The 71,878-nt window shown below is 38.0% G+C and overlaps 2 protein-coding genes across 6 annotated transcripts in view; both read left to right on the forward strand.

Moving 5' to 3' along the window:
* The first annotated feature begins 3,854 nt into the window (after positions 1-3,854).
* RBM25 (RNA binding motif protein 25) lies at positions 3,855-56,275 on the forward strand. Of its 3 annotated transcripts, XM_034643346.1 has the most exons (20): positions 3,855-4,047; positions 5,506-5,550; positions 12,180-12,300; positions 16,671-16,720; positions 18,954-19,121; positions 24,353-24,410; positions 28,097-28,257; positions 34,039-34,224; positions 35,783-35,836; positions 36,076-36,159; positions 39,632-39,918; positions 41,242-41,464; positions 41,803-41,892; positions 44,556-44,629; positions 45,888-46,038; positions 48,366-48,690; positions 49,064-49,338; positions 49,672-49,770; positions 50,817-50,864; positions 54,675-56,275. In XM_034643346.1, the coding sequence occupies exons 3-20, from the start codon at positions 12,195-12,197 to the stop codon at positions 54,765-54,767; spliced, it is 2,532 nt and encodes an 843-aa protein (XP_034499237.1). In that variant the 5' UTR covers positions 3,855-4,047; positions 5,506-5,550; positions 12,180-12,194; the 3' UTR covers positions 54,768-56,275. The 3 variants fall into 3 exon arrangements, with proteins under 3 accessions (XP_034499237.1, XP_002920296.1, XP_034499236.1); XM_002920250.4 differs by lacking the exon at positions 5,506-5,550 and having other exon boundaries at positions 3,856-4,047; XM_034643345.1 differs by lacking the exons at positions 3,855-4,047; positions 5,506-5,550 and adding an exon at positions 11,969-12,067.
* A 7,405-nt stretch (positions 56,276-63,680) lies between these two features.
* PSEN1 (presenilin 1) overlaps positions 63,681-71,878 on the forward strand; it is a 73,309-nt gene continuing 65,111 nt past the window's right edge. For all 3 annotated transcript variants that reach the window (XM_034643362.1, XM_034643361.1, XM_034643363.1), the window contains exon 1: positions 63,681-63,832. The gene's annotated coding sequence lies outside the window, so the exon portion shown is untranslated. The remainder of the gene's footprint in view (positions 63,833-71,878) is intronic.

Raw genomic sequence — 71,878 nt, forward strand, 5'->3', positions numbered from 1 at the left:
ATGCTCCCTTCCTTGAAATAACTCAATGTCTAACAGGAAGACTATGTGAGAAAAAGACTACCATACAGTGATGTATGTCCTGGGATGATGAAGCAGGAACTGAAGCTACGTGGCTGGGTCTCTGGGAGACTAGATATTCATCAGGATATTGCCTTAAATCTAGCAGTTTTTGTTTTTAAGATTTTATTTATTTGTCAGAGAGAGAGAGGGAAAGTGTGCGCACAAGTAGGGAGAGGGATAGGCAGAGGGAGATGTGGGACTCCGCCCCAGGACCCTGGGATCATGACCTGAGCGGAAGGCAGATGCTTAACCAACGGAGCCACCCAGGCATCCCAAATCCAGCAGTTCTGATGACAGTTCAGATGCTTGATAAGAATTCTAATAATTTCCTCCTCCCAATCTAGGGCACAAAGGTGCCTGTTCTAGTGACTTTCTGTTTTTGTTATGATTCACCCACATTATCACCCATCCCTGCATTTCTCTTTTGCTGTCAATTAATTGAATCCTCTACATCTGTGGTTTAAATTCTTGGCAGAATCTGCATGGGCCAAGTAAACAATGTTTTTCTCACAGGTCACATGCTATGTTGCTGACCAGATGTGGCCATGGGAATAGAGTCAGAATGCACATAATGTGGTCACCAGTATCCAAGTTAATTACCTACAGTCACTTTCCTCAGCAAGGGCCTATGAGGAAAAACTCAGAAGGAAAATGCCTGTTATTGCAGGTGAATGGCTTGACCTATTTCTACAAATGCATACAATTGCATTGTTTAGGACTCTTTCTGTTGAAGGGATAGAAAACTCAAACTGATTTAGGAAAAGGAATATATTTGTTTACATACTGAGAAGTCTAGAAACAGAATGGCTTTAAGGATGGACAAATCTTGGGATGCCTAGGTGGTTCAGTTGGTTAAGCAGTCAGCTCCTGGTTTTGACTTAGGTCATGGTTTCATGGATAGTGAGATAGAGCCCTGGGTGGATTGGGCTACACACTCAGCAGGGGGTAGTCAGCTTGCAGATTCTCTCCCTCAGCCCCTCCCCCACTCAAGATCGTGCATGCACTCTTGCTCTCTCTCTTTCTCTCTCTCTGTAAATCTTTATTATTTTATTTTATTTTAAAAAGATTTTATTTATTTATTTGACAGAGAGCACGAGAGAGCACAAGCAGGGGCTATACTAGAGGGAGAGGGGCGCCTGCGTGGCGCAGTCGTTAAGCGTCTGCCTTCGGCTCAGGGCGTGATCCCCGGGTTCTGGGATCGAGCCCCACATGGGGCTCCTCCGCAGGGAGCCTGCTTCTCCCTCTCCCACTCCCTCTGCTTGTGTTCCCTCTCTCGCTGGCTGTCTCTATATCTCAAATAAAAAAAAAAAAATAGTAGAGGGAGAAGCAGTCCCCCCCCCCCCACCAAGCAGGGAGCCCCGTGATTGGGGAGCTTGATCCCGGTATCCTGGGATCAGGACCTGAGCCGAAGGCAGACGCCTGACCAACTGAGCCACCCAGGCGCCTCTGTAAATCTTTAAAAAAAAAAAAAAAAAGAATGGCCACTGTAAATGTTTAAGAAAAAAAAAAAAAAGAATGGCCGAATCTATGTTCTCAAATGATATTGTCAAAAATCTCTCACCTTTTCTTAGCTCAGCTTTCCTCTGTGATTGTTTCATTCTTATCCCCACTATAGTTCTAAATTTAATCCTTCCAGATTTAAGTTAAGTGAAAAAGATAGAGTCCCCTCCCTCAGCCCCTTTTAGCATTATTCTTGCTAGATGAAGCAGCATGGTGTAACGGTTGAGACCATGGAATCAGGCACCATATTGGCTCCAGCACTTAACTGTTCTTAAAACTTCGGGCAATTTATTCGAACTTTCTAAATCTTAGTTTCCTCATCTATACCACAATTGTTCCTACTTGGTGGGTTGCTGTGAAGTTTAAAGTTGCTGATATTTGCAAGATACTTAAAACAGTGTCTGGTACAATATAAGTACTCAATTACCAGGCTCTGATTGGGTTATAACTTTATCCCTGTGTCCTAAAGGGTCTGGCTAGCGTTAGGAGTTTACATTCAAACTACAAAAATCTAGAGTAGTGAAAGGATGGTTTCTTTAAAGAATTTGGAGTGCCACTACCAAAGGCAGGGGAATGGAATGTAAGCAAAAAATGTCTACTACAAAAAAGTTACCAAACTTACTTAAGACAACTCTCTAAGGTTTTATTTTATTATAAAAGTAATACATGAATTTGTACACAATGTTTCTAAGAAAGCAAAGGGATACAGAGTGATGAGAAGATTTCTGTTCATGCCCATAGTTGTAAAAAAAAAAAAAAGGAATAATCTGGATTTTTATTTATTTATTTATTTATTTATTTATTTATTTATTTGACAGAGAGCAAGAAGCCCAGGGAGCAGCAGAGGCACAGGGAGAAGAAGCAGGCTCCCCCCTGATCAGGGAGTCAGATGCGGGGCTCAATCCCGGGACTCCGGGATTAACCAATTGAGCCACCTAGGCGCCCCCATAATCTGTTACTTGCAAAATGTAACTAGTGTTTGACTAGCACTTTACTGAACAAAGTACTTTCACATGCATTAGTTAATTTAATTCTTGCAATAGCTCCGGGCAATAGATATTATTAGCCCTACTTAATGGTAAGGAAACCTAATAAGAAATACAGATGGATGTAAATTTTACAAATGATAGTAATGTTATAGCCTTTCCCATTAGTCTCCCACTGCATTTTATGTTCTGTTGCGACTCACATATAACCATTTCTTTCATTCAATAAATATTTATTGAGCATTTGCTATGTACCAGGCCTTGTCCTAAGCACCGGGATATGGCAATAAACAAAAGAGACAATCCCTCCTCTCCTTAAATTTACACTCTAGTGGGATAGGTAAAGACAAACCATAAAATAAATTAAAAAAAATATAGTACAGTAAGTGGTGATTAAGTGCTATAAGGTAAAATTCAATAGGAAAAGATTAGAAAAGGCGTATGTATGTTTCAATTTCATACACAGTGGTAAGTTTGTCATCCGTTCAGCGTTGTTTTCAGCTCTTCCCAAACAAGGGTAAAATCTCACTTGCGTTTGCCTTCATACTTCCAGCAATTCGCTCAGCACCAGGCACTCAGGGAGACAATTAATTTATATTGAATAAATGATAAGCCTTTTGAGAAACAAAGGTTGGGAAACAACTTGTGAGAAGATACCATAAACGTTCATAAATTGAAGAATTATTCATGATTAGTTTCATTTATTTCCATTTATCCAGTTTTATTTCCGTTAATTTAGTAAGTGAAGTTCTTTTCAGCACCTTTATATTACAGAATAAAATATATGTTAAAAGTTTTTACAGGCCGTATTACAAGTATCTTTAGCCACCTCCTTGGTCCAACTAGCGCGCACAAGGGGTGTGCGCATGTACTTGAAACCACCACGCCTTTTGCCAGTTGTTTCTTGGTTATCAAGAATAGCTGTTTTTCAGGGAAAGGTCAGCACTCACAGTTTCCACTGAGGTGCTAGGTGAGGCCGGGTTTGCAGTACATCGAACCTCAAATGAGCCACAGAGCAAGGCTGTAAGCCCCGAAACACAAACTACAAAAAGTAAAAAATTCTCTAACAGCCTTTGCTGCGTGCGCAGCGGAACCTTGACCTCAAGATGGAGTCTCGTAGTCATAAGATTCAATCAGCTCCAATCAAAAATGGCAGGGTGGGTCGTAATTTACAGTTCGAGCCTTTCTAGTCCCCACCAGGCGCTCCTTCTCTATGGTTATTCGCCGCTGCGTGGTGATTCAGAGCCAAAGGAGAAGACTATCTATACGCGTTCTTCTCTATGATTCTCCTCTTCACTCTCCCCGGCCGCGGTGCACGCCGGGCAAGAGGAAGACCTCCAGAAGCTCCCCGCGCAGCGCGGCTGTGTTTGCGGCCTGTGCGAGTAGGCGCTTCGGAACCAGTGTCCCGGTGAGCGTCGCGCAGAAACCTCGAACCGGTGGAGCCCACTCGTAACCTGGAGCTCGGAAGACCGCGAAGACCGTACCGTTTCCTCAGCGGCGGGTGAGTTCACGCCTCTGAACGCGTGTGGGAACCGGGAAACCGGGTACCTCGGTTGCGGGAGGAGGGGAAGCCAGGGAGGCTGCGAAAGGGCCGGGGTGGGATTGGGGGTAAAGGGGGGTGGGTGGGGGAGGGGACGGGCACGAGGCTTGGGTTTCTCCACTTCTCTAAGGCCTCGAAAACCAGTGGGCCCAGAAGGAGCCTGTGGAGGCCGGACCTACTGCCAGATCTTTCCTCCTTGCATTGTCGCCCACTTTCCTTTTCCCTTCCACGGTCCGCCACAGAGTGAATCGCCTCGGCCCCTTCTGGGCTCCACGTTTGCCACAAAATGATCGATCGGCCCCTTGGGAGCCCTTCCCCGAGGCCCCTTTCTAACCCGGGCTTGCGGAGCCCTACTGTCGATTTCCGGGCCTAGGACACTCTTGCCTCAGGTTCTGCTTACAAGCCAGAGAGCACCCACCCTTTTTAGCGAGGTGCCGGCCACCAGCGGATTTCTTTCCTTTTCTCTTTGGTCATCCAGAGCCCGCCACCGACTCCCCTCACTCCCCCAACCCGAATTCAGCTAACGCTGAATTTTTTAGCACCCCTTTGCTTAGCTTGTTTAAGATTGTGATGAGTATTGTGGTCCTGCCCCCTTCATCCATTGGAGGTTGCAGTAAACTGTATCCCCATTCATTCTAGACGATGACCAAGCTCCACATTAAAATGTGTTACTTCTTCCTTACTCTTCTTTGGTCTTCAGTACTTTCTAAATACGTTTTTCGAAGTAGATCTAGGAATATGAGGATTATTTTGAAGTTATGTAATGTGGATTTATATTGCCATGGGAAAGCCATTTTGATACTGGGCAGAGTGGAGCAGACAGAAAGGAGGGAAGAGATTGGAATTCTCTTGTACCAGACTGCTATAGCATGAAGTACCCTGAATTAGGTAGTTGGTAGTAGAGTATAAACAATTTTTATGTTGTCTTGGAAACTTTAATTTTTAAAGATTTCCAAAAACCTTCAGAGGCCTTGAAAGGCATCCAGTTGATCATCGGTTCCTCGTGATTCAAGCAGATAGTATACCGTTCTAATTAATTTAACTTTTCTTGCAGTCTTGGTTTTCTTCATCTGTAAATTGGGGATTAGAATAGGATCCACTTAATAGGTTATTGTGATTGGGGATTGAGAAAAACGTATGTAAAATCGTTAGTGCAATGTCTGAGTAACATAGTGCATAGTCCACGTTAACGGATATTGTTGTTTAAGAGCCTAATCCTGATTCTTAACATTTCTTCTGGTGTACTCTGAATAGATTTTTATAAATAAAATCAAAGTTAACCTTAATAAGAAGTTTCTTCTTGGTATGTTGTTACTGGAAAGAGGCATTGTGGTACAGTGAAAACAGTCTTTGTACTGGTAATTTCAAGATAGTGGGAACCTTGGAGACCCCACCCACTTATTGTATTCCCTTGGACAGGTTAGCTTCTTCATCTGTAAAAGGAGAATAATACGTCTACACCAGGTAATTTGGGACATTCAGTGAGGTAATGTATGTTGAAAACTTTTGTAAACAGAAATAAATTAAAATGTTAGTTAATATTTTTATTAAATCATCTTGGGGTGCCTGGGTGGCTCATCAGTTACGTGTCTGACTCTCTCTCTTTTTTTTTTTAAAGATTTATTTATTTATTTATTTGAGGGAGATTGAGAAACTCTAAAGCTGACTCCCTGCTGAGTGCAGAGCCTGCCATGGGGCTCAGTCTCAAGACACTGAGATCATGACCTGAGCCGAAATCAAGAGTCAGACGCTTATCCGACTGAGCCACCCAGGTGCCCCAAGCATCCAACTCTTGATCTCAGCTCAGGTCTTGATCTCAGGGTTGTGAGTTCAAGCCTTGTGTTGGGCTCCACACTGGGCGTGGAGCCTACTTTAAAAAAAAAAGAAAAAATCATCTCCTTGGGGTTACCAAATTTCCATTTGGGATCCCCAAAGTAGGGTTTTCCCCTTATTTATTTCCGTGTGGTTTCAAACCACTTCTAGGAAGAAAATGTTTTTACTGTTCCAGTGTTGCATATAGGCACCATATATTAATAATAGTTTGGGCTAAGTCTTTTTATTTTGTGGTTTGGTATCTTTTTATTCCACTGTGGTAAGGCTTTAAATATGTTTTTAAAATAAAATGAGTTCATTTTAACATTGGTAACTCCGGGAGACCTAATATGAGTTTGGGATTTTCAAGTAACTTTTTGGGTCACAGATTAGCTATATGCCTTTCTCATTTACGTATGGTTTAAAGAAAAATTATATTAACTGTTTTGCAAAAGTAGTCATTGAGTCTTTTAATGTCCTACAGAAACATTCTGTGTATTTTGTTTAATCTCGATAGTCTTTCTGACAACTACCACTGCCATTTCTAAAAGGATTTCGATTGATTCGCCTTTAAAGTTTTTGAATAGCTTTTTTCCTGCCATTTTTTGAATTTTGAAACTTAAGAAAAGAAAAAGAACGTCATATTTAAACCACCCGAATTATTGATACTTTTTAAAACTTATTTGGCATGATTTCAAGCTTTAAAAAGGTTTCAAGAGTAGTAGAAAGAATTCTCAAATACCTTTCACCCAGATTCCCCAAATGATAACATTTCACAAATTTGCTTTTACCTCTCCTCTTTTTCTTCATAGTTTTATTCTGAAATGTTTTGCTAGTAAGCTGCAGATGAGATGTCCCTTGGCCCTTAAACACTTTGGTGTATATTTCCTAGAATAAAGACATTTTCATATTTAACAACAGCACAGTGAACAAAATCAGGAAATTAATATTGATGAAATATTGTCTAATCTATGGTCTTAATTGGATTTAGCTTAAAATTGTCCTGAATTAGCATTGCTTTTTTTTAAAAGCAACTTTATTAAGGTATAATTAACACATAAAACATACTCGTTATAATGTGTAATTTGATGATTTTTTAGTAAATGTTCAGAGTTGTGCAGCTGTTACCCCAAAAAGGATTCCTCTTTTCTGTTTGCACATCACTCCCTGTTCACACCTTAGCTCCAGACTACCACTAATTTTTCTCTGTAGATAGTATTGCATTCTAATCATTGCAGATGGTAAAACAGCTAAGTGGAAGTTTCAGAAAAAGATCACTCCCTTTTTGGAGACTTGAGTATTTTCACACCTCTGAAAAGTTTTCCTGCAGAAGAAACTTTTTGTTAATCAAGCATTTCCCATTCTTTGGATTTGGAACACTGTTTCTTAGGAACAGTTCCTGAAGACTCCACTTCCTGTAGAATTCAGTTTGAGAAATGATGTTTTGAAGGGCTTGCCTTGGTCAGGCTGAGGCAAGTATATCAGTCCATTGTACCCTGCAGGCTATGAACAGCAGGGAACAGTGCATTCTATAGTCATGATCATTTATATTCAGTGTAGAGCCACTGGACTGGCTGTGTAATTATATAATAACTTAAAATTTGCCCTTTCAGGGCTAATAAAACTAACACTTAGAGAAGAACCTGACACACAATTGGAGCTAGGTATTTGTTGAATGAACGAATGAGTTGTATAAGTGCTTACTAAGGAGAATCTTTTGGTTCATTTGTCTCTTACCATTCAGAAATTTGGCACACAGTGTCCTGATGGGGTTAGCCAGTATATCTATTCCTGGTGAAATAATTTGTTTTCTATTGGGGTAAATGGAGGAATGGTTGTAAGCAGTAAATGCTGTAGGAAAAAAGGAGTGATTTAAAAGTGTAAAGAGAAAGAAGTGAAAAGCAGAATGCATGCACATTTTGAAAGTGGTTTTTATGTTTTTGTTTTTTTTTAGAAAAAGTTTTTTTGGATGGAGGGCACTAGATTTATTGAGATAAAATTTGCATCCAATACAATGCACCCATTTTAATTTCAGTCAGTTTTGACAAATGCATAATAAACCCATATGACCACTGCCACACTAGAGATAAGGAACACTTGCATGGTAGGTGCTTGTTTTTGTTACTTTGGGCCCGTAAGGTTTCATACCTAGCAGGTAAAAATGCTTTGAGCCTTCTAAAAATGAAACACTCCAAAGGCAAAGTGAAAAAAGTGAAAAAATACAAGTACTTTTAAATGTTATTTAAGTTATTTCAGTGCTAATAAAATAACTTTGCATCTCTTAAACCTCACACATGGTCCCTCCGCAGCAATTGGCTACCTTCAAAGTACTGCATCCACAGTCTCATACTTCCACCACTACCACATATTCCAGGCCACCCTCCCTCTTGTCTGCCTTATTGCAGTAGTCTCCGGCTTCTACCCTTATTCTCCAGTCTTTTTTTTTTTTTTTTAATTAAAGATTTTATTTATTTATTTGACAGAGATAGAGACAGCCAGTGAGAGAGGGAACACAAGCAGGGGGAGTGGGAGAGGAAGAAGCAGGCTTATTGCGGAGGAGCCCGATGTGGGGCCCGATCCCATAACGCCGGGGGCCGGGGTCACGCCCTGAGCCGAAGGCAGACGCCTAACCGCTGTGCCACCCAGGCGCCCCCTATTCTCCAGTCTTAACACAGTGGCCAGTGACACTGTTAAAATATAAGTCAGTTCAGGGGCGCCTGGGTGGCTCAGTCGTTAGGCGTCTGCCTTTGGCTCAGGTCATGATACCAGGGTCCTGGGATCCAGCCCTGCATTGGTCTCCCTGCTTAGCGGGAAGCCTGCTTCTCCCTCTTCCACTCCCCCTGCTTGTGTTCCCTCTCTCGCTGTGTCTCTGTTAAATAAATAAATAAAATCTTTAAAAAAATCTATAAGTCAGCTCAAAAGTCTTTCAAATGTTTTCTGTCTCATTCAGAGTCAAAATCAAAACCTTTACACTGGCCTACAAAGTACTACATTCTCTGAATCCCCTCCCCCATGTAATACTTGGCATTTATCTTTGACTTTCCTCAAGTACTCTGCTCCAGCTGTTGGCCTTTTCCTCCCACAAACACTCCTTGCCCACCTCAGGCTCTTTGTATGTGCTGTTTCCTTTGCTTGGAAGGCTGTTACCTTCCGATGCAAGGCTTCTGCCTCAGCCCCTTTGGAGTCTTTGTTCAATTTGCTGCCGCCTTTGTGAGGCCTGACCACCATATTTAATAAAGCACTCTCTAGTTCTTTTCCCTACTTTATTCTTCAAAGTACCTACCAACTTTGAATCTGTATAATTTGTAATGAGAATATTATAATTTATCAACTGTAGGTAAAAACCAATATACTTTGCTTATGGTTATAAAAGTTTATTCTCATTTTCACATTTCAAAACAAAAGTTCATTTGGAAAAAAAGTGGTTGATACTCTCATTTTAGGATGTTTAAAGTGAACATTAATATCAGTGATCACCAGAGTTGTAGTTTTCTGACTATAGGGGGTCCTATTATCTTATCTTCACCTTTGAAGATCACCTGTGAATAAGCGGGTTGTGAACGGTGCTAAATGAAAGGAACGTAGAACATAGAAAAATTAGAAGTGAATGGAATGGATATATTGGTATAAACTAAAACATAATCTGGTTAGCTTGTACAGAATGAATTATACATTTAGAAGTTGTGAATACAATTTAAACACCAAGAACATAGGTTTTTTTTTTTTTTTTTAAAGATTTTATTTATTTGACAGAGAGAGCCAGCCAGAGAGGGAACACAAGCAGGGGGAGTGGGAGAGGAAGAAACAGGCTCATAGCGGAGGAGCTATGATGTGGGGCTCGATCCCATAATGCCGGGATCATGCGCTGAGCTGAAGGCAGACGCTTAACGACTGCGCTACCCAGGCGCCCCAAGAACATAGGTTTTTAAAAATAATAATTTTAGCTAATACTGGACAATAAATGATTCTAGAGATGAATTCATGCTCCAATCTTTGTAAACATTGTGAGGCAAGGCACTGGGTCATTGCTAGCATAGTGCTTGGCACATGGGAGCTTCTTAATAAATTGGTTTACTGATTCATTCATTCATTTATTTATTCAACAGGTATTAATATCAACTGCCCTCCTAAGAAAGTGCTGAGATAGAGTATTATAATGATAATAGAAGAGTTTCTGTAAGTAGGACAGTAGCCCTCTTTTGAAAGGAGATACACTCCTGCTCCCTTTATATAGAATGTTTGTTTTTGTTTTTGGGCAAAAGTATTACAAAAAGATTATTTATAAATTCAACACATTTATAGTCATTAATTAGTTGCATTTTTCCTTTTTAATTTATGCTGATACTTAATATTTTAAAGCATTTCCAATACCTTATTTCCTAAGTGTATGAAATCCTGGGAATTTATTTTATTTGTAAAGCTTTCTGAATATTTTAAGTGCACTGTGTTTTCTGAAATTGAAGTTTAGATTTTATAGAATATTCTATTCTGATTTACTAAGTCAAAAGAACACAAGGAAGAACAGCTCTGAGTCTGAAGGACATTGCTTATCTAAGACCATTTCGAAGGAATGTCTAATAAACAGGTAAAAAGATACTCAGCCTCATTAGTGATTAAGGAAATGCACACTGAAACGAGAGTATTTTTTACCTATTAGATTGTTATAATTTAAACACTGATTTACTCTAGCAGTGGTGAGGATCTGAGCAAAGGGGATACCCATATATTGGTGGTGGAAATATAGATTTGTACTCTAGCTTTGGAGGGTGATTTGGGGGTCAAGTGTAGATACATATAGTACTAATCTGTATAATAGAAATACTTGCACAGGTGCATAGATTGCATAGATTCTGTGTCCAAGAATGTTCAGTATTATAAGAGGCAAAATGTGGAGCCAGCCATCCCTGTTGATTGAATAATTATTATATGCCTGTTTTATAGTAGTTTACTGCATTATAAAGATTGGAATAGAACTTAACTGATATGAAAGGATGTTAATGATAATGAGGGAGAAATGCACCTAGGAATATAGTATGATTATACTGTTTACAGAAAAACACAAATAATTATATAAGTTTGTGTATAGAAAGGTATTTAGAAGAATACAACGATATATACCAAACTGTTGGGATTAGGGGGCGAGGAAGTGGAAGACATGCACTTTTTATCTTCTCTCTTCCTAAGGGTAAGTAAATCAATGTATGAAACAAAAAAATAGTAGAGACAGATGTTCTTTAAAAGCTTCAAATATCTCTAGACTCCTTCAGTTACAGAGTGTGGGGGGAGTTTTTCCTAGTGTCCGACAGAAGTATCTCCTGTTGATCAAATCACTACTATTTAGTGCGATCACTGGTACGAGACACTTAATTTTGGCTGCCTTTTTAAATTGGTGCATGGAATCTTCCTAGGACATCCTAACATAGTTTTTCTACTTTTTCTAGTAGTTCTGGACACTTAAGTATGTTGATGAAAATATAAAATTTGGTGGTAGGGGAGTCTTAAGTTTTTATATTAATTTAACTAAAGGACAAAATTAAGTTTCTAAGTAATATCACAAACCAAATGCAACAGTTCAGTGTATTCTTGTATTTAAAAAAATGTTAGCTTCTGTCTCTTGAATTTCATTCATTCATTGAATTTCATTCAAGAATGGTTAAGAGGTTTGCTTTTAAGTTTAACAAAAATTAAGACATTTTTCTCATTGTCACAAATTTATGCTTTCTGTATCCGAGTGGTTAGTATGTGACCTGATGTCAGGAGATTTCTTCCCTCTCAGGTTTATATAGTTCACTGAGACATTCATTTGTCCTTGAGGAACTGGCCAACATTGACTCAACAAATACTGTGTAACTTTGTACATTTAGTTTTCAGGGTGCTGATGTGTGTAAAAAATGAATGCATCAGAACATTTAAAGAAAAAAACTGTTAGATAATCTTCCTGGATTCTGAGTTTGGTTTAAAAAAATCATTGATGTTTGGTATTTAATTTTTGGATATTAACTGAACCTCAAAATTTTTTTCTTCCTTTATATGTATTCCCATACGATTGTAGGAGTCTATCCTGAATTTAGATCGTGTACATTTTGGGAACTTATTTTAGAAAAGATCTAAGTTTTAAAAATTCTCAATGGACAGACAGAGAAAAGAGGGTCTTTGCCAACTCCTTTGGGTAAGAAAACTTTAGAATTTTGCAGATACTCTAAAAATGAAGGCCAACAAACCAGGCATATCAAATTGCAAAGTTTTCAAATAAAATGATTTGTCATGATTTTTTTCTTTAGACCGCTGCAGTAAGAATGTCTTTCCCCCCTCATTTGAATCGCCCTCCCATGGGAATCCCAGCACTCCCACCAGGGATCCCACCCCCACAGTTTCCTGGTTTCCCTCCACCTGTACCTCCAGGTAAGTTTGTGGATACTGTTGTTATTTTTAACCTGTACTATTGTCATTATAATGTTAACTTCAGGAAAATGATAGGAATGTGACTGTGTGTTAGTAGTAAGGATGTTAGCATCCTTCTGTAAATGTGATACCGTATTTTCCTGTGACAGTACTTTTCATATCTAGCTGAGTATCAAATTCATCTGGGAAGATTTTAAAAAATCCTTTATTTAAAAAAAATAAGTAATGCATATTCCAATAAATACATACTAATTCATATGATTCAGTAGTTAAAAAGGTATACAGTGAAAAATTTTGCTCACAATTCCACGTAACCATTGTTACTATTCCCTTAACCGAAAGAGGGAAGCAAAACAGGCTCATTAGTTTCTTTATCCTTCCAGATAGTTTTTAATGCATATTACAAGCTGCTATAGTATATATTCTTTTTCTTTTTTTTTTTAAGGGAGAGAGGGGGAGAGCGCTTATGTGAGCAAGTGAGCTGGGAGGGAGGGGCAGAGGGAGAGATATCATTTAACACTTTAGGAATTTGGGGGTAAATCATACTTTTAAAAGTTAGAACAAGTAATTATGCGTACATATTGTGGCGTAGAATGCAGTATTTGTACAAATTTTTAAGACATTTGTGCTTGTAGCAACTTGCTTTAAGCTATCCTTCTAGGTAATCATGGATGTGTATTTGTTACCACCTGCTGCCAGGAGTATAGTTTGAAATATGTATTTAAATTTAAATTAAATTAGAGGTGCCTGGGTGGCTCAGTCATTAAGTGTCTGCCTTCGGCTCAGGGCGTGATCCTAGCGTTCTGGGATCGAGGCCCGCATCAGGCTCCTCCGTTGGGATCCTGCTTCTTCCTCTCCTACTCCCTGCTTGTATTCCCTCTCTCGCTGTCTCTTTCTATGTCAAATAAATAAATTTTTAAAAATCTTTAAAAAAATAAAAAATAAAACTAAATAAATTTAAATTAAATTAAAACCAGTTTATTCTTTCATGGAACACTTAATTTTAGTCAGTAATTTAGCTGTTTTGTAATGTACTATATAAAGGAATTTCTGCTGAATAGGGTGATTGAAAGAATAATGTTAACAGAAAACTGAATAAAGTTAGTTGTCAATCATCTTACAGATTAATAACCTTAGAATGTTAGTGTTCTGAGCCATTTTCATTTGGGCAACAATTTTTGGGGGCTTCATATATCCTGATTTGGTTCATAAATTTTTGGTCTCCTAAGAAGATCTATTAGCCCTTACTAGTAACCATGATTCCTTTTTTTTTTTTTTTTTTTTTTTAAAAAAACCCTTATGTTATAGCTTTATAGGGAAGAATAGTTTACTTCTTATTTCTTTGTGAAGAGATTTAAGGGATTGGGATGAAGCTGAATCACTTATTCAGAATCAGGAAAGTTGACAGTGCAAAATCAGTGCCTTAATTTCCTTCCTGATAGATTGGTTTTATAGAAAAGATTTTAAACTCCTTTGAATTTTTAAAGAGCAAACACTACATTTAACATTTTCGGATGAACATTATACCAAATTATTAAACGGAAGTAGAAGATAAATGAAACCTGTTTCTCTTAAGACTATTTCCTGTATAAATTTTTAAGATGCGTCAGCAGATCCCAAAAGCAGATTGTCAGTTTTTCTTCTTGACTGTTTGGTCAGTGCCATACTAATGTGGGCAATTTATTCAGAGTGGTAACCTATTAATTCTGATTGTGTTTACAACAGCATACACTATCATTTCTGTTTAGGGAAATATATTTAGATGATAAATCAGACTTTGCAGCTCATTCTGCATTCCGTGTGTAGCATCAGTACTTTAAAAGGTAAATAATGAGATAGTATGCTAAACTAGGGTAGTAATTCAAGACTATAATACCCATATTCATGTATAATTTTCTTGTCTTGCCTGTTAGTGCAATTAATTGAACTGTCAGTGTGATGGTCACATTCTCCGTTAAATTAGAAAATCAATTTGAAAAATAACCATACATTTTCCATAAATAGTAATAAATGCATATAGAAAAAGGAAGTTTTTTTACCCTACAGTTCCCAAGAATTTCCTTCCCCAAACATAACCTTTCTTATCAGTTTTAGTTTATAACTCTCCAAAGATACACTCTGCATATCCTCGTGTGTTTGCTTATGTTTACCCTTTCCCCACTTGTTTTTTAAAAAAACTCAACTAGTACTACACTGTTCACTTTGTGTACTTTGCTTCTTTTCACTTTAGCATATGTAGATCTTTGTAATGAGTAGCAATACATTTTCCATTGTGAATTCCAAAGTGTATGGTGTTAGTAAGTTGAGGTAGGAAACATAACTATAAAACTTTTAGTAACGGTTAAAAAGGAAGAAGCAGGGGCGCCTGGGTGGCACAGTGGTTAAGCGTCTGCCTTCGGCTCAGGGCGTGATCCCGGCGTTATGGGATCGAGCCCCACATCAGGCTCCTCTGCTGGAAGCCTGCTTCTTCCTCTCCCACTCCCCCTGCTTGTGTTCCCTCTCTCGCTGGCTGTCTCTGTCTCTGTCAAATAAATAAATAAAATCTTTAAAAAAAAAAATGAGATACCAGTCCACACCTGTTTCGNGGAAGAAGCAGTGGGGTGCCTGGCTGGCTCAGTCCTTGATCTCAGGGTTGTGAATTCGAGCCCCATGTTGGGTATAGCACTTGCTTTAAAAAAGAAAAAAAAAAATTTCCCCACTATGTCTTTTTCTGAATTTTTCTTTATTTTTATTTTATTTTTTAAAAGATTTTATTTATTTATTTGAAAGAGGGATAGAGAGAGCGTGCGCATATGTGCACCAGTGGAGGCAGAGGGAGAGGAAGAAACAGGCTCCCCTGTAAGCAGGGAGCTGGATGCAGGGCTTGATCCCAGGACCCGGGGATCATGACTTGAGCCGGGGCAGACGCTTAACTGACTAGAGCCACTGAGGCGCCCCTGAATTTTTCATTAATAGAAACTTTACCTATGGAAAAGGTGCCTTATAGACTACAGTTGATAAGGAGGGAGGACATTTTCTTTTGTTTTGCAAAGTTAAAAGTGAAAAATTTAGATAAACAGATTGATGAATTATAATTTTGAGCATCAATTGTACTTAAGTGCTGCATATAAATGATCTTAGTCTCATAGGTGCTCCAAAGAAATTAACTCAGGAGAATTGAGGAAACTGCGCTTAAAGAGCTTGCCTAAGGTTGCGTAGTTAGAAGTGATAGAACCAAGAGTTGAACCCAGGTTTGATTCTGAAGTCTGTATTTTTCTTTTCTTTTTTAAAAGTTTGTGTACATATGTATTTATTTAAGTAATCTATACACGTGACGTGGGGCTCAAACTCATGACCCTGAGATCAAGAGTCGCACAGTTCTCCGACTGAGCCAGCTAGGCACCTCTATGTTTTTTTCTATTTTGTGCAGTATTCTGTTGACTGTATTGATAGGAATCTTGATTTTTCTCATTTAAAAATTAATTTAAATAAATTATATTGGAAAATAAATGGATAGTGTTAAATGTCTAAGAATTTATTACCAGTCTTAGCTAGAGAATTCTCTTAAATTGATGTTAAATTTGAACTGAAGAGAAATTTAGAACTTCTTGAAATGTATTTAGAAACATTTTACAATTTATATTAGAAAAGTAGATAAATCTTTCACTGATTTTTTTGCCCTCATTGCATTTCTTTTTCTTAGTGCTCAGATGGTAAGATTTTTTCATTAGTTATATACACAAGAACACTCAATACAGTAGTTACTGGTTGGTAAACAATGTAGTTGAAAACAAAATGTAGATACCACCAAGATGTCAGTAATAGCCCATTGACCCCTCTTAAGCCCTCAGTGCAACCAACAGATGATTGTGTTAGAGATTTTCTTTGACACTGTCTGAGATCACTGGTCATATTTTTTGCATGGTTTTGTTATAATTAAAGAACCAGCAATAACAAGATTCTTTCTAGGTTTCTAGATTAATTTCTCATTTGATAACTTTTTTTTAAAACTTTTAAAGGACTCATTAATACCATGTTTACCCATAAGTGAATCTGTATTTGCATAAGTTACTGGCTTTCAGGAAGTACTGAATCAGATGAACATGAATCAGTAACTGTCCAGATTTTTAAACTCTTGAGACAAAAGCATGTTATAGTGGTAGTCTTTTTGCTTTTAGGATAGTTTTTTGTTGTTGTGTAAGTTTATATAGACAAGCCTGTACCACATTGCTTTTGAAAATAAGGTATTCATCAATATCTCATTTTCATCAGTTCTATAATTCTACTTAAATTAACTGTGAGTGAGGATACCTATTTGTGTACCATGTAACGTGTATAGAATATAGTCATATGTACTTGTATTCATAAGATTTAATATGCTTTTTTCTTAGGGACCCCAATGATTCCTGTACCAATGAGCATTATGGCTCCTGCTCCAACTGTAAGTATAATTTTAAGGAGGAATTAGGAGATACAGTAGTGTTAACCGCTTTTAAAGCTAAAAAAAACTTCTTAAGTGTTTAAAAGAATAATGAGTGAGAGCATCCATGTATAACATCATTTTCACTCAGCTATGCATATGATGCAATTGCCTTTAAAATAGCCTCCCTAAATAGTTTTATGATTTACCTTATATTCTCTAGGCTCCTCATATACTTGTTATGACTTAGGACATTGTTTAGGTTTAGGACATTGGCTCTTTCATCATTCCTTACTCTTGTCTTGGTCCTGGGAGTTAGGAGAATGATCTGACATGTTTAATCTCATAAAAGAAAAAAAAAAAGACCGTAAAAATGATCCTAGTAGAAATTTAAATTTTGAAGTGAAATTTGTGTTGAATATATTTCCATCCTTTCCTCTCACCTACTTAATTTTTAGCCCCTTCCAGACTATTTTTTCTCTGTCCTCTGGTATGATGTCTTAAAACTTTGTAAAGTTTGCTTGAAGCCTTTACTCTATTTAAGTATTTTATTATTCAGTCTTTCTTCTTTTTTTTTTTTTTTAAAGATTTTATTTATTTATTTGACAGAGATAGAGACAGCCAGCGAGAGAGGGAACACAAGCAGGGGGAGTGGGAGAGGAAGAAGCAGGCTCATAGCGGAGGAGCCTGATGTGGGGCTCAATCCCATAACACCAGGGTCACGCCCTGAGCCGAAGGCAGATGCTTAACCGTTGTGCCACCCAGGCGCCCCCTATTCAGTCTTACTTCTTAAGCCTTAATTCTTCACATTCATCAAAGCTTTTGTACACTCTAAGCATATTAGTTCAGAATGCTAATATGCTGTAACACATGAATAAATAATAACCCTCTTAACTGTTGTTTAATCAGAATTTTACTTTAAGTAAAGTGGTAGAGTATCAGACTTCGTCTGGAATTCCAGTATGAGGGAGGGTAGATTTCCTTACTTACAGCTGTTTTTCTACCTGTGGATTTTGAAAAGGGAGGGAGGGGACTGTTATTCATATTTAAAAGGAGATGGTAACTCTGGGCAAACGGGAATCTACTGTGAAGCAGACCACTAAGAAGATACGGTTCTGCAGACCATGGGGAGTCCAATTTTTCTTGCATTGGATACCCATTGTTTGGCCATTTTGGAAAACCTCCACATGACAGGTACTCTTACTCTTGGCATTTCAGCCTAGGTAAAGGTGGGACTTGGGGTTTGGAGCATCTCTCTCAGTTCACCATTATGTATTTGGGTGCCTACTGTGGATGTTTTGCTAAATTCAATTCCAGATACAAAAATGAGTAGGATTGTTCTTTCCTTTGGGAAGTTGAAAGTTATAAAGGGAAAACAAAAAATGTAACTAACTGATAAAGGTAATATTTAAGTGTTGGAGAGTGCTGTGAGAGTATTCAAGTGCTCTGTCAGAGGATTAGTGGACATAATTGAAATTTGCTCTTATTTAAAAAAATTTGGGGGGGGGTTTATTTTAGAGCAAGTGCAAGTGTGGGAGGGGCAGAGGGAGATGGGGCGGGGAGAAGTAGACCGAGCTTGGAGCCTCATTTGGGACTCTGTCCCAGGACCCTGAGGTCACAACCTGAGCCAAAATCAAAAGAGTCTGACACCTAACTGACTGAGCCAGCCAGGTGCCCCGAAATTTGTTTTTATATTAATACAGAGTAAAGTTGTGAAGAAACTCCTGCATGTATTTGATAATTTTAAATGATCTATGTTGTTTCAGACATTTAAGAATTATGTTTAAATATACAAAAATATTCCCATCCAAGTTATTTTTATTTGCTTTTCCAAGTTGTTTTCAAAAGAAAGGTAATCTGGGGCACCTGGGTGGCTCAGTTGGTTAGATGTCTGACTTTTGATTTCACCTCAGGTCCTGATCTCAGGGTCCTTAGATCTCAGGGGTCATTAGCCCCACATCGGGGCTCTGAAGGGAGTCTGCTTAAGATTCTCTCTCCTCCTCCATCTGCCCCTCCCCCCCTTGTGCGTGTGTTTTCTCTCAAATAAATTTTGTTAAAAAAAAAAAAAGTAAGCTAATAGTGGAACTTGTCATGAATAAATTTGCATTAATGAAAAATGATAGAAACTTTATGTAGAACCTCTAATAATGTGCTATATATTTAGTACTTTAAAATTGTTTTTAGACTAATGTTACTTTAAACATGATAGGAAATTTAATGCCAGCTCCAATTTTATTGCTTTTTTTCACTCTAGGTTTTAGTACCCACTGTGTCCATGGTTGGAAAGCATTTGGGAGCAAGAAAGGATCACCCAGGCTTAAAGGCTAAAGAAAATGATGAAAATTGTGGTCCCACTACTACAGTTTTTGTTGGCAACATTTCTGAGAAAGCCTCAGACATGCTTATAAGACAACTCCTTGCTGTAAGTTAAATTGTTTTTCATTTTTAAATTTTATTGTTATGGATTTCAAACGTATGAAAAAGCAGAAAGAGGATTCTAATTATTTTCTCATTTTTATTTTGAAAAATTTCAATTGCAGAAAAGTTGCATGAGTAGTAAAACGAACATCCTCCTAACACATTTTGCCGCATTTACTTTCTGCATACACACCCACCCCACACACTTTTTTTCTCAATAATTGGAGAGTAAGTTGGCATGACATTTCATCTCTAAATACTTCTTGTTTCTCCTAAGACCAAGGGCGGTCTCCCATATGATCATAAAACCATCATTACACTTAAGAAATTTAAGGCTGTTAACAGTATTCGTTTTTTTTTCCCCCTGATACAGTGTTGTTAACTAACTATACCTATAGTTCATGTTATTTCCTCAGTAATCTCCATAATAGCTGCTCTTTGTTTATCTATGATTCAGTCAAAGATTATACATTGCGTTGAATTGTCATACCTCTTCAGACGTTTGTAGTATAGAATACCTTCCTGTCTTTTTTTTGTTTGTTTCCTTGTTTTGTTTTTGTCTTTCATGACATTAACATTTTTGAAGAGTCCAGGTCTTTTGCAGAATGTCTCATTTTGAATTTGGCTGTTTGCTCATAGTTAGATTCAGAGTAAGCACTTTTTGCAAGAATGGTTCATGGGTGGTATTCTCAGTGCAGCATAACAAGAGGCACACTGTGTCTCTTGGTCCTGTTTTTGGCGATGTTCAGTTTAGTTACTTGGTTAAGGTAGTCACATCTCTATTGTAAAGGATACCTTGTTCCCTTTGTCATCAATAAGGAATTTCTTGGTTAATGTTTTGAGACCATCTGAGTTGTGTCGTCCCCCTCTCCTTTGTGTCTTAGTTTAAAAATTATCTTTGTGATAAATGAGCATTAAGTGAAATAATAACAAATGATTTTATAATGAAAAACAGTGCCTATACTCCCTCTCCACTGTTTTTTAGAGAAGGTATTTTAAAATCTTTTCCTTGATTTTATTGCCATTTCTGTTTCGTAAGTTGTATAATCCTCGTGTTAAAACATGTTTAGAAAATAAATGCCACAAAAGCTAGTGACATTTATTTGTCACATTCAGTATTTTGTGATACTAGCTTCAGATGTTTTTCCCAAAGAAATAAAACATTATAGTTGGCCCTAATTCCCACTTCTTTCCTCCACAGAGGTAATCACCAGGGTAATCTATCCTAAATTTGGTGTTTATCATTCCTGTGTGTATTTTTTACTTTATTTTTTTAAATTTTTATTTTTCTTAAAGATTTTTTATTTACTTACTTGAGATAGAGTGAGAGAGACAGAGAGAGAGCACAAGCAGGGGGAGCGGCAGAGGAAGAGGGAGAAGCAGGCTCTCCACTGAGCGGGGAGCCCGATACGGGGCTCAGTCCCAGGACCCTGGTATCATGACCTGAGCTGAAGGCAGGCGCTTAACTGACTGAGCCACCCTGGCGCCTCTATTTTTTATTGTAATTACATATTTGTGAATTCATAAAAATCTATAATTTATAAGTTTTAATTTTGTGCTCTGTAATTTGCTTTTTTCACCTAACATATGTATAGCTCTAGTTTATTAACTTATCACTGCTGTATACCTTTGCATTGTAGAAGTGTACCATGAATTGTCAGTTTTCTAATGATGGCCATATGGCTTATTTCTATTTCTTGATACTATGTTTTGTTGTCTTATTATTGGTAATATGTCCTCCTCAGTCACATGAAAAAATTTCTATCATGTATTGTCTTAGAAATGGAATTTTTGGGGGCGCCTGGGTGGCACAGTAGTTAAGCATCTGCCTTCAGCTCAGGGCGTGATCTGGCGTTCTGGGATCGAGCTCCACATCAGGCTCTTCCACTAGGAGCCTGCTTCTTCCTCTCCCACTCCCCCTGCTTGTGTTCCTCTCTCGCTGGCTGTCTCTGTCTAATAAATAAATTAATCAATTAATTAATCTTTTTTAAAAAATGGAATTTTTGAGTCTTAGGGTGTTTTTATCTTCAGTTTTACAAGAGAATGCTAATTTCTTCCTAAAGTGGAACATTAGGAGGACATTTTTTAAAAGTGTCTTTATTGTGATATAATTCATAGACCTTAAAATTCACCCTTTTATAATGTATAATTCAGTGGTTTTTCAGAAAGTTGTACAAATATCACCCCTGTCTTAATTTCAGAACATTTTCATCACCCCAAGTAGAAACCCTGTACTCAGTAAGTCACTTCCCATTCTCTCCTCTCCCCAGCATATGGCAACCACTATCTTTCTGTGTAGATTTGCCTGTTCTGGGCATCTTACATAAACAGAATCATAGACTATGTATGGCTTTTCATGTTTTTTCTTTTTTCATTTAATATAAGGCTTCATCTATATTGTAGCTTATATCAGTATTTCATTCCTTTTTATGACCAAATTTTCCATCTAATGGATATACCACATTTTATCCATTCATCAGTTGATGGACAGTTGAGTTGTTTCCACTTTTTGGGTATTATGAATAATGGTGCTGTGAATATTTGTGTGCAGGTGTGTGGAGGAGATATCTATATCTTACTTGAAATCTCTCTCTCTCTCTTTCCCTATTTTTGTTTTTTTTTTTTTGTTTTAAGTAGGTTCCATGCCCAGCTTGGAGCCCAGTCAACACAGGGCCTGAACACACGACCCTGTGATAAAGACCTGAGTTGAAATCAAGAGCCAGACACTTAACCGACTGAGCCACCCAGGCACTCCAAAACCTCTTTTTAAACCTGTTCTTGACTTACATGTGCAGCAGAGTGTTTTGTTTTTAAGCTTCATTCCTGTATTTATCTCTTCCTTTCATTTTTCTTTTAAGGCACTCCTTAAATGTCTAATGATCCTTGATTGTCTTCATATTTAAGAGTTACGGAGTAGTTTTTTTGGGGACACTTGCCTGGCTCGGTCAGTGGAGCGTGCGTCTGTTGATTTGGGATTGTGAGTTTGAGCCCCATTTTGAATGTAGAGATTTATTAAAATTAGAAAAAAAAATCTTTTTGTATGCATAAGCTGGGTTTGTAAAATGTTGAGAATCATTGTAGGTTAATCTAGCCAGCATCTACAGGTTTTGAATGTTAGTATATGGAGTTCTTTTCTTTGGGGCTAATTGGTTTCTCTAGAAAACTTCCAGTTTCATGCCTAGTGAGTTTATGATTGGCTGCCTGTATGGGGTCGGGGGTGAAGAACTTCGTTGAAGCATACCATCTGCTTTTACTTTCTTCCTTTGTTACCCATTCTGTATCTCATCCTGATCTTTCATATGTATCCCTAGCCTGTTCTTTTCACTTTCTTTGACCAAAACTTCATTCATTCTGTCTTCCCTGAGGATGGAGATTATTAAGTATAGTTGCCTGTAAAGACTGTAGGCTATCTTCTCTAGGGTTGGGGAGTAAAGTAGTTGCTTAAACAGAACTCTGAGGCCTTGATTATTCCATATTTATATTGTCAGGCAAGCACCTGTTTTTCTTTTAAGATTTTATTTATTTGAGAAAGAGACCACGAGGGGTGGGGGCAGAGGGAGAAGCAGACTCTCCGCTGAGCAGGGAGCCTGACGTGGGGCTTGATCCCAGGACCCTAAGATCATGACCTGAGCTGAGGGCAGACTTTTAACCGACTGAGCCACCCAGGCGCTCCACAAGCACCTGTTTTTATTCAGCCTCATGCTTCAACCCCATTCTCCACTGTGCTTTCCTTTTACCTCCAGTCCAGATCAGTTGGCTTTGTAGAATCAGTTAGCCTAATTCTTATCAGTATCTTCATCTATAGGTACTTGGAGTCACAGCTTTCTTTGATCTACTGAATGAGTTCCCATCCTTCCATTTGCCTTTTTTCTTTTTAAAATTTTGTTGAATTCTGCTGCTGTTTCCTCATACAGTGTTTGACCTCATGTGTTTTTATTGTTTATATTCCTTGATAATCATTTTATTGGTTTCTCTGAAGGGTTATGTGAAAAATTCATGCATTCTCTCAGCATTGACAGGCAATCTTCAGTTACCATTTTCCACAAATAACTTTTTTTTTTTTAAACTTTCTAGTTCTTTAATAATTAGAAATAATGTTTGGGGCGCCCCAGTGGCGCAGTTGGTTGAATATCCAACTCTTGGTCTCAGGTCATGATCTCAGGGTCCTAGGATTGAGCCCTACGTTGGGCTCACTGCTCAGCAGAGTCTGCTTAAGATTCTCTCCCTTTCCTTCTGCTCCTCTCTCTGCTTGTGCACACTCTCAAATAAATAAATCTTCATAAAAAAAGAAATAATGTTTAAAAATTTGGAATGTAAACAAAATGTAATGTTTTACTCCTCAGACAACCTGCCCCATTTCTGATTTACGGAAATTTTTTTCTTTACATGAAGTCTTACTATATTATCTGCAATTTCATGACCCATGTTATTTTTGCATCCCATATCAAGCATTTTTCCATGTCATTAAAAGTCTTTTACAATATAGGGGTGCCTGGCTGGTTCAGTTGGTAGAGCATGTGACTATTGATCTCCGAGTTGTGTTTGAACCCCACATTGGGTGTAGAGATTAATTTTAAAAAATCTTTTAAAAAAAGTTGTTTATAATATATGTGTGTGTTTTAAAACATAATCTCCGTGGATTCAGAGTATTAACATGAATTTACTATAGTTTATTTTAAATATTATAATACTGGTAATTTTGGTTTTTTATGGTACATTTTGGGTAGGATATATGATGTAAAATTTCTAATTTATTAAAAGTTAGTTAAGGGGTGCCTGGGTGGCTAAGTTGGTTGAGTGTCTGACTCTTAGTTTTCGGCTCAGGTTGTAATCTTAGGGTCAAGAGATCGAACCTTGAGTTGGACTCCATGCCTAGCATGGAGTCTGCTTGGGATTCTCTCCCTCTCCCTCTCTCTTTGCCCTTCTCCCCACTCTTCTGTTCTCTCTCCCTGCCCCCAAAATAAAATCTAAAAGGTAGTCAATTTTCTGCAAATAAGGATTGTAAGAATTTATGTATTTTTTAAATGATGTATTATATATTTTTTCATATAATAGGTATGTGGGAATTGAGAGAATTTTAAGAAATTTAATAGCTGGTATGGGTTTTTTTGTTTTTTGCTTTTTGCTTTTATTTTTCTCCTGGTGGAAATACCAGTTGTGCTCTTATTTTTATTAATGATTAGTTGATTTTGTTAAATGATAATGATCATTTCTTGTTTTATTTTTCTTTTTAAGAAATGTGGCTTGGTTTTGAGCTGGAAGAGAGTACAGGGTGCATCTGGAAAACTTCAAGGTAGGTAATTTTTTCTTAGTGAGATCATTTTAACCTGTGTGCTTAAGCCACTTGTTGCATGTTTTGCTATCATTGCCCTTAACCATGGGAGTATTCTATCAGCACTCTTTGTCTTCCTTCTTATTGGAATAGGATTAAAGGCAGTTGGGAAGATTTAGCTGAGATTACAAAGTGGAAAAGTATTAACAGGAAAGAGGTAGGAGAGGAAAAATTACTCACACTGTTTTTTTACAATGTTATTTTGAAAAGTCCTTTTTTTCTCAGAGCAGGAGTATATGATCAACATTCAACAATTAGGACTTAGGAAGAAAGCAGAGCAGATGGTGAGATGACCTGTTAGTCTTAGAAGCATATTGTTCTTTTCATACTTGTTGGTAAAAGCACCTGTTTGATGTGGATTCTTTAAACAGTATTTATTATGGGAAAATTCATGCATATGTAAAATTAAAATAATATGATGAACGTCCACATACTCATCACTTAGGTTTAACGTTTATCAACTCATGGCCAATTGTGCTAAACCTGTACTCTATCCATTTCCTCCTTATATTCTTTTTAAGCAATCCCAAGCATCCACCATTTTGTCTATAAATATTTTAGCGTGTGTCTCTAAGAGATAAGAGCTTTTTAAAATACTGAAAATGCTATTATAAGACCTTCAAAAATGAACTATTTTTCTTAATATCGTAAGTCAGTTTTCTGATGTCCAGTTGTCACATATGTCAGCTTTTCTAATAGTTTGATATAGGATCCATGTGTAGTCCACATGTTGCAATTGGTTGCATATTTTTAAGTTTCTTTTAATATTTTAAATTCTTCTGTCTCTTTTCCCTTGAAATTATTTATGGAAGAAACTGGGTCATTTGCTCAGTAGTATTTCTTGAGTGTAGATTTGCTAATTGCAGCTCCAGTAGAAAAATGTGCCAATGCTTCTCTGTATTTTATGTAAACTGGTTGTATCTTGAGACTCAATCAGATTTGAGTTTGCATATGTTATTTTTGTTTTTTATTTGTAAAAAAAATTTTTTTTTTAAAGATTTTATTTTTATTTATTCGACGGAGATAGAGACAGCCAGCGAGAGAGGGAACACAAGCAGGGGGAGTGGGAGAGGAAGAAGCAGGCTCATAGCAGAGGAGCCTGATGTGGGACTCGATCCCATAACGCCGGGATCACGCTCTGAGCCGAAGGCAGACGGTTAACCACTGTGCCACCCTCGCGCCCCTGTAAAAATTTTTTAAAGGTAGTGTTCTTCATCGTGAGACACTATTTTGTTTTTTTTGTTGTTTGTTTTTTTTTAAATTTTTAAAATTTTTGTGTTAGGGGCGCCTGGGTGGCTCAGTTGGTTAAGCAACTGCCTTCAGCTCAGATCATGATGCCAGGGTTCTGGGACGGAGCCCTGAGTCAGGCTCCCTGCTCAGCGGAGAGCCTGCTCCTCCCTCCTCCCTCTGCCACTCCCCTTGCTTGTGCTCTCTTGCTCTCTTTCTCTCTCAAATATCTTTAAAGTTAAAAATATATATATTTTTTTGTGGTAGCAGGTGTTCATTATCTATTCCTGAATTGGTTCATTCATTGGAGGGTTGCAAAATGTGCTAGTCTATTTGGAAGAATTCTGTCATTCCTTCATTGAAGAACAAATCTTCTTTATTAGAATTAATTTGTATAAGGAAAACAGGGTAAATGCTGTGGTTCTTTCATTTTTCAAAAGAATGAGTTGATGTCCTCAGCATCATTTAGCAGTGGCTTTTTTTTTTTTTTTTAAAGTAGCAGTGCAGGGGCGCCTGGGTGGCACAGTGGTTAAGCGTCTGCCTTCAGCTCAGGGCGTGGTCCCGGCGTTATGGGATCGAGCCCCACGTCAGGCTCTTCTGCTGTGAGCCTGCTTCTTCCTCTCCCACTCCCCCCGCTTGTGTTCCCTCTCTCACTGGCTGTCTCCATCTCTATCGAATAAATAAATAAAATCTTTAAAAAAAAATAAATAAAAAATAAAGTAGCAGTGCAGGGCTTGAACTCATGACCCTGAGATCAAGACCTGAGCTGAGATCAAGAGTTGGATGCTCAACTGACTGTGCCACCCAGGTGCCCCAGCAGTGACTTTTTTTTTAAAGAACCATTTTGAACTTAAGGATTGAAGCATGTTCAATTTGTTATATTTAATAAGAATTGTCATTATTGCCAGTGAAGCTTAAATTGTCTTGTCTCTGCAAATAGGGTTTCTGGTGGTTTTGACACAAGCCTAACTGCCTTTGATTGCTACCTTGTTGTCTGGAATGTTACCTGGGATTTGGAATCTTTATAAATTCATCTCGAAGTTTTTCTGTCTCATACTTAGGATCAGCCATTTCTTAAAGGAACTCTGGTTCTTTTTAGTGGGAAATTGCTTTACAAATCACAGTCTGGGAATTAGGTATACTCACTATAAGACTTGTTTAGTTTCGGGGGGCCAGGCTGGCTCAGTCAGAGGAGCGTGCAACTCTTGATCTTGGGCCGTGAAATTCTTGATCTTGGGGCTGTGAGTTGAGCCCCACGTTAGAAGTAGAGATTACTTAAATAACTATTTTTTAAAAAACACTTGTTTAGTCTTTGCCTTTACATTTTTCCAGGCACATTAATTTAGACTCAGGACCTAAAGGTTTTATTTAACCTTTTCTGTAATATATCTTCCTTTTTTTTTTTTTTTCCTCTCCCATACTGAGAATCCTTCGTTCAAGGATATTGGGGTGATAGACTATTAAATAATTACTGGCTTGCTTCATCTCACATTTCATATACAACAGTTTAAGACTACTAATACCAACATTATCATCAGCAATATGATTATAGAAATTTTCTTTTTTATTGACAGGTCTTTTATCCTTAAGATATATCACACTAAAAACTTGTGGTCAAATTTGCTGTTTTAAAATCACTCAGAATAGTTCCTCTCAGTGTGGTTGTGTCCTTAACTATACATATTTATATACATACTTGGATTCCTTTGATTTATTTTAAATTTTTTTATTACTCTTTTAAAATATATGTTTTAATATCTGATTTAAAGACATAATAATGGTGAGACTAGTTATTAAAATTAAGCAGATACAGAAAAATCAAACATTACTAGGATAAAAGGTCAGTACTTTTGTAGTTTAACTTCTCAAAATTGAAAAGTGCTTGTGGTGGCTCAGTAAGGTGTCTGACTCTTGATTTCTGTGTTGGGCTCCTCACTGAGCGGGGGTCTGCCTGAGAGTCTCTCTCTCTCACTCTAAAATAAATAAATCTCAAAAAAAAAAAAAAAGCCAGAAGCATCCTATTAAAAAAAAGAAAAGTGCTTGTGTAGGTTTAAGGAGCTTGTTGTCAGTTATTTATAGCTAGCTGTTAGGAAGTCTGGATGGAATGAATTCAGGAAGTAATTGAAAGACTCAATTATGAAATTTGCTGGTTCTGCTAAATATTTTATCAGCACTTCTGATAAGTAGCAATTTGCCTGATCAGAATTTTTCTTTCTTTCCCCTGTTTTGTTTTCTTTTTTCTTTTGGTGGTTTGAGGGTGCTAAAAGTAAAATCATCAAGGGTAATGAAGGAAAGGGAGGATTGACAGCATGAGTAATCCTGGTATTAGAACATCTGGTCTCTAATGATTTTAATTTTCCATAAATATTTTTTTTCATAACTGTATTGATATTTCACTAATTCTTTACATCCATTTCTAGCCTTTGGCTTCTGTGAGTATAAGGAACCTGAGTCTACCCTCCGTGCACTCAGGTTATTGCATGACCTGCAGATTGGAGAAAAGAAGCTCCTTGTTAAAGTTGATGCAAAGACAAAGGCACAACTAGATGAATGGAAAGCAAAGAAGAAAGCCTCTAATGGGGTATGTTTCTATAGTGTTAACTTTTTAGGCGAGCTGTGTTCTTTCAGTGTAAATACTTCTTATAAGTGAATCTGCTATGGGGCTTCACAGGATCATCCTCATCATAGTATATGCTTGTGGCTAAAATGCAAGAGGGTATTTTTATAGCTTATAGTTATTTTTAAGTCTTTTATCTACCCATAGTGGGTGGGTGACTATTGGTTTGCTTGTTCCAGGTTGGGATGAAGGTAGTGAGGGAGGCGGGACAAGGTTAACTTGCCAGAGAAAACACTGGTACAGACTATTCAAACAGAGCTAATTCATTAAGGCAGCTTTTGTAAGTACAACAAAATAAATTTCAGTCTACACATTAATTTTAAGTAGTTGCCCTCTCTTTTATTTTTTAAGATTTTATTTATTTGTTTGACAGAGACAGCGAGAGAGGGAACACAAGCAAGGGGAGTGTGAGAGGGAGAAGCAGGCTTCCAGCAGAGCAGAGAGCCCAGTGCGGGGCTTGATCCCAGGACCCTGGGATCATGAACCAAGCTGAAGGCAGACGCCTAACGGCCGAGCCACCCAGGCGCCCCTGCCCTCTCTTTTAGAAGTACACAAGTTCTGGGGTGCCTGCGTGGTTCAGTCAGTTGAACGTCCAACTCTTGATCTCAGCTCAGGTCTCGAGCTCAGGACTGTGAGTTCAAGCCCTGTGTTGGGCTCAGTGCTGGGTGTGGAGCCTACTTAAAAAAAAAAAAGTACACAGGTTCTAAAATAAGTGAAAATAAGTCGTCTTACTTTTCTCAGGTTGGTAGCCATATTAAGTCAAGCTAATAAAGGAAATTTTTATATGTTGTGTTGTAATGTATATATCATTACTCCTTTTCAACAAAAAAAATAGCTAAGACTTGGGTATATGTCATATTTCTTTTTTGAACCTCAGCTTGAATGATTTAAAGTAGGTTTATTTTACCTTCTTGTTTCTACAAAAACAAAAAAGCCTTTTTGCTCTTTTCAGGCTTTCATTATCATTCAAAATAGAAATAGCATTCTTGGTATTACCCCTCCCTCTTTTACAGAAACATTGTATATTCTTTGTGAAAAACTCATAAAGCAAACTATAAAGAAGAAATTAAGTACCACCTGTAATCCCATCACCATTAGGAACCACTGTAGATGTTTTTTGTTGCATATTCTTCCAGACATTTTTCTCTGTATAGATGATATAGTTTTTAATTGGAATATATGAATTTGTTTTTCATTCATAAATACAGGATTGAGTTCTAAGTATTCTATAATTAGCTTTTTTTTTTACTTGTATCTTTCTTGTACTTTTAATATTTTAACTGATTTCTGCATTTTGTTTTCTCTCATCTATTACAGCATTGCCTGTATTTCTAAAACAAGTTCACACTTACCAACCCTCTGCTCATGCATCCTTAATGATTTTGAATTTTCTTAGAGCATGAAGCCCATATTCTTCGCATGGCATTCAGGGCTTGTTCAGTCTACCTGCAGTCCTTCTGCATGTGTCAGTCACGTATCCCTACAAACTTCCTTCATTCTTTGCTGATATCTCATGTCCTTGTTGCCCATCTAAGCTCCCTGTTGCAATTCTGTTCATATAGTTCTAATTACAATGTTATTTGATCAGTCATACCTTCGATTTCTCTCAGGCAGAATTAATTCCTCTCTTCCCACATATGTTCCCAGGTTTTTATTGCTGTTAGGTCAGTCTGCTTTGTAACATACATTGTTGGTATCTGTCTGTTTCTCACACCCCTTGTACCCTGTTTCATTTCCATTATCTCTGATTACAAGATAGAAAGGGCAGTAAGTTCCCATGCTGTGTCTCTTCCTCTTGTACCTGCACAGAACCTAAGACAGTATCTTGCCCCTAGCAAGAATGGAGTGATCCTTTATTGAGTAACAGTTGCAGTTACATTGTTCACCTGATGATCTTACTGTCTTTACCTAGCTTTATGAAGAAATAATAAAATGCAGTTTCTCTGTAGTATAAGTTGTATCTCCGATGAGCAATGTTGCCTGTCACATCATAAAAACAACTGTCTGAAATAAGACTTTTCAGATTTTCCTTGCAGTGATAACTGAATTATTTAAAATAAAGCATGGACTTAAATGGAATTAATGTCTTCACGGGGAGTCTTTTTTCCCCTGTGTTTAATCATCAGCTGAAGAGGTGAGGTGGTTTGATTTGTAACATTTGCAGATAGTGTACTCTGAATGTGAAGTAAATGACTTCACTGTATATGTAAATAAGGCAATGCACAATTGTGTGACTTTGATTTAATTTGTGATCACTATTAGCAAGAGGAACCACAATTTAAATCTGTTTATGTCTTCAAAAATGGAATTGGAGCTACCTCCAGTAAAAACAGAACAATTATTTCAGATACGATGAAATTTAAAACATTAACAGACATGACTTCGGTGTACTTGGCATGGTGCCCAGAGATACTTGAAGCCACAAGACAGACATGGCATACATAGTCTGCTGGAGTGTCCATTTTACTTTAAAATGTTGGTGAAAAGAAAAAGTTGAGCAGTTCTATCAGAGAAAAAAATTTTTTTCAAATAAGCAAATATAACTTGTGGAGGAGATGACAGATTTGTCACGATTTTTCAAGATAAAATACGAGAGGGTATTGTCCTTTCTTCTTGATGGTTGACTGTTGTGAGAAGTCTGAAAACAGTGACCTAAGATGGGTGATATGAGCAGAGACATCGAGGAGCTTGTGTGGTGCTTGAGTCAGGCATTTTCCTGACTGCCAGCCAGAAGACAGAACACAAGTAGTTGTGTAGTTCTCTTTGACTAAAAAAGAAACACAAACTTTTCCTTCTGTGATATATCTGATTAATTTTGGTTTTCTTACATTAACAACTGGTGAAGAGATTTGGGCTAATAAGCTTTCCTTCTAAAAATATACATTTTCCCTATAGATCAAGGGGCAATAGTTATTCAGAAAGGGGTGTGAATGCATTCATTCCAATTGCTTTATTTCTAATTTAGGTAAGACTGACTATGCTAATACTTAAATTTGATTTAGGATAGTGGTGGTAGGGAATTTGGGGGCTTATGAGTATTTTTAAAAGACTAGGCCTTCAGATTTATATAACCCCACTTTTTTTTTTTTTTTAAAGATTTTATTTATTTATTCGACAGAGATAGAGACAGCCAGCGAGAGAGGGAACACAAGCAGGGGGAGTGGGAGAGGAAGAAGCAGGCTCCCAGCAGAGCAAGAAGCCTGATGTGGAGCTCGATCCCAGGACCCTGGGATCATGCCCTGAGCTGAAGGCAGACACTTAATGACTAAGCCACCCAGGCGCCTCGTGTCAGGTTAATTCTTTCATTTAAAACCTGTGGAGAAGCATAGTACTACTGAAGGGATTTTAGTGAAAGCTGCACAAAAGCCTTTCTCGGGATATATTATTGGTTTAAAGTAAAAACACATCACCACGATTATAGCTTACAATGTTTTTGGTAAATAATTTTAACAGATGTTTACAGTCCTTGGGTAAAGCTTGTCTTTATCCAAGATACCAAGAAGGGAGTTGGCAGAAGATTGGATAAAGGGGTGTCTGGGTGGGTCAGTTGTTTAAGTGTCTGACTCTTGATTGATGGGACTTGAGTTCAGGCCCCGCTTCGGGCTCCATGACCAGCATGGAGCCTACTTTAAAAAAAAGAAAAAAAAAAGATCAGATGAAGAGGCAGGTTTGAGAAAGTAAGAAACTCAGAGTAGTTAGTTTTATAAACCACACATTATGACTTGACTTGAAGTTATCTGTAGCATAACTGCTTATCGTATTTGCTAAATGCTTAGGGGCAAGGTTATTTCTTCTTCCAATATCAAATTATTTTTGGCATCTAGCATAGTATCTTGCACACACAGTAGGCTCTTAAGTTGTTGAGTCAGAGGTTCCTGGCTGGCTCGGTCAGTAGAGCATGCGTCTCTTGCTCTCGGGGTTGTGAGTTTGAGCCCCACATTGGGTGTAGTGATTTCTTCAAAAAGGAAAAAAAAATGTTTTTTAAGATTTACTTATTTGATAGAGCGCATGAGTGGGGAGGAAGGGCAAAGGGAGAAGAAGAAGCAGACTCCCTGCTGAACAGGGACCCCCAATGAGGGGCTCAGTCCCAGGACCCTGAGATGATGACCTGAGCCGAAGGCAGACGCTTAACTGACTGAGGCACCCCAAGAAAATTTCTTTAATTAAAAAAAGTTTGTTGAGCCAATCAAGAAATAAATGCCTGTTGAATCAGTATCCATTGGAGGTAGCTTTCAGAGTTATGAAATTATGAATTATGAAATACGAAATCACTGCTAAGTTATATTCAGGAGCCACAAGATGTGAAACTTACCTCGAATAGTAGCATCATTGTGTCCAAGAGCCAGTATTTATGCAGAAAAGCATTGTTCTTATTTGTATCTGAAAATGCGCATGGCATATATTTACCAAGTAAATTGATAAAATAAATACCTTAAGATGTGTGTGTGTAGTTTTAAATTATAAAAATTTTTGTATATATCTTTTATATTTATCTTGTTGCTTGTCATACTTTCCCATCTTTCCTGGTTTTAAGAAAAGACTGGTTGACGGGGTACCTGGGTGGCTCAGTCTGTTAAGCAGCTGCCTTCAGCTCAGGTCATGATCCCAGGGTCCTAGGATCGAGCCCCACATCTGGCTCCCTGCTCAGCAGAGACCCTGCTTCTCCTTCTGCCTCTGATCCCCTGCTCCTGCTCTCTCCCTCTATCTCAAATAAATAAATAAAATCTTAAAAAAAAAAAAGACAAGACTGGTTGAGAGTAACTGGAAATTATCCAGCGTTTTGAGGTCATTCTCTCAATTGTGTAGGTTGAACTGGATTAATTCCTTAATCAGGGGCCTTAAAATAAATCTAAGGTAAAAAGAAGAAGAATAGTAGTGCATTAGAAGTCAGTAATTTTTTTTTCATGTCAATACAATTAGTCTTTTGAAAAATAATAAAGACCTACAAATAGTTACTTATTTGTGAGAAGCATTACAACATGAATTTTGTTGTTTTTTTTTTTATAACGTTATTTGTGCAAGTCATAGGAGAAAGACTTGTGCAGTATTTAGAGTTGGTTCCTTCTTAGTGTATAAGTATATGGTTTTGGTAAGTGGTAATCCCTCCCGCATTATAGAAAGCAGAGGAGGAAAAAGATGGCCATTGTTTGAGCCCCTGGTGTGTCTGATTGCCTTTTTGTTTTTGTTTTTTTGATGCTTGTGTTTTATTGTATATAGCTGCCTTGTGGTTTTTCATTTGTTTAACCTACACACACTTTTGTTTATTTTAAATGGTGGCTGTCACAGTATATATACAACTGTATTTTGCTTTTTTCACATAATTAAATTTTCAACTGTGTTTTGGTTAATTTTTAGTAAACATCATTTGTTTGTGGAAGCATTTCAAGAAGACAATCTGAAAAACTGAAAGCTTGGCAGATGTGTGTTGTGCAGTATGTTAGTATTATGGTTTAATATCCCTGTAACTGGTTAGGGGTCAGAATATTAGCTCTTAAAGGGAAAAAGGAAAAGAAAATGATGAATTATCAGTATCTAAGAAAAATCAGCAAATGAAATGAAGTTTAGTTTTGTGAAGTTAAGAACAAAACCAAATCTGTATTTAACAGGACTACACGGATGTTTTGTTGGAGAAAACATGTTTGGTTTGGTTTGTGTACTAACTTGTTTTAGAATGATTTTTTCTTTTTCTTTTTTTTTTTTCTTCTTCACTCCCCTGAATTTCTTGATTTTTTTTTTTTTTTAAAGAATGCGAGGCCAGAAACTGTCACTAATGATGATGAAGAAGCCTTAGATGAAGAAACAAAGAGAAGAGATCAGATGATCAAAGGGGCCATTGAAGTTTTAATACGAGAATACTCCAGTGAGCTCAATGCCCCCTCGCAAGAATCTGACTCTCACCCCAGGAAGAAGAAGAAGGAGAAGAAGGAGGACGTATGTGTTACTGATTTCTGACAATAGTCATTTCTGCAGTTTACTATTTAATGGTATCACTCTTGTGATTTCATTGCATTGCAACTCTCAAGGGGAAAATGACTAAGATTTATAACAATATACTGTTAAGCCTAATTTTACCATGTTTTATCAGTAACTCACTAATTTTTTTCACCAAAATGTTTGTTTTATATGTTTGAAATGCACTGGCACAAATGTTTGGGTTTATCTGTGGATTCAAATTACATAAGGAAAAAACCTTGATTTATGGCGTAGATGCTGATATTAAGGGACAAAGGAAGTTTTTTTGTTTTTGTTTTTTTGGCCGTGAAGGGGCTGGCTTTGTTTTTGCCTTATTCCCTGGTACTGTTCTGTCTCTGCTCTAAGCAGAACAACAGATATTCTTCACTGAAGATTTTTACCCATTCTCTAATTCTTGCCACCTTTTCTTCTAAACCACATCTCATTCCCTTCTGTGGGCGGTAATGCAGTTGAACTTCTAATTGGAGGGCGCTGAAAGAGGAGGACAAGATGAAACAGTCCTCCCCAGTGTATTATATTTTACCACTCTTTGCCAGCCTAAGCTAATTGAATAGTAGAGAGTCCAGGTTAAAAGAAAAAAAAAATTTTTTTTTAAGATTTATTTGTTTATTTGAGAGAGAGAGAGCGTGAGTGGGAGAGGGAGAGGGAATCTCAAGCAGACTCTGCACTGACCTTGAAGGCCAGTGCAGGGCTCGATCTCACGACCATGAGATCTCAGCCTGAGCCGAAACCAAGAGTCGGATGCTTAACCGACTGTGCCACCCAGGAGCCCCAAAAATGTTTGGTTTTTTTTACACTCATTTCTTTTGGATAAATTTGGAGAAATTACGGGGAGTATTCTTTAAAAATATTGGGAGTATGTTGTGTGCATGAATTGCATATGCCATGAAAAAGTACTGTGAAACATACTATGGTTTTTAATATTGGGGTAGTTATGGTTCATTTTATTTTGAATTTGAGTGCCTTATTAGGCCATCTTCAGTTTGCTTTGTGGCCAGATACATTTTTATTACTTTGCTTGTTTTTCCTCATGTGGTCATAAAAACCTGTCTAGTCAGATGCCAGTCATTGGGGATGGGAATTCGTAGTCCATCAGGTATAGGGTAATTGAGGTTTGTAGAGCTCGTTCTTCCTCCCCAGCATTAATGGGAAAGGAGAAAATAGCTAGAGTATTTGTTTGATATGGGTTTGGAGGAGAAGATCAAAGAAATCCTGCTCAATGGCAGGAATTATGGGTAAATTTTGTTGGTATGATTGTTTCCAGGGGATGAAGGCAAAAGCCCTGCTAGTGTGAGACTTTCCTTATTCCCTTGCCCCAGGGGAGTTGGAGAGTGAGGAGAGGTGGTGGGTGACAGGAGGGGTTAAAGAGAGTAAGTGAAATCTTTCTTATTAAGTAATTTGAAATCAAGAAAATGTCACAGAAGTCTTACATTGCTTACAGTGTAAACATACAGCGAATTGTGCAGAATAATGTAAACTCTTGCCCTTTTTTTAATCGTTGTGGATTTTTCCGCAGATTTTCCGCAGATTTCCAGTGGCCCCACTGATCCCTTACCCACTCATCACTAAGGTTCGTTTACATTATAGGCATTGACAATAACTTCATTGCTAATGGCCAGATTTGTGATTCTTGTTCATCTGATTTTTCATTATTTAACTGAGATCATTAGTTTTTTTTACTATATAAATTGTTTTATTTTTTTCTATCTTTTTTATAAGATGGTATAGAATATCTCTTAATTTTAGTGTCTTTGTTCTGATGTAGTTAATCTTTAATGCATTCTCTCCTATCCCTCCTATCTTTTTTAGGAGGATATAAATGCTATAGAAATGGAAGAAGACAAAAGAGATCTGATATCCCGAGAGATCAGCAAATTCAGAGACACACACAAGGTAGTATTCTTGTTTTTTTAATTTGATACCAATCTAGACTTTTTACAGAACCCAAAGCAAACAGACAAAAAAAAAATCAACCTTACATTAGAGTATAATTTTAAGTGCTTTTTATAGGTTAATTAATATTTAGATAGAGACAAAGAAACAGAAGAACAATACCATATTAAAGTGGTCCTGGACATATTGTACTTAGTTTTTTCAGTTACTGACTACTCTGCAGTCATCTCACTTTAATATGAATAAAAGCTAATTTTATTCTTAGATTTTAACATAAACATCAAGGTCAGATTAAATTAGATTCAGTGGGGCAGCAGGATAACCTACACTGTAGTGTATTTCTGGGGGCAATTATTTAACTTAATCTTAGGAAAATCTTTTCATTAGAGCTGAGATTAAAATTTAAGATATATATTTGTGTAGATTTGAGAGGGGGAGATTTAAAACGTAGGTCAGTGGTTACCAGACTTACCAAATTTTAGATGCATGGAAGAACTGTAAATTCCCATAAAGCTAATCTATTCATTGACCCCCACCATTATGATAGAGATCATATGGTGACTAATGCAAGATGAAACTCTCAGCTTGGAAAGTAACAAGGAATAGGATGTAAGTATGAGCTTCTGTTTTTTATTATATTTATGGATGCCCCCTCAGAAAAATATGCAAAGGGGTAACTGGCTTGGAAATGGGTATTTATATGTAGTAAATCCCACTCACGAGTTTTGCCTATTGAAAGCTTCTCTCGATGACAGTGCATCTGTGAATGTTCGATGGTGTTGAAGGTGATGCTTATGGACGGTAAAATGTAAACACTGCATGAAATGTATTTTGATGTTAGAGATGATAAGATGTTACTGGTTTTTACTTTAAAGACTGAGTGATCTTTAACTCAGTAAAATGTTAAGTTCATTTTTTCTTCTATTCAATCTTATTTTTTCTTACTGCTTTCAAAATCCCAAGTTGACAGTGCCATTGAATCAGTGCTGCCGAACACTTACTATCCAGACGCCCAGCCTTAGCTCACATACACAGTGCTTTTTCAGGAATTAAGTATGTCTAAAAGCACAAATACAATTTTCCCAAATTAATCGTGAGTTTAAAAGGTAGTCTGTGGGAAGTCATTTTCGAGGAATACTTTTGGTTAGGTTCAGTACTCAAATTCAGTGTCTGAGTAAGCTTGAAAATGGTATACAGTTGTGTGTGTGGTTTACCCCTTTGTTGTTATTTGTTAAACCCTGTCATGTCATTGGTAAAGTATGAGAAAATTGTGTTTTTAAAAAATTAATTTAAAAGACACTTGCTTCAGAGTTTGAGAAGCTGTCAGGCATTTGACTGCCTTAGACTTACTTCGCTATGGGGGGGAGATGTTTTTTTCCAAAATGTACTTTTACAAAAAAGATGAGAATGAAAAATGGTTCTTCTTGTTGGGTGGTATGGTTAAAGGGAACATTTGAAACTCCAGTAACAAAAAATGAGCTCAGTGAACCTTTGCATGTTTTGGTATGAGTTTATTAAATAACCACGGACTGTCAGGGTATCAGCGTGGCAGGGGGCGTCCATTTACAGCACGGACGAGTCTGAAGAGAGAATAAGGTAAGATTTATGATTTTTTTTTCTGTCCTTTCCTCTTCATTATTTCATTACTTTTTTACATCTTTTTAGACTCACTTCATTTTCTCTTTCTTTGGTCTTTGTCTTAAAATATATATATATGTATGTACGTGTGCATCTACTTACCACATATATAGTCTTTTAGAAATGAATTTAGTGTGGACCAGATTCACTCACTCGTTCATTTACTTAGAACAAAACTTTTGAAATGAGTTCTGAAACAAATTATTATTTACATAAGTAGAAGTATACACTACTAAGAAATAAATAGTACAATGAATAAGAGTAAAAAAGTTTAATTCTACAGAATAAATTATTATTGGAACAGCTAAAATAAATCTGTAAGTATCTATTATCTCAGAAATAAATATTTATTTAAAAGTGTATGACACTGAGGTAAGTTTTATGTAGTCTAGCCTCATTTTACAATACAAAATTTTATAGTCCATTAGAACTGTTTCAGAAATTAGAATTCTCCCCTTTAAATAGTTTTCAGTTTCTGTCCTCTTTCTGTCATTTCTTTTCTCTTCTCTTTGTAACCTCAGTGTATTCAGTATTGGCTTTGCCTACATTCTCCTTTGATATAGACTGGCACAGCAGCTGAATATATTGATTTCTCATGCATTAGCTTTTCTCTCATAATCCTCTATCAGTTCTCTGATCCATGAACAAGAGAAAAAGTATAACAGGTAAGATTGCTTTTTAAAGTTGTTTTAAATGCTTTACATGACTGAGAAAAGACAAAAAATGCACATTTTATTGTTGCAGTTTAAATTTCATTTCGGTGACACTAAACATGGAACCAAAGGGATAAATGTATTTTGTTTTTGTTTTGTTTTTCCTGTTTGGGTTTTTTTTTTGTTTTGTTTTTGTTTTTTTTGTTTTTGTTTTTTTTCCTGAGTTTGTGTAGAAACCGTGTGGTACACTGGTAATCTTGTCAGGGTACAAACTTGGTCTGACTTTGTTATTTGGTTTATTTGTGAACCATGTACTTGCTCTTCCTCCCAGAAACATAGCTTGTAGGCAAGGTAAATCCAGTGTTGGCGATCCATGTCCTAGCACAGCATCTGTAAGTTCATATGCAATCGTTCCTTCCAAGGATGGATTTATCACTGTTGATATATTTTTATTGTTTTATAGGCATAATGGGCATAAATATGTTGCTTTTAAAATTAAGTGAAATGAGAATGTTACAATTATGTACATTTTTGCTTGAAGTGAGTGATTTTTAAACTTTTTGTATTTGGTGGGCTGTCCATCTTGTAATGGTGGGAGTAAATGTTTCCATTTAGATAATAGGGCAAATGTTGGCTGAATTCAGCTTACCTTTTGGAGGGTGGGTAAACCAGAGGGTAGAAGATTATTTAGTTGTATTACAGTGACCTGACTCTCCTCCCCCACCTCCCCTTTGAAATCTTCAAGTAGTAACCTGTAGGTAGTGGGAAGTCTGGGTTATATTTAGTATCAGTAGTAAATCAGTAGTCGCACTGATTTACAGAAATTGATAATGAGGGGATTTACATTTTAGCTAAGTGTATTTCTAGAAATTATTACTAATCACCACATTACCCAGGTCATTTAGTTATTACATAATCATTGAGTGGCCAGCCACACTTGACACAATCTCCCAGCATCCAAGATTGGAGATTCCTGGTTTGTGTAGAATATATGGGTTTGCACGCAATCTATTTAGTCTTGTGATTGCTTCAGTTTAATTTGTCAAGTAAAACCACAAGTACTTAATATTAAAGTGCCAGTGGTTTGGTTGTTTTGTTCCTTATATTGGGCATTGCGCCGGGAATTGTCTGAATACTGGAGCTACAGAGTTAACTCTAAAAGTACTTTTATTGGTTTCTAGAAACTGGAAGAAGAGAAAGGCAAAAAGGAGAAAGAAAGACAGGAAATTGAGAAAGAACGGAGAGAAAGAGAGAGGGAGCGTGAAAGGGAACGAGAAAGGCGAGAACGGGAACGAGAAAGGGAAAGAGAACGTGAACGAGAAAAAGAGAAGGAACGGGAGCGGGAACGAGAACGAGATAGGGATCGTGACCGGACAAAAGAGAGAGACCGGGACCGGGACCGAGAGAGAGACCGGGACCGCGATCGGGAAAGGAGCTCGGATCGGAATAAGGATCGGAGTCGATCAAGGTAAGGCTTGGTGGAAGTTACTGTTTGCTGATTCCTTTAGTAGAACTGCAAGTCAGCACTCTCCACACTGTTTTTGTGTGAGGAGAGACCTTCCTTAGCCACAGAGCATGCTTGGCTTGCCCTGTCACACATGTAAACATTGGTTCGAGTAACAGTTCTCAACTTCAGGGTTAATATCTGTCTGAAGCTAGTTTATACACAGACCCAGAACACAACCACTGTCCACCCAGTGTTCTGGGCAGACGTGATTCTGTCTTGTTTCCCTGGGTCGGTGAGCATCTTTCCTATTTACCATTTCATTGAGGTTTTGCGTCCTGGGAAATTGTCTCTAGCACCCCTGCTTTTAGCCGCTTGTCTTTACTTGGTCCTGTAGCCCACTGTATCGCCACTACTCACCTCCTAGTTCTCAATTTAGTACTCCTAGTAATTTTACCTTGATTTTTAAAGTTTTTTCATAATTATATTGAATTTGATGAATCATCAAATTCTTTAGGAGGGAGTAAAGCAAAAATGAACAAAGGAAGGAAGTGGGGAAGGAAGAAAAGCTCACCATTTTTTTCCCAAGCTGGTTTTCAGATAATGCATTTCTGTGTTGCAAATTTTCACCTGATTATAGCTGAAAGGAGGTCCACTTTTAGTCCACCACTTGCTGGGACTAGAAATCCAGTGTCCTTAATATTTTAGTGGGCATTAAAATCCTTCCTTCCTTTCCTGGAATAATCATTATCCTCTTGTGTAACCATTTTCAAGAATTTGACATATATACAATCAGCGTATGTATACTGTACTACGGATATGAGTCCATAAACAGTATATTGTTTTACATATGTACAAATAAATATATTTGTATTTAATTAGATCCATGGCATCATACTACATATATTTGGTAATTTGGTTCTATCACTCTGAATTAAATTGAGAACTTTTCATTGCCAGTAGATACAGTTCTGATTTATCCATGCAACATACCAAAATGCTCTTTTCTCTACATTTTGCCAGCACCTTTATTCCTTGATCACTAGTGAAGTAGGCTGTCTTTTAACATGTTTGTCAGTCCTTTATATTTCTAATATCGGGTGTATTTGTTTTCTGAGATACTAGTAAGCATTAACATTGAATTTAAGATGCAATTCAGACTTTGAGACTAGAATTATATTTTGTCATCCTGATAAATACAGAGGAATTTACAATTCTGCAGAAATCAAGTGCTAAATTCTGGCCTATGAGTTTGTGTATTTTGTAATATATGTTGCCCTCCTTTCCCTTGGTTTATAAAGGAAAACAGAAAGACCGATAGATTTTTAAAATCTTTTGTTTATATAGAGAAAAGAGCAGAGATCGTGAAAGGGAACGGGAGCGAGAAAGAGAGAGAGAGAGAGAACGGGAACGAGAAAGAGAACGAGAGCGAGAGAGAGAGCGAGAAAGGGAACGAGAACGAGAGAGAGAGAAAGACAAGAAACGCGACCGAGAAGAGGATGAAGAAGATGCTTATGAACGAAGAAAACTTGAACGAAAACTCCGAGAGAAAGAAGCTGCTTACCAAGAGGTAAATTGAGGAAATGCTTTTATTCTTTATTATTATTATTATTTTTTAAAGATTTATTTGAGAGAGAGAGCACATGCCCATGTGCGCAGAGGGAGAGGATGAAGGGAGAGAATCTCCAGCAGACTCCATGCTGAGTATGGAGCCCAACACGCGGGGCTTGATCTCACGACCCTGAGATCATGAACTGAGCTGAAAACAAGAGTTGGGCACTTAACTGAGCCACCCAGCTGCCCCGATGAATGCTTTTATTCTTAAAGCTTGCTACTCAGTAGGTTAGTCAAAAATTTTAGAGCCCTTTGCACACATTTTATTATTAAATTTGACAATTTCTTTTTTAGCGCCTTAAGAATTGGGAAATCAGAGAACGGAAGAAGACCCGGGAGTATGAGAAAGAGGCTGAAAGAGAAGAAGAAAGAAGAAGAGAAATGGTAATATTCTAGGTTACAAAAAAAGTGATTTTTCAGATAAAAATCAGGTCAAATTCTTGGCCATTAACTAGATTAGAAGTAACTTTATCATTAAAATGTACAAGCTCTCAGTATAGACAATTTAATTTGGGGGCAGAGGGGCAAAGGGAGAGGGAGAGAGAGAATCCCAAACCCTCACATCCAGTGAGGCTCCATCTCACGACCCTGTGATCGCCACCTGAGCTGAAATCAGGAGCCGGGACACCCAACAGGCTAAGCCACCCAGGTGACCCTAGATAATTTAATTTTTATATATTTCAAGTTGTCTTCAACAATTGCAGTCCACCAAAATCTTTTTTACTCTTAATTTTCACATTTTTGCTGCCTATAAACAAAATTATCTTTTGGCATACCGTTGAAGTAAGTCTGCCATAGGGTAATGTATAAAATGAGAATTTATAAAACATTCTTTGATTAAGAGTCTAACATTTTGAATTTGAAAAGGCATTGATAGATATTGTTCTTTATTGGTGTGGCACATGTGGATGAAGGGAATGGTGTCATGAGAAGACCTCTTTGGTTTTTTGTTTGTTTTTTTTTTTAAAGATTTTATTTATTTATTTGACAGAGAGGCAGTGAGAGAGGGAGCACAAGCAGGGGGAGTGGGAGAGGGAAAAGCAGGTTTCCCACTGAGCAGGGAGCCCAGTGCGGGGCTCAATCCCAGAAGAACGCTGGGATCAAGACCTGAGCTGAAGATAGACACTTAACGACTAAGCCACCCAGGTGCCCTGAAGACCTCTTTGTTTTTTGTTTTTCATGTTTTTATTTAAATTCCTTAATTGACATAGAGTGTAAAGACCTGTTTTTATAAATCACAATTATTGTCTTCAGTATATAACATTTATGAATTACAGTTTTTTTATGCTACCTTTTGTAACTACGTGACAATCATAAAAGTGAACCATGTTTTTTGCATTTACACTGTTTGATAAACTGTAATACTGAAACTGTTGGCATAGGTTGTTACTAAGAAAGAAGATAAGATTTTATCTTAGTATTTGCTTGAGGTAGTATGTTTTGTGTGTTCTGTCTTTGCCAGAATTTCATGAAAGTTTCTTCATCTCCAGTTTTGGAGATTATTCTTCCAAAAATTTCACTGAAGTTAGGAATCTTCAAATAGCTTTTGAACATGAGACATAGTGGGAGTTTTTGTAAGTAACCAAAAGAGGGTGCATGCTGCAACTAGATAGATAGTATGGGTTTTCTGTGTAGTAGATCCATAATGCCATAGAATTATTGACAGTAATTTCAATTCCCTTGAATTGTAGCTCCCATTCTAGAATTTCTTTTTTATCCCTAGCTTAGAAAATAGGAAGAGAATAATATAGTGAGGAATGATTATTTAAAGAGCTGTTTGCCCTGAACAACGTGATGGGATGGATTTGAAGTGATTCTGCTTCTTATAAGCAAATCTGAAATCGTCTTTCTAGAGAAAATTTGCCTATTATTTTTTGTTTGAGAGCTTTAAAAAGTCCAGTTACAAAAGCAGTTACTTATTATATAAAAATATTCAAGTAACAGAATTAAATGACGTAAAAAGTGAAGGTTTCTATTTCTCAAGACTGGTAATTTATGTTTATATTTTAGTATTTATCTCATGGACCTCTCTGCGTTTTATTTAAATATTTGTAAGTTTTGTCATTCCTACTTAACAAATCTGCTTTCATTCATTTGACACATTTTGAGTGTACATTATATTCTGCCTTGGTGCTTGGGCTGGGTATTGGGCTTACAGGAATAACTAATGCTTCTAACTTGGAAACAAGTGGGTGGTATTGTCAGAGAGATAGGTAGGTACTGTACTGTATGTGAGTGTTTAAGGTATGATAAAGGTGTATTCACAGTATTTTGGGAGTGCAGAAAAAGAATTACTAATTCTGCCTGGGGTTGGGAATTGGTGATGGATAGATGGTTAGATTACGGAAGTCTTTACAGAGAGGTAACATTTGAACTTTGAAATGTATTAAAATTTTACTGTAGTCAAATAAATTTTTACTATATTCAGAAATCTCATCTCCTTTGTATATAGATATATATAATAGTTGTTGAGTAGATAAGGATATAGAGTATAAATAAGTATTTATTTTTATGTATTGTATATTTATATGTAATTGTTAGCTATAAGTGCTATTAAATATAGTGGTTATATTTGAAATCCCAAAAATAAGAGAGTCCTATACTTCCATGGTTTGTGTACTCAAAGTTAGATTGATGCATGAACATGATCTGAATTTTCGGTCCTGTATTTCATAAAAACTATTTTCTGTAGCATAATATACCTACAAATGAAATGTAAAATATTTTTGTTGAGTTACTAAATTCAGTAAAATAACTTTCAGTTTTGTTTCTTAGTATGCTCAAGTTTCATTACTGTACTTTGAAGATTATATCTGGAGAGGAAATACTATATGTGCTTTTGTTGCATAGATAAATTCTAAATCTGGCTTGTTTTATGAGTAAAAGATAAAGTATATCTAATGTTATTTAAATTTCATATGCAAAGTACATTAGAATTATAAAATTCAAGTGGTATGGAAAAGAAAAATCTATCTCCGAGAAAGGAGGGAATAGTCTATATGACTTTTATGTTAATTTTGCACACTTTATCTTTCACTTCCTCAAAGGCAAAAGAAGCTAAAAGACTAAAAGAATTCTTAGAAGATTATGATGATGATAGAGATGATCCCAAATATTACAGGTAAAAGAGCCTTGCTTTATGAGCTTGTACTTTCAGTATTTTATTAGCTGTATTTTCCCTACCAGAGGGTGCAAGTTTATTCAGTGGAATAAGAAAGAAAATCTTCATATTCTATCTTGTTAGTCACCTCTGTATTTGATATGCTGTTTTTGGGAGTGTGGGGAGAACTGTTGGAAAGGGATCAACAATTCTGTCTTTTGTGGGGTGGTGGTCCATATAATAGAATTAAAACTTGTGTTTTGTGGAGGTACAATTTTTATAGCAACTTATAACTAGTCTTGGTAACTATTTAAGGTGGTCTAAAAATGTTTTGCATTCAAGGATTTCAAGAATGTTACAAAGCAAACCCAACACCATCCCATCCCCTGCCCTATTGATAAATTATTGTAAAGTGAGGGTTGTAAAGCCTACCTTCCCTCTCATGTCTTTGTTCCCATGACATTTCTAAACTACTCTCATTCTAGCACTCTGGCAGTATGGTAAAACTGTTGATTTTGTTCTGCTTCCTCCATTCCAAACTGTAATTTCTCTGAGGATGTGGACAATATTTTGATTTTTCTTTTTAACCTCATGTATCTGACATTATATCCAGGGCATGTAGTGAAGGCATTTAGTATATAATTTTAATATGCTGTACCCTACATAATTAAAACATTGGAATTAGCAACTTCAAAAACATGCCAGGGATTTGACTTTGTAGAAAATGAAAAAAACACAGTAAAATTATTGAATCATAAAATCAGTAGTACATAATTTCAGCATTCTGAGATGTAATATACCATTAGCTAGAGAGAATCTCTGCTTTCTGTTGATTCTACACTACTTCCTTCAAGGATTTTTTTCTATAAGGGAAAGAATTGATTTAAAATGAAGATAGAGAACTGTTCTTAGTGGTATTACTACTACTTGTAGTAGTTTTTCACAACTTGGCATTCCGGAAAACAAATTGTGTGTTGGGCTTTGCTTGTGGAATGAGTACAGAATGAGAGCTTTCTTTCATCAGACAACTGTTTTCTACTTGTTTTAGACACATGAGTTGAGAATGAGGCATGGTGATAAATGACAAGACCGTGCTTCCTTAGTAAACATTTATGTGTAGAGAGCACACTGTCTTGGGTGTTTTGCAGATACAGAACAGTAAGACATTTTTCATTCTCTAAATATGCAGCTTTTACATTGAAAGAAGATACATTGGGGGACATTAGGTGTTGTAATAGTTGATCTGAGTATCTAGGCCTGTTATGATTTACTTTGACAGAGGAAGCGCTCTTCAGAAAAGGTTGCGTGATAGGGAAAAGGAAATGGAAGCAGATGAACGGGATAGGAAGAGAGAGAAGGAAGAGCTCGAGGAAATCAGGCAGCGCCTTCTGGCTGAAGGGCACCCGGATCCAGACGCAGAGCTCCAGAGGGTGAGTTATCCTAACATCCACAACAGTGTTCTCATAAGGGAAATGCAGTTCATGCTTCGTGGATCTTGCTGTTTTGGGGGAGGATATTAGTACTTACTTTATTTTATTATGCAGATCGTCAGTATTAGTTGATTTACAACTTTTTTCTGAACATCTTCCTGTGTCTCATTCCTTTATTTCTGTGAAATAAATAGTTAAGTTAAACAAATGTCCTCTAATAAAACTTTTCTACAAACCTGTCCTTCCTATAATGTGTTCTGACATTTCATGACTTTTGGGATTTGAGTTCCTTCTCTCACTGCCACCCTAAATCTTTTTATTTCCTCAATAATTTAAAGATGTTTTCATAAACAGCATGCTATTTAAAAAAGGAAAGGACTTTGCCATAGGACATAGCATACCCCATTCTTTAAGAGTAGAGTGTGTCATTTTAGAAAAGTTTTTAGTTCTTAATATATCATGAACCTAATAATATTGTAAATTCTTCATGTTGACTTAAAAAAATCTGTTATATCCTGTTTGTCAACAGAAACCATGTCTTCTTACATGCCCCTTTTATTTTTCAAAATGAAGTTGTGTTTTTTTCTTGTTGATAGAGTAAGTACTTACATGAGTAAATAGAAGGTTCAGACAACCTGCAACACAATAGTGAAAAAATTAAAAACCATCTGCTTTCTTATCAGCGTGGTACAGTCATTATAGATTTGTGGTTTTTAAAATGTCATCACACAGGCATATGTATATACTCCTCACGTAAATTTTATAAGTGGGATTATAATTTACATGCTCTTTTCTAATGTGCTTTTAGCTCGGGTATAATCTTTCACTCAGAATATTGCCAGTTTATAGCTTTATGTTTTTTTTCATACCTTGACCATCATGGCATATTGTTGGTCTTTTAAATCCTTACCATTGTAACATTTAGGTTGGATGTGTTTTTATGTTTTAATTCCCTACCAGTTGGTTTGAATGCCTTACAGATTGTTTAATGGTCACTGTACTACTTTGTGAGTTGATAGATGGGGTTAAGTCATGTCATGCACCAATTTTTAATTGTTACATAGTTCAGGATCTTTTTTTTTTTTTTTTTTTGTTTTTTTTTTTTTTTTTTTTTTTTTGGCAGAGGGAGAGGGAGAAGCAGACTCCCTCCTGAGCACTGGGCTCAATCCCAGGATCCGGAGATCGGGACCTGAGCTGAAGTCAAACGCTTAACCCATTGAGCCAACCAGACGTGCCCAGGATCATTTTGTTGTTCTTTTTGTTTCATGCTCAGAAAAATTATTGATGTGTTTACTCAAGTTTTTTATAATGCTCTTATTGGTTATTTTGTCATTGTTGTTGTTTTTAATCTTTCATGATTTCAGGGATAGTGTTCATTTTGGTATAGGCTTTTGACTCCAAAAATTTTTTCCCTCTATTTCTTTGTTTCCCTATTCATGAATACAAAAGTGACTATCACCCTTAGCCATGACCTAGAAAGACCAAATAATTTCGTTTTAAAGATTTTATTTTATTTTATTTTATTTTATTTTTTTTTTAAAGATTTTATTCATCTATTCGACAGAGATAGAGACAGCCAGCGAGAGAGGGAACACAAGCAGGGGGAGTGGGAGAGGAAGAAGCAGGTTCATAGCAGAGGAGCCTGATGTGGGGCTCGATCCCATAACGCCGGGATCACGCCCTGAGCCTAAGGCAGACGCTTAACCGCTGTGCCACCCAGGCGCCCCTAAAGATTTTATTTTTAAGTAATCATTGCACGCACCGTGGGGCTTGAATGAACAACCCTGAGAATGAGAGTTGCATGCTCTACTGACTGGGCCAGCCACGTGCCACAGAACAAATAATTGTTGATGACCAAGCTGAGGATTTGAGTTGCCTCTTATACTGGGGGGCTCAGTCAGTTAATCATCTGCCTTCAGCTCAGGCCATGATTACAGGGTCCTGGGATTGAGCCCTGCTGTTCTGCAGGGAACCTGCTTGTCCCTCTCCCTCTGCCTTTCCCCTCTGTTCATGCTCTATTTCTCTGTCAAATAAAGTCTTTAAAAATAAAATAAAATGAAACTTTGGGTTATAATTTCTTCAATAAAAATATAAAAACATACTTTTTCCTTTTCAGTTAACCACCTGTTATGTATGTTAAAAATATTAAAAAATTTTGTAGAGTACCTAATATATTCTACAGACCTACTCAGCTTTCTGATTATAGAAGCAAGCAGTGTTTCATTATTCCTAATGAAAAATAGAGGTTTTATAGAAGGTAATGGAAAACAAAGCTGGTTGAGTGGAGGTAGTTGTGGTCGGTTAGTCATGTTAGTTTTTGGTTTTAGATGGAACAAGAGGCTGAAAGGCGCAGACAACCACAAATAAAGCAAGAACCGGAATCAGAGGAAGAAGAAGAAGAAAAGCAAGAAAAAGAAGAAAAACGAGAGGAACCCATGGAAGAGGAAGAAGAGCCAGAGCAGAAGCCCTGTCTCAAACCAACTCTGAGGCCCATCAGTTCTGCCCCATCTGTTTCCTCTGCCAGTGGCAATGCAACCCCCAACACTCCTGGGGATGAATCTCCATGTGGTATTATTATTCCTCACGAAAATTCACCAGATCAACAACAACCTGAGGAACATAGGCCAAAAATAGGACTGAGTCTTAAACTGGGTATGTTAGCATTTTCTTCCTTCTTTCCTTTATTTTAATCCCCTATATATACTTAAATTTTGCCTTAAGGAAAAAGTAAGTATGTGCTGCTTGGTAGGTAGATAGAAAAATACTCAAAAATGCCTTTCTAGCTCACGATTGTTTCCGTAGTTCTACTAGTGCTCCTATATCTGCAGCTGCCTCAAGTTCTGAGAAGAAGTGAAAAGTTAAATTTTCTAGCACTTGTGAGTAGTGAGTTATTTTTTACAGTTGGGATCTTTCTCTGAGATTTGTGGAAGTATATTATGCACAGCTCTTGAGGGATGGTGGGTTGTAAAATGTAGTTAACATTTGAAAATTGAGTCATCATGCTAATATAGTATTTTTACTATAGGTGCTTCCAATAGTCCTGGTCAACCTAATTCTGTGAAGAGAAAGAAACTCCCCGTAGATAGTGTCTTTAACAAGTTTGAGGATGAAGACAGTGACGATGTACCCCGAAAAAGGAAACTGGTTCCCTTGGATTATGGTGAAGATGATAAAAATGCTGCCAAAGGCACTGTAAACACTGAAGAAAAGCGCAAACACATTAAGAGCCTCATTGAGAAAATTCCTACGGCCAAACCTGAGCTCTTTGCTTATCCCTTGGATTGGTCTATTGTGGATTCTGTGAGTAGCAAATTGTATTTCATCATTTTTATTGGAAGTGGTTTTGAATATAGCATACAAAGTCAGCCGATTGTATTAATGACAAGTAGAGATGGTAATGTGGCATCTTGACCTGCCAAGGAATTTACGTAGATGATTGGGGAAATTCTTGGTGGCACTTGAAGTTTTCATCAATTAGAAGCAGGTAATTGTATCTTGATACATACTGTCTTAGTTCAACTTGTGAATGAGAGCATACTGTATTTTAGTTTTAAGAAAAATCATGAGGCTGTAGACTTTATAATAAATATAATAAAAAGTTCTTTAATTTAATAACCATGCTTTATTTTGCAGATATTGATGGAACGACGGATTAGACCATGGATTAATAAGAAAATTATAGAATACATAGGTGAAGAAGAAGCTACATTAGTTGATTTTGTTTGTTCTAAGGTTAGTCTTTTACTCCCTACATCCCCAACATTTTTTATACTTTAAAATATTAGACACTTTCTAAAATAAAAAATCTTGCAAAGCCAAGTCTATGATAGTTTAGTTTTAGTTATTAAGAGATTTTATGGCTGCTTAATCCCTCTACTGTATTTCAGACCCCTATGCCATATGGTTTCATTTCAGAGGGTCAAGGAGGACAGATGTGCTGACTGCTGCCAATTTTGCTCTCTCCCTGCCCCTGAGAGAATGTGTTGCCACGCCCATGTCTTAATGGTTAGAATGCTGCTGAAGTACAGTTGAGGGGGTATTTGTGGAGACAGCTGATAGCTAATCTCTTGAATTTTTCAGTCATCCATCCTTTGGAAGAGGAGCGAAATATTTTCCTTCATAGCACAGTAATAGTCATTTTTATTGATTAATTTGCTCTGAGCCAGGCTTTGTTCTTGGCAGGTACTGTGTTAAGCATTTTGTACAATTTTATGTTTTTTAAACCTCCCAACAACCTTAGCAAGCGTAAATTACTATTATTATCCCCATTTTATACATGTAGAAATTAGGGCCTAGGAGATTGTGTCTTGACCATAGTTACATAATAAGTAAGAGCTAAGTCTGTGGTCTTAACCACCAAGATATACCTCATCCTTCCATTGTCTCCTGAAGGCAAAGTCTTATCTTTATAATATAGATACAGAAGCACTGTATCTGTAAAGGAATAACTAACTGCATTTTAAGGAAATGCTTATTTTTCCACGACCACTACTCTTAAAATTAGGAATAGCAAATTTAGGCTGCCCTTTCCACTTGCAATTATTGTAGCACTGGAATTTGTAACTCTGGATTTGAATTAGAACACATATAGTGATTAAGATCCCAGGTTGTTCTAAACTTCCATTGAAGAGAGTGGGATTCTGGGAATTAAGAAATTTATAGAAAGTTTCTTCAGCCACAAGAAATTCCCATATTAGTTTGAGGGTACTTTAAAATTTTTTGACTATATTGCTCATTTTTTATTTATTTTCAAAATGACAGTTGCTTGTTTCTTTTAGGTTATGGCTCATAGTTCACCTCAGAGCATTTTAGATGATGTTGCCATGGTAAGTCAGAAGTTTAATTTTATTAATATTCTCATTAATATCTGTAAACAAACTAAGCTTCTCTGTATTTGGTTAATTTTTTACCCGTGTTGGTTCCAGAATCTTCTTTTTAGAAGCCCCAATTAAAATGTGAATCTGCATTAAAAGAGGTTAAAAGCACTCACTTCAAGATGTCCATAGACAACACTAACACTCTCCCCCTCCTCCGCCTTTGGCATTTGTATGCGTAAATACAAATCCTGGATCTATTTATACATTTAGAAAACATTTATTAAATGGTTACTGGGTTGAACAATGCTAAAAGCATGAAACGGTGGAACATCTGCCCTTAAAGAAGTAGCAGGAAGACAGGTATACTAATACTGATACTGTAACATACTTGCAGTCATGGGGATATGTGAAAAAGATGTGGGGGCAGAGGAAATGGAGCATCTGATGGTAGAAAGGACAGTTAGGAAAAGCATCACAGTAATTACCATCTAAACTGAGACTTGAAGAGATTTGTGTAACTTTCGTCACTTGGACAGGTATCCACTGGTCAGCAGTAACCATCAGATCCCCACCTGCATTTAATTTGGATGTTAGAGTCGAATCAGTGGTTGCATTTATCTAGTGTGATTTTGTGAGAAAAGAAAGGAGGAAGAGAATTGACTGTAGAAGTGAGAGTGGTTGAATGGACTGTAAACTCCAAGCTAGGAAGAGAAGGAAATAACATCAGAATAGAGCTGGTGGTTGTGTGAATCAGGGGCTGGTTGTTCCAGTGAAACTGTGGGAGGTGTGTTGGAAAGAATGGGTATAGTGAGAGAGTAGAACGTTAAGAATAAGTGGTGGATTGTTCCAGACAATGGTAAGGTGCATATGTGGCCATAGGAGAACGTTTCTGGGATAGAGCTGATGTCATTATTTAGATTATAAGTGAACTTTCCGCCTGGGTCATACACATAGAAATTGAAACTTCTGTGTGTTGTTGGGACAGGGGTTGGAGAGAAATACGGGAATCAACGGCAAGAGTGCTCATCTATTGTGGGTGGAAGACTAGTTATTTGCTAAATAGCTGCTGTTGGAGTGGAAGGGTAGTGTAGTGAGATCTCATGAATCTCAGTGGATACTGTTCACAAAGAGAAACAGGAAGGATTCAGCAGCTTCCCCTCTCCTGTGAGGTTAAGGCTTTGAAAAAAGTAAGGAACTTCTTGAGTTGGCTACAGGAGTGTCTCAGGGTCTTTTAGGGACACAGTTTTCAGTTCAGGTAAATAGATGAAAAAACTAACGTTGAGGGTGGTTAGTATAAAGAGTACTGGAGGGCAGAGTGGGAAGGCAGCAGAGGGAAGATGAGTCAGGGAGGAAGAAACAGCAAGCATGTTATAAGATGACAAGTGCCTGGGAGAGCTTGTATTTCCCGCTGCAGAGTTGTCAGGGAGGGGCATTGTAGGGTGCCTAACCAGAGGGACCTCCAAGGTTGAGATATTTTGTGTCCAGGCGCTGAATGATGTCTAAAGCCAGGTAACATTAGTTTTCTGCTGCCCAGTTTTCTGCAGCTGTTGTTTAGAATTTCTGATAAAGTATTTGTGAAAAGTTTGTTGACTTCATAATGCTGAGCCTCAGATGGAAGGAGAAATGTGAATAGATCCTGGTCCTTGGGGATAAAGTTTGAACTTCCCCGACCTTCCCATCTCTTTAGAACGTTATCCTTGGGGTCTGGAGAGGGTTTTATAGTTGGGCATGAGTTAAAGAATTAAACAAAAAACAAAAAATATAAACCCAGCTTTCTAGTATTTGGCTTTGGCAAAGTTGCAGTTTCTCTCAGTGAAGCTATCATGTGTTAGTGTTAATCCATTTTGATCTGTTGAAATATTTTGATATTTGGAGTATCATTAGACTCTTTACTGGTTAATTACTTATATTGTCTTAATTTTCTGGCTCATTGTTTATCAGAGTGGGAGGAAGCCACTCAGTTGGCTAGTTTTGTCAACCAGTTCTATCACAGGCTCACCCTCTAAATATTTCTTGAATAAATGAGATTGAATTTTTAGCTCAAGTAGTACTTTGTTCTTGTTAAAAATATGACTTTTTCTTTAAAAAAAACCTTTTTCAAACTGTACCTTTCCTAATTTTACGTAAATTAACTTTGGTTGTATTTTGTGCCTAGGTCTGTAATATTTCCAAGGTACAGTTTTCGCATTAATAAGTGTTGCAGCATAGTTCTCTCAAACTGCTGGTCAACTCTGGCTCATAGAAGTCTCAGTAAAAGTTCTTTAATTATTTGTCATTGAAAAAGAAAAGGAAATCAGATTTTCCTGCTTCTTTTAGGTACTTAATGATCACTTAGGTACCAGACACTGTTCAGAACACTTTGTACCTATTAATTCCCACAGATCAGGATGATGTAGTTAATATTTCCTCTTGTTCTATAGATGAGAGAACTGAGGTTCGTTGTGGGTAAGTGACTCAGCCAAAGGCACATATCTAATAAGAGGTAGAAGTGGGATTTGAACCCAAATAGTCTGGCTAGAGATCTGGTTTGCTTAACTCCCTTTTTTTTTTTTTTAAGGATTTTATTTATTCATTTAAGAGAGAGTAGCACGAGCAGGGGGAGGGGCAGAGGGAGAGGGAGAGGGAAAAGCGGGCTCCCGCTGAGCAGGGAGCTCAGTGTGGGGCTCAATCCCAGGACGCTGGGATCCTGACCTGAGCCAAAGACAAATGTGTAACCGATTGATTGAGCCACCCGGGTGCCCTGGTTTGCTTACCTCCTAACTTAAACTGCTCCAGAGACCTGGCGGCATTAGTCCACATTCCATCATGGCAGCGATACCTTGGAGCTCAGTCATAGCTGCCTCCTGTAGAAGGAAGCACGCTGTTCCACCTTACCTCACTGTAACCCTGGTGCAGAGGCCCAGGGCTGCATGTAGAGTGAGGGCATGAGTAGGGGAAACCATATAATGCCCCTACCTCATAAGTAGGTAGGAAGATAATTTGATTTATCAATTTCCCAAGGGGAGAAGACCATTTACTTATTCAGTAGTTTTGTATCCTTTTTGGTGATGATAGTGTTCACGTACTCTGTTTACTGTATCCCAGATGCAATATTGAATGCTTTACATATATTCTCATTTAATATTTAATTCAATGTCACGTACATAATAAGGACTTGATAAATGTTATGATTTTAACGCTGTCCTGGGGGTACATAAGATACTCTCTTAAATTATGCAGTTGTATAACTAGTTCTGCCTAAATTACTGTGTTTTTTTAATCACAAACGTGCTTTCTTTAGGAAATAGTTTTTCAATACATGTGTGAATGAGTATTTGTAAAATTAAAAGTAAAAGAATAAAAGTTGGATAAAGTATTGTGGTGTCAGTATTTAGTAAGCCATGGAATTTTGCTGAATGCATTCTCTCCCCCACCCTTTTTTATAATTTATATTTACTAAATACATTTCTCACACTAGACTGATTTCTTTCAAGTTATTTTATTGAAAGTAAATGCTTGTCAGTGTATAAAGCCTTTTAAAATACCAGTCACGGGATTCCTGGGTGGCTCAGTTGGTTAAGCATCTGCCTTTGGCTCAGGTCATGATCCCGGGGTCCTGGGATCAAGCCCCGCATCAGGCTCCTTACTCAGTGGGGAACCTGCTTCTCCCTCTGCCTGCTACTCCCCCAGCTTGGGCTCACTCGCTCTCTAACAAATAAACAAAATCTTTAACCACAACAACAAAGAATAATAAAATACCAGTCACTATTTGGAGATGCTGATGTTTGCTTATATTACATGTGTTACTGTTTTTTTGAGTTTTTTCTTTTTCTTTTCTAGGTACTTGATGAAGAAGCAGAAGTTTTTATAGTCAAAATGTGGAGATTATTGATATATGAAACAGAAGCCAAGAAAATTGGTCTTGTGAAGTAAAACTCTTTTTACATTTAGAGTTCTGTTTCAGATTTCTTCTTTCCCACCCTTCAGAGGACTTTGGCTTTTTCTTTGTCTTCAAAGACATTTGTGAGATCTGTAATTTTTTTTTTAATGTAGAAAATGTGAATTTTTTTTTGTCCTTTAATTTGTTGATGCCCTGTGTACTCCCTTGGTTGTAAAGACATCTGAATCCTACCTTGGTTCTCTTTATACTCACCAGGTACAAATTACTGGTATGTTTTATAAGCCGCAGCTACTGTACACAGCCTATCTGATATAATCTTGTTCTGCTGATTTATTTCTTGTAAATATTAAAATGACTCCCCAATTCTTTTGCAGAATTGCACTTAATGTTGAACTGTACTGTATAGGAACCTATGTGAATGATTTTAATTGAAAGAATACCCATGATACCTATTACCTTCCCACCACCCCTTGATCAAAGATGGGAACCTCCTGAAGGCATGGAATTTAAAATTAGAGTGCTAAGATTAGCAGACAATCCATTCCTACTGTATCTCTGTATGAATGTGTTTGTGTGAATGTATGTATAAATGTCTTTTCCCTAATTTTCTTTGGTGGGCTCCCTTAAACATTTCCTTATTGAAGAGTAGAATCGTAAAGGAAACGTATTGTGCCAAACTAAATGTCTGGGATAATTAGGTTATTAGTCTCCCAGAGCATGGTAGTCTCTTGTGGCAAGCAACAGTCTCGTGAATGGAATGGGGCTTTCCTTTTGATAGCTGGCTCCTTCAGCCTCTCTTTTTTAAGGGAGTGTGAATCATAATGGTTTTCCCCTTAATTTCATAGTTCAGAAATGAGGCAGATCCTTAGATTCTGTAAATCTTTATTTGATGCATTTTTGCACTAATTGGCCCTTAGCTTTATTTTGGTGTACTCCTTTGTTTAAAAAAAAAAAAAAAACAACCTTAATCTGAAAAGCATAAATGAAAACATTTTTAAAAACAAAAGGTAAAATTAGGCAATACAGGCTAGGAAAGTTTGAAAAAATACAATAGGAATTCAAAATGGCGGTTTGCAAAGTTTACGTCTTATTTTTAAGGATAAAGTAAATCATTTAAGGGAGTTACCACTAATTTTTTGTTTTCACTTTTGTTTTAAAAGGGTTTGTATCTTGTGAGTGTATATGCACTCACGCACCTCTTTTACCTTGACTCATCAATGTTTAAAAATACACTGATGTCTTAGAGACATACATGGGGGTTTCTTTATTACAGAACAGAACTTCACCAGGGAGCAAAATTACCTGAAAATGTAACAGGTTTTAAACAGTTCTTAACACAAATTAGGTGCAGTTATTCCCATGTTTGAGTATTTATTAAGAAAGACAAAGTTGGGGGGGGTGTGTTAAAAAGCATAACTGAGCTTGAGTTACCAGATTTTTTTTACATCTTAAAAGGAATTTGAAACACTGTTCTTAACATTGGTCCATCAGGTGGTTCCATTATGTAAATATTTCCAATATTAAAACTGTATATATTTGATCTTGGGGACCCATTCTTTCAGAGTCTTGTTAAATAAATGGCATCATGTTGTAATTGTGCAGTGCATACTAGAAACATAACTTGAAAATATGGGCTGAATTTTTGATGGACTTGATATTTTATGAGTATTAGTAACAAAGGTCAAAAGCCATTTACCTTACTTTGGATTAATCATACATTTGTGGAGAATACTGCCTTTTAGTATTCTATCATTTTTAAGTTCTGGTCTCTCTGGAAAATTGCAGAAAGTTCATTCTCCTTGCCATCCGTAAATTCATTTTACTAGCCCTTTCTCAAATTGACACCCCCTACCTACCCCCAAGCTTCCACGTCATTTAAGCAGTTTATTATTCCTCTCTGTCTTCTCTTACTGTTTTACTGCTTCTAAGGCTACATATTAGGTTTTTATTTAGCCAACATTAGCATCAAGGTTTATTCAGGTCAATTCCCCTTGCTTTTGTCTTCTCCAGCTCTTTCCTGTATTTATCTTAGAGGGCCTGTATCTGAAAGTCTTGAGGGCACATACCATATACTGCATCACACCTCCAGTGAGATTTGTGTCGAAATCCCAAATTCCTACATTAACATTTCTGCAGCAGAACAGGAATCATCAGAGCCCCGGGGTTAAAGACCATTTATAATAGCTTTGTATCACCTCAAGACCGATTTTGCTACCAAGCTTAAAGTTTTGAGGTTTTCAAGTTTCTTGTTTTTCAGATTTGCATATGAAGAACTGGACATGTATAAACTGGCATATTCTAATGTCTGGGAGAATACACATAAGAACATTTCCAATAAATTACTTGAGCTTTCTGGGTCGTCTTTGCCGTTTGCCCATAGATTAATTTCACTTTGGAAATCTTAATCTATATTGCCCATTCAAGTTTAGAAAATTACATGAAAGTCTTGAGAATCATTGCCTTTCCCCCCCCCCCTTAAGGATTTTATTCATTTTAAGAGAGAGCAGGAGCAGGGGGCAGAGCAGAAGGAGAGGGAGAAACAGACACCCTGCTGAGCACAGGGCTCTCTCCCAGGACCATGAGATCAGGACATGAGCCCAGTTCACCGAGTGAGCCACCCGGAGGCCCTTCAGAATCATTCTTGATCTGGCAGTTAGAAAATGAATATGCTTTTTCCTCATTTGACCTTATGGATAATTTTAAATATGTACATTTGTTTACAGGAGGAATGATAAGTTGTTTGAAGTTCGGCTCAAACTTGAGTGTGTACCTGTATCACCTGGGGGATCTTGTTAAAATGTAGGTTGATTTAGTAGGGCTAGGGTGGGGCCGGAAATTCTGCATTGCTGACCGGCATCCAGGTGATGCCAATGCTACCTGATCCAAGGACTGACTACACTTTGATGAGCAGTTGAAGATGTGTACTCAGTACAGGTTTCCTGTGCTATCCCAAAAGTGTCCCTTGACACTTTTGTTTTGAAAGCCGAAATGGCATAAAGCAAAGAAGCAATAACCATTAATTTATATGGAAATTTTTTTTTAAAGATTTTATTTATTTATTTGACAGAGATAGAGACAGCCAGTGAGAGAAGGAGCACAAACAGGGGGAGTGGGAGAGGAAGAAGCAGGCTCATAGCAGAGGAGCCTGATGTGGGGCTCAATCCCATAATGCCGGGATCATGCCCTGAGCCGAAGGCAGACACTTAACCGCTGTGCCACCCAGGCGCCCCTAATTTATATGGAAATTTTGTTTGAATATTCCCTTATGGAAAAACAATCTCAGATTTACCTGATACCTTAGAACACACCTTGCTAACAGATGAACGAAATAAATCGCGATAAAGCACAGATGCTCACAGACCTAGTTCAAAGCCGTGGTGACTCGATGCTGGGTGCAGTCCCCGGGGAGGCACTTGCTGGCCCCAATCCAGATGCACAGGCTGCTTTTATTGCTGCTGTTAAAGGGCTTGCAGCAAAACAAACGGTGACTGCTATTTTGATGTATTTCACCTTTTTTCGTAAAAGTGAAGATCCTCTTCAGATTTCTTTTGGTTAGCAAAACCAGGTGCTACTGTAGGTTTTTCATGAAAGTGGAGTAACTTGGTTTCTGAAAAGCCGGGGGAGCCTGTACTAGTATTTTATCCTAACAGACTACAAAAAATGCAGCTTAATTTTCTTTTTAAGTAGATTATAAAGAGAAGAACATTTTTTGAGACATGCGTATTATGTATGTTCATGAACATGAAGTAGTCTTCCAAAAAAGGTGCCTCAGAAGAAGTCTTATTCTAGGCTTTATTCCCAGACAGTCCCAGAGCATTTTCTCCTTAGAGAACTCTTTTTCCTTATTCTGATTCTGATCCTAGCATTTGTGTATGTAGTATACTGAGGCAGATGATGATTTTGTGGAGTGCTGTTTCAGGTGCTAATCAGGCACGAATGCTAGATACAGTGGACAAATGGGGAAAGAGCTTGGAGTCAAATTGAACTGAACACTTACATTTTCTTCTTACATATGAAGTAAAGAAGTTGTAATGTTAATAAATAGTGTGTATATGAAGCTTTTGTACCCTTTTTCTGATGAGCTCTATAAATGTTTCCACTTTTAACCCCAAAACTGCTAAAAGGTTTTATGTCAAAATGGCTACAGATATTTTCAGGCCATATTTCAGCCTTCTTTTAACAATCTGAAATTGAAAAATAGTATTGCTCAGCAAAAGATGGTGAAATTGATCTCTGAATGCTCTGGATATAAAGGGTATGAGAAAAGAATCCCAAATAGGCAAAGAAACAGTCTAGGTGTCAGGAAGAACACTGGGAAATTCATATTATATATCTATTTCAAACCTGGGAACTGTTAACTATAACATTCACTATAGGCCAAAGTAAACTTATAATTTTTTGATAAGTGGTAGATTTTTGAAATGTGATTATATTGAATTATTGAAATAATTTATTTTGCGTGAATTCTTACATTTTCATCTTTATTTGACAGAATCTTTGCCTTTGATTTTATCACTTGTCTCATATGGAGGCCAAATTAGGAATAGCAATCTGAAATGCCCAGGAATGAAAGATAATTTCTATAAGCAAAAGTAAATAAAAATTCTTTTCAAGCCACGTTTTCATTAAATGACACTCCCAATATGCCTACTGTGCCACATTCCATAGTAGTTGGGATTTATGACCTAGCGTCTCATGCCCAGAGTAGTAGCTGAATTGTTAACAGGTAGTCCCTCTGTTTTTTAATGTATAACTTTTATTTAAACATTGAAGCACACTTAATGCGTGGCATTCATGTTAAATGGTAGGTAGAATAATAGCCATAAGATTCCTCTAGTAGCTGACGGTCTAATAGTGGTAGAGAAAGAATAATGAGAGGAATACTAATAGACAAAGTACTATACCAACTGTCAAACTTCATGAGCTAACTTCACAGTCAAGAGGGAAGGGGCAATAGGAAGATTCTCAGCAGAGGTAGTAATAGTAGAAGGGAACTTAGAGGTCACATTGTCCACCCAAAGCAACACTACTACAGTGTTCTTGACATATGGGTGTCTAGAGGCCTATATCTGGGATTCTAATTCATGGTCTAGATCTGTGCTACCCAAAGTTTTAAGTTTGTTAAATAATTTTAAAACTCAGTTCTTCAATCACGCTAGCATATTTCAAGTGTTTGGAAGTCATGTGACTAAAAAATCTAGTTTCTTGTTACAATATAGTTCAAGTGCTCCATAGCCGTATATAGCCAGTGGCTAGCAATACTATATGGGCATTGCAGATTATAGAACATCATTATGATTGGGGCACCTGGCTGGCTCAGTCGGGAGAGCATGTGACTCTTCATTTCAGCGTTGTAAGTTAAGGCCTACGTTGGGTATAGAGAACTTAAAAATCTTAAAAAAATAACAATTATGGTTTCAGAAAGCTATTTTGGGCAGGCCTGGTCTAGATGTTGATATCAACCCAAGGGGAGAGGGAAGTGCTTGTTAATAAAATTATCCCACAGGAAGCATTTTTAGCAAATCTTTGTTGAAGCAAAAATTATTAGGTGTGAATTTAAAAATAGTGCTAAACAACTATTTTTCCTGTTTTTTTTTTTTTTAAAACAAAAGGAGAAACTAGTGAACACTTTACATTGTAGAATCCAAAAACTGTGAAGGTTCATTTCTTTCCTGTCAATTAAAAAATACTAGTAAATACAACCTACTGAAGAGACTGGATTCATTGTTATTATAGGTGAAAAAGCTATAAAAGTTTCATTTTTAAGTATCTATTGAGGCACTTTTTTAAAAACGGGGACTCAAGTTCTTGATTAAGGAGGAAATTAGAATTTAATAAAATATTGACAAACATACACAGAATTGAAGGCTGAAAATACAAGATAACCCTTAATCAGGTCCAAGTCTAAGGAGATAATCCTTGCAAAGATTAAGAATGATGTGAGAACTGATAAGATAGTGGCCAAGCACCAAGCTCTGATGATAATATTTATTCTCATATTTAAATTCTTTATTCCCATAAGAAACAGGGCAGCAACATTGTGTATAAATAAAGGCAGGGGCACCTGGTTGGCTCAGTCCACAGAGCCTGTGACTCTTGGTCTGGGGGTGGGGGGGTCGTGAGTTCAAGCCCCATGTTGGGCATAGAGTTTACTTAAAAAATGGCAAACTGCTTTTATGTGGGAAGTGTTGAGTTGCATTGCCTTGAAATCAATGGTGTAAGTAACTGGCCTTGGTTCTCTGACCGGGTCTTGACTTCACGTACTAGTAGTGACCGGTGACTTCATTAGCCTTAGTCTCTGACAGCCTCTCTCCCCCAAATGGTTCTAACAAGGTCTGGCACTCTGGGTTTTCCATCTGCTGCATCTTTCACCACTTAGTGTGGTTTTTGCCACCATTTATTTTGTTTTGTTTCTCCATTCCTGCTCCCAAGTTCCAAACGCTTTTGGGAAAGTATAAATGCACCACTACAGATATGTTGGACCCTCAGTGCTATGTTTCTCTTTCTTTTACTGAACTCCAGCTCCTTTCCACACACATTCCAGCTTTTATTGTTTTTGAAACTCCAGTGCTATATAGTAGTTGTGGAAGAAATACTCACTGGATGAGTAAAAGTCCTTCGATTCCCCCTCTCCCCCAGCAAGTAAGTCTCAAGTTTAATAAAACCTTAACTTTAAAAGTCATTAAGCATATTCTTCAGTTCTAGCTTTCCAGTTTATGATGACATGCATCTTAAACCTTTGCTTTATATAGTTGATGATAGATAACTCTACCCTATCCAGAAGACCTCCCCCACTGCACTGGCTCTGGTTTCTAACTTGTGGTTTCTTGATCCTTGGTCAAGTATTTCCTTATCTTCATTCTTCAGTCTGGACTAAGTGTTAAAGAACACAAAAACTTAACCTTAGATTGATTCTATCTCCTTTCCACTACACTATTGAGATTCCACAAAGAGTAGCTTATAGTTACGTGTGCATTCCAAATGCCTCTAGTCTCAAATGTTTGTGTCACCATTCCACCGATGACCAGTGATGGCCTAAAGGTGACTCTGTGACCTTGTGAGAGCCTCTACCCTATCTCTTAACACCATGGACATTTGCTATTTGATGTCTAGGATATTACTTTTGCTCTGTCCTACTCTATGTGTTTCCCAATGTCTTTGCTGGCTCTTCCTCAGCAAATCCTGGGTATTTGTATTTCTTTTAATTAAAAAACTAAAAAAAAATTTTTTTTAAAGATTTATTTATGGGGTGCCTGGGTGGCGCAGTTGTTAAGCGTCTGCCTTTGGCTCAGGTCAGGGCGTGATCCCAGCGTTCTGGGATCGAGCCCCACATCGGGCTCCTCTGCTAGAAGCCTGCTTCTTCCTCTCCCACTCCCCCTGTTTGTGATCCCTCTCTCGCTGGCTGTCTCTGTCAAATAAATAAATAAAATCTTTTAAAAAATACAGATTTATTTATGGGGTGCCTGGGTGGCTCAATTGGTTAAGCGACTGACTCATGATTTTGGCTCAGGTCATGATCTCAGGGTCCTTAGATAAAGCCCTGCTTTGGACTCCGCGCTCCAATTTGTGTTTGAGATTCCCTCTGTTTCTCCCCCCTCTCTAAAATAAATAAAATCTTTAAAAAAAAAAGATTTTTTTAATCTCTACACCCAACGTGGGGCTCAGACTCGACCCAGAGATCAAGAGTTGAGTGCTCTGCAGATGCCCCAAAGGTGTTTGTATTTCTTTTTTTTTTAATGATTTTTTATTATATTATGTTAGTCACCATACAGTACATCCCCGGATGTATGCTTGTTTGACAAATGTATTGAACTTTTATGTGCTAGGTACTGTTCTCAGCACTTGTAACATAGAAGTGAACAAATAGGAAAAATTCTTACCCTTGTGAAATTTAAGGAGGGAAGGGGAAATGAGAACTTTAAAGAATATCTTTGGGGCGGGGTGTCAACATTTTTATTCACCGAACATATCTTTATCCTGTTAATGGAAAAAACTGATGTTCTAAATATGAAGGGTATAAAACCTATTTAAATCTGTTCATGTATTGGGTGGGGAGAGGAGGGAAGGATTGGGAACTGATGTTGCAGGAATATGAAGGGCTATCTTGGGGGAGGAATTTAAAAGAAACATATCATTTTAAAACATATCAATTTAAAAGAAACATATCGTCATGGCCTGATGCCATGCATCATTGATTTCGTTGTCAGTTTTCTGTCACCTGTGAATTTGAGCATTTCTCTATTCTTCCTCTTTGGTTTTACATGATTGTATTGTTTACTTTTAGCTTTCAGATGAGTGCTATGCTACTTAAGAAATTAGTTACTGGTACTGTCTTAACCGCAATTTGGACGGAAAGCTGGCAGATGAGGAAATTAAGTGATCGTTGAGCAATTCACTGTGTAGCAGGCACTCTGGTTTTGGGATTTCAAAAATAAGACACATTTTATGCGCTCTGGAAGCGTATCATGTAAGACTCGATCTTAAACTTGGAGCCTAAGAATCCCGGGCTTTGTTTAAAATGCAGTTTCTCAGGTTCCCGCCCCCCACCAGAAGTTTTGATTCATTGGGTAGGATGTGAAGGCCACAAGTATTTACAATTTTAATTAATCCTCATGACTGTCGTGTGGTTGATTCGTATTGAGTAACACTACAAATAGGTACTAATAAGTGTTAGATTTAAGATGTCATCACTTGTAAGCGGAAGAAGCACACACTGGGTCCGGTTAACGTAGAAACTTTGGTCCGCAGCTAAAGAGCAGTCTCAAATCCCAGGCGGTCTCAGACTAGGTCCCGGGGCCGCATGGAGCGCAGCGTTTGCCCCTCAATCCGCGCGCGCCACCGGAAGCTCCACCTTCTTCCCTTAGGTCCCGCCCCCTACGTCGGTGGGTCCCACCCTTGCCTCTACAGGTCCCGCCCCTCCCCCGGCCGACCGCCAACGACGCCAGAGCCGGAAATAACGACATCAGCGAAGCTTTTTGGGCGGGGCCTGGATCGGGCAGCTCCAGAGGCCGCGATTTCACATCGGAAACAAAACAGCGGCTGCTGGGGAAGGAGCTTCCCCTGCGAGCGGCCGGTGACGGCGGCAAGGGAAGAGTAGGTACGTGATGGGGAGTTCGGGGAGAGGGGAAGGCGCTCCTCACCCGGTGCGGACACGGACGGTCGCGGGCAGGGCCCGGCCCTTTGTCGCCGCCCGGGCCGCGCAGCCGGTGTCCTCGAGGATGAGGAGTGGGGCGCGGCCGGGCGGAGACCGAGGAACCCCGTGTGGGGAACGAGGAGGGGCGGCCCGTTTCTCCGGCTCCGGGCGCAGCGCGCGGTCAGGCTTTTAAAGAGCGATTCCCCTCCGGAGCCTAGGTCCGGAAGTGCTGGTTTCCCGTAGACGTTTCAGGACGCAGGTGCCGTGGGCCGGGATTGACCGTCTTGTGTGGAGTGGAGCAGGAGAAAGAGGAAGCGCTTTGCCCTGGGTCTGGTTGAGCAACTGGTGAAACTCCGCGCCTCTTGCCCTGAGTGTGTCCTTGTCTGGGGAAGTGAGTGGCACTCAGGGCTAAGTTCCTTACGTCTCACGTTCGAGGCGGAAAACAGGATCTGATGCTTTTGCCTTGGTTGGGACTGTCGCGAGGCATGATGTTCATTGCTTTGCATGTGTCTTAGATATTTGCGTTTTCTTCCCGCTCAGGTTCTTTTCAAATAAATGATCTGCTTCCATTGTAGGGGGCTAATTTAATAATAATTTTAAAAGCATTGCTTACCTGCTTTGGACAAGATGAATGTAGTATTCGAGGTTTACTCTGGGAAATAAGAATAGGATGCAAAAAACTGTGGCATATATAATGAGTATATGACAGAGCACATCGTAAAGCTTGTAACAGTCTCTGAAGTTTGAGGCAGGTAGAGATCACATCTGGTTAGGGAATCTTGTTATTTGAGTTATCTTTTACAGTGGAAAGGTTTTCACCCCTGGCGTTGAAGTGGGTAGGGCATCATAATCATAGGGTGTATTACAAACAGGGGCCCTCTGGATCGCAAGCGTCCAGTGACTCACTCTGAGCATTAAAATAACTGTTGTGAAGGGAAATAAAACAGACAAGTAGATTGGAGCTAGTTGCATTTGACTAATTTCAGTCACCTGCAAAAGCGTATTTCAGTTCTCCTTAATTCATTTGCAGAGTTAAACCAACTTAAGGCTCCCCCCACTGCCATCTAACAAACCCTTAACAGTGAGAAAAGGCATATTTATTGAGTGCATGGATTTTTTCCTGCCCCCTCCCTCCCAGTAGATAATAGAAGTGGCATCTATCATCTGGTTTTCCATTCTTCTACTCCTGGCTCTTGCGTAGACAGTTCCCACAGTTCTGGGTATACTTTCTTCTGAATGGATTTGATTTATTGCTGAATTTTAAATTAATGGGGGCAACTAGTCCTAGACTGCTGCAATGATTTCCATTTAGTAGGAACCAGAGGATTGAAGTTGATCTCTGAGAACCACCTTAGCAGGAAAAGACAGCATTTGTCTGTTACCATAGCTTGTGTGGTCTTCTTCCTCTCTCGGATCCAGGTTCTCTCTGCTCCTGCTTTCCCACTAATATTGCAGATTATAGGGGAGACTTTTTTATGATATATTCTGAAAAACCTTTCAAAGAACTCTAATACTGCCTCTCCTTCATGTGATAGATGTTAGGCAGATTTGGAAGGTGTCTTAAGAGTGGCACTGTTGTGGTCAGAATTTATAGGCGCATTAATCTGATAGTGGGGGCTTAGAATGGATGAGAGAATTGAGTTGACTTTTGCGTAATTCAGGTGAGATATAATGAGAGTTTTATCTTTGGTGATGACAAAGGCTTAGAAAGGAGAAAAAAATGGGGTGCCTGGGTGGCTTATTTGGTTAAGTGTCTGCCTTTGGCTCAGGTCATGATCCCAGGGTCCTGGGACCGAGACCTGCAACGCGCTCCCTGCTTAGTGGGGAATCTGCTTGTCCCTTTTCCTAAGCCCCCCCACACCCCACTCATGCTCTCTCTCTCTCTCCCCCACAAATAAATTTTAAAAATCTTTAAAAAAAAGGGGGGGGGAGCCATGAATAGGACATGGCAGCTAATTGAAAAGCAGGGAATAAAGTGTAGAGTTGGCTAGAAGGCTTTAAATTTGAAGAATGGGTGAGATAATTGCAGAAATAAGAAAGTTAGGAGCAAAGAACTAGTGTAGAGAGGAAGATGAGGAAGTGGTTTGGAAGTATCACTTTTGAAGTGCCAGCAGGTGAAGATGTCTCATGGACAGACCTGGAACTGTAAATATGAGAGGCATTTAAATAGACTTACTAGTTGATGTTGGAGCAGTGGAGGAGATGCCTGAGGAAAAGAAGGGGACAAAGAGGCCCAGGCAGACCACTTAAAATGAAGGAGTGGAAGACAGGTGAGAGGGACCAGCTAAGGAGAATGAGTGATGGGAGGAGAACCTCCACAGTGCAGTGTCATGAAGGCTAAGGAAGGAAGGGAAGCGTTGGGAAGGAAAAGGCTGTCAGGGATTTTTAGTATCTGGGCTGGTATAGCTGAAAGAGCTGAAGATTTAGAGCAGCAATGTCTGATAGAAACTGTGGGAGTGGGACACCTGGGTGGCTCAGTTGGTTAAGCGTCTGCCTTGGGCTCAGGTCATGATCTCAGGGTCCTGGGATCAAGTCCCCCGAGCCCAGCTCCTTGCTTAGTGGGGCGCTTGCCTGCCACTCCCTCTGCTTGTGCACCAGGGCAAGCTCACGCACGCGCTCTCACTCTCTCTCATAAATAAATAAATCTTAAAAAACAAAAACCAACTGTGTAAGCTACAAATGTTAATTTAAAACTTTTTAATAAACAAGTTTTATAAAGATAGGAAATAGATAAAATTAATTTGAATAATATAAGTTATGTAACCCAATACATCTAAAATTTTTTAAAACAATTTGCTTATTTATTTATTTATTTACTTGAGAGAGTGAGAGCGCACGGGCAAGGGGAGGAGCAGAGGGAGAGTTGCCAAGTTTGGAGCCCAGTTTCAGGGCTCGACGGCGATCCTGAGATTGTGACAGCTGAAATCAGGAGTCCAGAGCTCAACTGACTGAGCCACCCAGGCGCCCTACATCTAAAATATTTTTTTAAAGATTTTATTTATTTGAGAGAGAGAGCACAGAGGGAGAGTGAGAGGGAGAAGCAGACTCCCCGCTGAGCAGCGAGCCGGATGTAAGGCTCCTTCCCAGGACCCTGGGATCATGACTTGACCTGAAGGCACACGCATAACTGACTGAGCCGCGCAGGCGCCCCCATCTAAAATATTTTTATTTCAACATATTATTAATATAAATATGTACTTGTCTGACTTCTTCTCTAGATAATAAGCTTCTTAAGTAAACAAGTATTATCAGCTAGTAGCATCCCCAGCACCTATCACAATGTCTGGTTCTGTAGAAGAAACCCAATAAGTGTTGGTTGATTAAAGGGTATTAATGTTTGGTTTTCATAATGCCTTGTACAGTTCCTTAAATTGATCTGAAGCAAATGAGAGAATGCAAGCATTGCTGAGCATAACCAATGATTTATAAATTAATTAGATGTGAGTAGTCATGTTTTCATTAAAGATTTGTTGTATTCAGTCCATTTCCACAGCGAATTTGAGACAAACTGGAAGTGATCATACCTTTCATGTAGACTTATTGAAAGTAAAGTTTTCTTGGGGAAAGATTCTTTATAATTACTACAAGTATTGATAATACAGAACCATAGTCCCATATCTATAATTATGAAATCCAAAAGCCCCTGAAAAAACAGAAAGGCTTTTTGTAATTCATTTGACAGAAAAATCTAACCTGAACCTATTAATGTAATTTAACACTACTTATATGTTTCACTATATACTTATTAATGTTTTTGATTTTGTGCTTCTATCTAAGACCTTGAGAGGGCATTTTAAAACATATAGTATTTGCATCATATTACCTTAATAGAATCTGAGAAAAATATGAATTCTCAACACACTTAGTCCTAAGGGTTTCAGATAAAGGATTCTGGATTTGTAAGTCTTTCATTTCCGTTGCATCTTCTGAGCCCACGTAACCATTATTATTTAAAAACAATTACAATAACTCTATGTAACAGATCTCCCCAAAACCCAGTGCCTCAGAGTATTTGTTCTGACTCAAGGCTTTGCTTCAAGGTGTAGGACTATGGATCAGCTAGGGCAGTTTTGTTTTGCTTGTTTTATTCTGGGGCCCAGGCGGAAGGGGCAGTAACTGCCCATGGTAAACTCTTCTCTAGTCAACAGCAGAAGTAAAAGAAGATTAAGTCTAACTCGGAAGCACAGTTCAGGTATCTGCTTGTGCTACATCTGCTAAGACCCCTTTGACCAAAGCAAGTCAGATGATTGTGCCAAGAAGCATGGGGTGGCTAGTAGACTGCACCCACCTTGAAGCCAAAGCAAGTCTCAGAACCAAGCCCAACATCACTGGAGTGGATGAGTATTTTTCTCCCTCAAGGATGCCTGGGGAGGGAGTGAATATTTGCTGAATAATAATCTAATCTATCACAGATGGCTTACAGAAGTAGAGTGGGATGGAAGGAAGAAAAAAATCACCAAATAGATGTATCACTATCCTTGCTCTTTTTAGAGTCTACCACCTTCACAAAGCCTCTTGTAGGGCTCGGGAAATTATTTGCTCCCCAGTCTCTTAAAATTCAGAGTCTTTCCAGCATATATTCCTGAAGTTTTAAGTTAATTTCAAGTTATTTTTATTTAATTATTAATGCAGTTTGGAGATTGGGTACATTTATTATTGGATGCGAGCTTTTGAAAACTCAAATAGAGGCTTTCCCAGCCCATCCATACAGTCAGAACTTAGGTTGCCTGTCCAGGAAGAAGCTGTCAGAGTAACACTGAGGCTGATTAAATATTTTTATGGAAAAAAAATAAATCGCAAGCTCGTTTGGTGCTTAAAAACTTCTTAGCGTCACAATACAAAGATACTTAAAAAACATTTTTGGTGGTTTTCTTTTTTCTTTCTTTTTTTTTTTTTTTAAGATTTTTATTTGTCAGAGAGCAAGCGAGCACGAGCAGGGGGAGTGTCAGGCAGAGGGAGAAGTAGGCTTCCTGCTGAGTAAGGAGCCCCATGTGGGACTTGATCCCAGGATCCCGGTATTATGATCTGAGCTGAAGACAGGCCCAATCAACTGAACCACCCAAGTGTTCCTCTTTTTCTTTCTTTTCTTTCTTTCTCTTTCTCCTTTCCTTTCCTTTCTTTAATACATTCCACTGTTTAAAAAAAAGATTTATTTATTTATTTTAGAGAGAGAGAGAGAGAGCAAGCACGTGGGGGCAGTGGAGGGAGAGGGAGAGAGAATCTCCAGGCTGACTCCTGGTTGAGTGGGGAGCCAGCCCCAGGGCTCCATTGCAGGACCCTGAGATCATGACCTGAGCCAAAATCAAGAGTTGGCCACTCAACCCATTGACCCACTCAGGTGCCTCCCCATCTTTTTTCTTTTTTACTTTTGATGGTTTTCTAAGTGAAGAAGAAACTAGTCAAGTGGCTACAGTCATTAAAGCACCAACTCTTTGTGCTGGAGAGAGCACAATAAAAAGTCTCTTGAAGCCATTTGTTTTTGTGGAATACAAATTTTGTTTACATTTATCTCTGACGGTGAAGAAAGAAAATGGTATCTGTAATTAAGTAACCATGTTGTAAGATTTTGAGGTTTAGTTGTTACTTTGGGATGGCGTGTACATTTCTGTTGGTGCTTCCTTAAATGGGATTTTTAATAAATTTGTTTTGCGATTCTAAGGTGTACTTCTTTGATACTTTTTGAAGTGCTGATGGATAGGTTTTTCTGTTAGATAGACTTACCTTTAGCACATTTAAGTTTTGAGATTACTTGTATCCTCCTGGGGTTTTTTTAGTTTCTTTGTGTATAATAGAAATTGTAGTTGCCCATCGGAGAAGGATTTCTCTTTCCTTTTATCTGATTGAGCAAGTGGTCTTGAGAAAAAGGAAATGGATGGCCGTGAATTCAAGTGCTGTCAGTCTCAGAAAATCTTTAGCAGGTGGCCAGAGAGAGAAAACAGCAAAATCTACTTCTGTTCCTCCTCCCTTTGCAGTCTAGGTCACAAGATCCTCACTTCCCAACAGCTATCTTTTTTGTTCTCGGGGCAAAAATGCTAAGAATGTTATAAAATCAACTAGTGTCCTTTGCCACGCCGCCTGGACAGATGGCCTTCTGGCCTCCTTCACACAGTCATCAATTGTTTTCAGCTGTTACTGGACCAGAATCAAATCGGGCTTTGCCTGTGTCTTTCTTTGTACCAACAATGTTTGTTTGTTCACCAGGCCTGACTGAAGACCTAGCCCCTGTTGCTTGCCTCTGCTTCCTACTGAGATCCGTGTAAAGAGCAGCTCTTCCCTCCCTGGGTCACCCTGTAGCTTTATGATCTTCAAAGCATCAGTGGAAGCATGAGCTCTCTCTCATTGAACTGGAAAAGACCTGGGCTGGGCATCAGAACACCTGGGTTCTGGAACTGGTGTTATTTGCCTCATAATCAAGCACAGCCAAATTCTTTCGCCTTTCCTGACCCTTAGTTTTCACATGTAAATACAGGATGTGCCTTTGAAAATGCTATCAGGATATGCTAAAGTGACTACCGCATTATTGATGTTTCTTACAAGATTTGTCTGAGAAAGCTCCAGGATGATAACCAGTTGGTGTGGTTTCTTGTAATAGCTGAACAGATCCTGTAAGCATAAGGCCTAGTAATGGAAACTACTTAAATTAAAATGACCAGATTCTCATTAAATACTCATAAATACTAGGTGGGTAGTCTGGATGGCTCAGTCAGTTAGTTAAGCATCTACCTTCAGCTCAGGTCATGATGTCAGGGTCCCAGGATCGAGCCCCGAGCCCCCCCCCTCCCCGCCCCGCATGGGTTCCCTGTTCAGTGGGGAGTCTGCTTCTCCCTCTCACTCTGCCTTCCGCTCCCCCTGCTTGTGCTCTCTCTCTCGGTCAAATAAATAAAATCTTAAAAATAAATAAATAAATACTAGGACTATATATTTGACACTTTAGTTTTTAATTTATAGTTATATCAGTCATTGAAGTTTAAGATCTCGTTTACTCCTTTTTCAAAGATATTTACTTCTAAGCAGCAGTTTTAATAAAAAAAAATCAGCGCTCTGTCTGTATATATGTACTTTTTTTTCCCCCTCCCAACTCAATATAGCTAATGCTCACTGTAAACTCCTGAAGAGCAGGGATGGAGTTTTACACAGAGACAACATAGTGTACTATGTGAGCCTTTACTTTGCTCTTTTGTTTACTGCATGTGACCTTGGGCAAGTTAGTAAGCTTCTGGGTGCCACATTGTTTTCATATGTAAAGTGGGTGAAGTGAATATAATTAGGTAAATCCTCTCAGTGTCTGTCTCTGAGTTTTGATATAAACAGACATACAGTAAACTCCTGCTTATTAAATGGACAGTGACTTTTCTTCTGTTTAATCTGTAAATATAATATACTGTATTTACTTTTTTTTTCTTTATTTACTTTTTATTTTTGTCTGCCTGGCCCTTTCTTGCCCTTTGCCTGTTTCATTTGGCTAACACTATCTTATTTGTTATTTTGTTTCTGAGGGATCATATGAGAATATTAATGACAGATTTCTAAGGGCTTTTCTGTAATAGAGGTGTACTTCAAATGATATGGTATCATCCTGAGGGCAGCCAGTAGAGAGAACCAACTGCAACTTTTTCTGTTTGCCATCCTGTGGCATTTCTGGGTTAGCTGAGGTAGTAAGTACTGTACTAAATGTTTTTATGGGAAAGAAGGAATAATATTTGCTCTGTTTGCTGATCATTAATACTACATTAATGTTGGGGTGCCTGGGTGGCTCAGTCGTTAAGCGTCTGCCTTCGGCTGGGATGGAGCCCCCCATCAGGCTCCTCCACTTGTGATCCCGGTGTTCTGGGATCGAACCCTGCATCAGGCTCCTCTACTGGGAGCCTGCTTCTTCCTCTCCCACTCCCCCTGCTTGTGTTACCTCTCTCTCGCTGGCTGTCTCCCTCTGTCAAGTAAATAAATAAAATCTTAAAAAAAAAAAAATACATTAATGTCAAAATTTTCAGCTAGTCAACTTTTTTTTTTTTT

This window comes from Ailuropoda melanoleuca, chromosome 14 (assembly GCF_002007445.2).
Source record: "Ailuropoda melanoleuca isolate Jingjing chromosome 14, ASM200744v2, whole genome shotgun sequence".
Taxonomy (NCBI): Eukaryota; Metazoa; Chordata; class Mammalia; order Carnivora; family Ursidae; genus Ailuropoda; species Ailuropoda melanoleuca.

Excerpts from the sequence above, each read along its gene's own strand:
- RBM25 (XM_034643345.1), top strand. The coding sequence starts at position 12,026 with ATGGACAGACAGAGAAAAGAGGGTCTTTGCCAACTCCTTTGG. Across the intron at positions 39,919-41,241 it reads AAGGATCGGAGTCGATCAAG|AGAAAAGAGCAGAGATCGTG; the intron begins GTAAGGCTTGGT and ends TTGTTTATATAG. Across the intron at positions 44,630-45,887 it reads GATGATCCCAAATATTACAG|AGGAAGCGCTCTTCAGAAAA; the intron begins GTAAAAGAGCCT and ends TTACTTTGACAG.